The 60,948-nt window shown below is 42.5% G+C and overlaps 4 protein-coding genes across 7 annotated transcripts in view; 2 read left to right on the top strand and 2 right to left on the bottom strand.

Moving 5' to 3' along the window:
* Nucleotides 1-8,512: 8,512 nt before the first annotated feature.
* Nucleotides 8,513-11,290, top strand: pdf (peptide deformylase, mitochondrial). Of its 2 annotated transcripts, XM_079162214.1 has the most exons (4): nt 8,513-8,609; nt 9,526-10,125; nt 10,561-10,729; nt 10,849-11,290. In XM_079162214.1, the coding sequence occupies exons 2-3, from the start codon at nt 9,567-9,569 to the stop codon at nt 10,716-10,718; spliced, it is 717 nt and encodes a 238-aa protein (XP_079018340.1). In that variant the 5' UTR covers nt 8,513-8,609; nt 9,526-9,566; the 3' UTR covers nt 10,719-10,729; nt 10,849-11,290. The 2 variants fall into 2 exon arrangements, with proteins under 2 accessions (XP_079018340.1, XP_079018339.1); XM_079162213.1 differs by having other exon boundaries at nt 10,561-11,290.
* A 1,258-nt stretch (nt 11,291-12,548) lies between these two features.
* Nucleotides 12,549-17,432, bottom strand: spata2l (spermatogenesis associated 2-like). The gene is made up of 4 exons (XM_079163158.1): nt 17,344-17,432; nt 15,764-16,141; nt 15,234-15,527; nt 12,549-14,828 (listed from the first exon to the last, which is right to left on the bottom strand). Exons 2-4 carry the CDS (start codon nt 16,127-16,129, stop codon nt 13,854-13,856), a joined length of 1,635 nt encoding a protein of 544 aa, XP_079019284.1. The 5' UTR covers nt 16,130-16,141; nt 17,344-17,432; the 3' UTR covers nt 12,549-13,853.
* A 516-nt stretch (nt 17,433-17,948) lies between these two features.
* LOC306699119 (peroxisomal trans-2-enoyl-CoA reductase) lies at nt 17,949-27,531 on the top strand. Its single transcript, XM_079163633.1, has 6 exons — nt 17,949-18,062; nt 19,113-19,220; nt 20,417-20,556; nt 20,844-20,940; nt 25,534-25,658; nt 27,147-27,531. Exons 1-6 carry the CDS (start codon nt 17,978-17,980, stop codon nt 27,321-27,323), a joined length of 732 nt encoding a protein of 243 aa, XP_079019759.1. The 5' UTR covers nt 17,949-17,977; the 3' UTR covers nt 27,324-27,531.
* A 12,375-nt stretch (nt 27,532-39,906) lies between these two features.
* vps9d1 (VPS9 domain containing 1) overlaps nt 39,907-60,948 on the bottom strand; it is a 29,733-nt gene continuing 8,691 nt past the window's right edge. For 2 of the 3 annotated variants that reach the window (XM_079162230.1, XM_079162231.1), the window contains exons 8-17: nt 59,935-60,022; nt 59,525-59,610; nt 57,814-57,962; nt 55,571-55,933; nt 55,289-55,418; nt 51,549-51,754; nt 50,643-50,727; nt 47,138-47,242; nt 43,703-43,818; nt 39,907-41,868 (exon numbers count right to left, since the gene is read on the bottom strand). In XM_079162230.1, the coding sequence (XP_079018356.1) occupies nt 43,707-43,818; nt 47,138-47,242; nt 50,643-50,727; nt 51,549-51,754; nt 55,289-55,418; nt 55,571-55,933; nt 57,814-57,962; nt 59,525-59,610; nt 59,935-60,022 (1,324 nt within the window). In that variant the 3' untranslated portion in view covers nt 39,907-41,868; nt 43,703-43,706. Of the gene's footprint in view, nt 41,869-43,702; nt 43,819-47,137; nt 47,243-49,866; nt 50,351-50,642; nt 50,728-51,548; nt 51,755-55,288; nt 55,419-55,570; nt 55,934-57,813; nt 57,963-59,524; nt 59,611-59,934; nt 60,023-60,948 lie in introns of those variants that run through there. The other variant, XM_079162232.1, reaches the window with a different exon arrangement.

Genomic DNA, 60,948 nt, shown 5'->3' with positions numbered 1-60,948 from the left:
GTAGTGTCTTTCATTGTTCCTAGAGGTATGGCGTTGTTCCCTAGGGTATGGCGGTGTGTTGAGGTTAGCACCTGAGGACTAAGAGCGGATGCTGTTTGTTTGTTACTAGACACGGTGAAGCGATTTAGAGGCGCTTGACAGGTTTTAAAGACAGGGTAGATTCTTCCGCCAGAGGCAATGTCTATCAGTCGGACCACCGGGGACAACAGGACGGATAGCTGAGTGTCTCTGGACGAGAGCAGAAGTTCTGTTTGAGACGCATCGCTTGCTGATCCAGGTGACCTGGACCTCTGTTTATCTTCGGGGTTTGTTTGGTCAGATGCCTGGACTGCTGTCTGAAGATGGGTGGAGGTCTGCGAAGGTGGATGTTGTTGGTCAGGGGGGCACGGGACGATGTCAGAGGGCGTGAGGTCCTGCGATGAAGTGGCGGATGAGGACGACTGGAACAGCGGGGGTGACGAAGAAACATTGGCCTGAAGCAGCTCTTCCGAGCACTCGTCAGGACACTCCTGCAGGATGCTCCTCACCCATCGTTGGTGTTTGGAGCAGAACTGAGGGGAAGAAGGGGCCTCCTGAACATCTTCACTGCTTCTCAGACTGAGTTCCTTCTTTTCCTCGTCACTGCCGTCTTCCTCCGACCTCCTGACTACCTCACCATCCTCCTCTGTCGGTAGATGTCTGCTAACATCTGAAACATTCTCCAACAACAGAAGTTCGTCTTTTGGCACATCTTGGTCAGCCTCCTGTTCTCCCCGAAAAACCTCTGGCTGAAACTGTAGGGGAGTCTTGGCTTCCGTTGAGTTGAGGACAGCCTCTGAAGAGCTGCGACACAGAACAGACTTTGAGAGTCTAGAGCTCTCCATTCCATTCTTTCTATGTGCTGATGACTGAGAAATGCTGCCCAGATGACAGGAAGCGACATCTAAAAAGGAACAGAGAGGCAGTGCATTTTGATTAACAAATCAGGGGAAGAAATACATTATTGGCTAAATGTAAACAGATTGTAACATAAGGAGACACATGGTATAAGCACAATTAGATCTTATTGTGCACTATGTTGAAGAGAAACTCTGCATATATGAAAAAGCTGTCTGTCTAGTGAGTCACTTGAGTCAACACCGATTGGGGCTGAAGACTACAATGTTCTTCTTACCAGACCTTCAGAGCCCGCTGCTCATCACTGCTAAAGGCTAGAGACTCCAGGCTAAGTTAGCCAGTACTAGCATATCAAGCTATGGTTCTGACTATTTAAGAGCCACCCATGATATAAGATAAGATGATTACGAATAGAACACAGATCAATCACATCCTTCTGCTGAACTTGTCTTATCTTTAACAACAAAGTATCGACAAAGCATTATTTTTTGTTTCGAGAACAATACAATCTTCAACATTGCAGCTCAGTTTGGGCTCACTGTTGGCTTTGAATAATGCCAATATATGTATGGAAAAATTGGAGTTAGATTTTAATTACAATCAAAATCCCTATTCTAAATGAATTTAAAGTTATTGCAGGTATGAGGGCAAATTATTGTTGAGATCCGCAAGCACAAATTAAATCCAAAGGGAGGCGTATTGGACACACTTCCTTCATGCCATCATTCCCAATGGGATAAGAAGGAGATTTTTTTTCCCGTGTTTCTTTATAAGACGATATATTCTGCGTTCCATTTTTTTTTTAATGCATCTTGTTTCTACATTATTGTTGTTATTGTTTTTCCTCATATTTGAGCCCTCTACAATGTAGACTGTGCCTGGAAAGGCTGCTCCTCCCCCCTCTGTTGGGATGCGTTTGTTGTGCTGCTTGCGGCCACTCTAATTAACTCCACCTGGGTGTAATCATTTCGAAATTGCCACAATACAAGCTAAAGAAACGTCAGTGTAGCAATATCAAAAAGTCACATTTTTCTTTTTTTAGTAACCACCTCTTCAAGGTCTAGTTGTGAGTCGAGTATCTTCATTACAACAAAAGAAACCGTATACATGTCCAACGGTGCAATTCTAAGTCACAGCAAAGAGAGTCTTCTTGCTCTCCATACATGAAGTGAGCTTGACATAGGTATGTTATTGGTGTTTCATGCTGGGAGGCGTTTCCTACCACAGTGCAGCAGTTTCTTCAGAGTAGTCGCTATGTTGACGGAGTCTGAGGTAATTACTTTCAGCAGTAGCTTTTCCTCCTCAGTCACGGGGCTTTCTTTCTTCAGTATCTAGTACACACATAATGCAATCAATGAAACATTTGCATCATGATATCAGAAGAACTTCAAGAGTTGGAATTTTCACGGTCCTGCGTGTTCTACCCATGTTCTAAGGTACCCGGTGGTGACCACCAGTGGGCGATGTTTTGGTGAGCGGGCCTCAACAACACCACCAACACCACCACCACCACCCGCTCTTCTCGTTTCTCCTTATTGTGCCTCATCGTCTCCTCCCACCTCGGTCCTCCCACTTGTGATCCAGAAATCAATCTGAGCGTGGAATCTTAAAGCACGTCTCAATTCCTAAAATGCATCTCGAGGAGGAGAGGAGGCCTGCCAGAAGGAGCTATGAGCAAGGATGCATAGGTGTGTCTTTTGCGGACAGTCTTATTGAACATACTTATTGACACAAACACTATTATGCTCATCTTTTATGCTCATAAAATACAGCAGGAGGCTATAACAAAAACAATGGACAGATGATGCAGCTCCTCTTGTGAGGAGAGGAGATGAGGAAAGGAATTGAGGATGTGCAAACTGAGAAGTGCACTAAATGTAAACATAACTCTACCAGAAAACTTTCCAGGGTACCTCTAGTGTGACAATAACTTTAAATGTACAGTACTTGCAGCATTTCTTTGAAATAATCCGCTAAGCCTCAACATTCTCATGTTGTTTTTTTTGCAACCAATGAACAGAAGTGACCATATTTGGAATGCGGAGGAGTGACGTAGAGACGCCGGATACGGCTCTGGTAGCACCAGCGACCTGTCAATCACAGTAAGCCTGCCCTAAAGCATACTCTGCTTTATGGTCTGTTTGACTCTAAATGGACCATCATTTACTAAATGAACATCATGCTGTATTGAAGAAGACTTGAAACTAGAGATAGAGACCATAAACACATGTTTACTGAGGGAATAAATCAAGTGAAAAGAGACTTTAATACAATCAGACTTCTTTTTGCAACCAGAGGAAGAATACAAGTTTTAAGACACGTCCGCATCGGCTTCACTCAGCAGAACAGGAGGTTGCCGCCTCATCTCATCTACCAAAATTATGCTTCCATAAAGTGGGCAACAAACGCGCTGCCGTACAGCAGAGCACACACCTGGTCAATGTAGGTATCTCCTGGCAACGCGGTCTCCAACTCCTGTAGATAGTGCAGCAGTCTGTCCTCTACTTTCTGGGCATAATGTTCACCATACTGCTCCTCCATCTGATTCTGAAAGACAGCAAGCACTTAAGTTGGATCCAAGTATAACTAAACGCTGAATAAGACATTATCGAGCGCCCCAAAAAGTTACAATTAACTTTAATAAACTGAAAACTGTGAAAGGGTTGAAGTTCTAAGAGAAAAAATGGACAACTCCTAGACTAACAACTCGAGTGAGTAACGACGCTTTATGTCACTAAACGTTTACTTTTCAGTATTCGACGAGTTGGAAGTGAGACCGGGTTGTCTAAACAGTCTAGAAAGAATACTCTAGCACGTTTCCCCACAAAGTTTACAGTTTATACTTTACAGAGTTCATTAGATCCGAGTGGCCACAAGAGGAAACATTGTTGCAAAGCGTCTACTACTCCTTCTGTTCCGAGTACGCTGACACTATATATTGTATGGTTTGCAGTATTCATTGTTCAATGTGGATCTGGGAATCTATTGTGAGTCAGAATTGCTAAATATTGTTTATGTAATGCATCTTAAAGGTTATTGTTAATGAGATATTAAAGACTGATTTAAACCTTCAGAGGAATTTTTCTTTTGATTAAAATATCAATCTACTCTGGGACATATAGATGTCCCCACAGCACACCTTAAGTCAGTGTTTGAGTGGAAACAGTGTGCTAACAAACCACAGACAATTGGTCCCCACAAAGGATCACAACCTAGTGTGTGAAATGTCCCCAAAGAAAATGTGTGTGAAAGCAGACAGAGGATAATATAGCAGGAAGAAATACTGTAATTTATTTTAACGTTTTTATAAATTGAATATCTGGTGTCTGTTGGCATGCATTTCATTTAGCGATAAGAAATATATCAGGTTTTTTTAAAATGTAATATTATGCAGTGTTTACAAATATAATTGAACCTGTGGTTTTTATTATTGTCATGTTTTTAAACATTCTCTTTGTGAAATATTTGTTTGCAGATGACCTTGTGTGTCTTTCTGAGTCCCATTTGGTTGTGTTTGGGTGCGCCCTGCTGGATGGAAAAGTTAGGGGCTGAGACAGAAACCAGTGCTATGTACTGAGAGACTACACGCCGACCCGTCATCCTCTTATAATCACGCTGCACAACCATTCAAATGTTTGGCCTTGAATCACAAGTTTGTCTAGAAGGAAAAGATCTTTAGTCGCACATTCAAGAGCTGCTGTTGTTCCTCCAGTCATTGAGGTTGGCAGAGTCAAAAATATTAAAATATGAGCGAGGCGCACTTTCTTTTTGCACTTTACATAATATGATCTAAAGATGTCAATTTTCCATGAAATTGCTCGACACAACGCATGAAAAGGTCTCGTGAACACAAAAATTAGAATTCATTTTCCTCGTGTAACTTAGCGCCCACCCTCCGTTTCCTCCCCCCAGGTAAACAGTGTTAGCTCAGTCAGCACTGTTGCCAGAGCTGTTGATTGCAATGTTAGCTGCTAGCCGCTGGCCCAGCCGTCGTAATGTTGAGAGCCGTGTGGAGGCAACAGATATGCTCGGAATCCCCTATAGAGAGCCTTTAAACTTATCCTTTCTTGCATTCTTTACTCATTCAGTTACGTTGACTGTTATAATATAAGTGTGGTGAAGTTGACTGACCTTAATATAATCTTCCAGTTTCTCCTTGTCCATAGCAAGTGCTTGTGCCAGAGCCTTGAAGTCCAGATGGTTCTTCCTCATTAGGAACATTTCATGTTGGCTCTGCACAAGAAAAAAAGAATGCAAAACTTTTGTGTCACATCAGTAAAGCTTTTCATACAAACATTAGGCATGCTGCTGCCATAATTAGCTGGACAACGCCGTAGATGACATGCTCGTCCAGCCCATAAAAAGTAATTTGATTCAAATGAATGAAACATAAGACTACAACAACCTCAAACATTATCACCTCATAAAGTTGATATGGCTAATGTTAGCAGCTAGCAGTTAGGAGCTGCAGCAGACACTTTGCAGCATTATTGTTCATGCAGAGTCGTGTCTGAGTCCACCTGATGAACGTAAGTGCAATATCCTTTTAGCTGAACCACAGTGGTACAATGGTGGACAGTGAAACAATGAGCTAAAAGTGGCTAAAATGCTCTGTAGAGTTGAAGGGGGACTGCAGAGTCAGGTGAAGCTTTTCTGTGGGTTTGTCACTAAAAAGAACCCCTTTCACATTCCAAGTAGTCATTTTTTGCATTGTTACTATAAAACACTGTTAGCGCAGCTTTAAGTGAAATTGTTGGCCCTGAATTAACACTACAAACGACTACAATCAACTGAGTGAGAACTGTTTCAAAGATTAAAATATATGCAGAGCAAATACTTACACATTGACCTTGATATTGAGGAAGTTTAGTTGGGAATAACTGGCTGGTTTTTAACACTGTATCAACCATTCCTCGGCCCTCCCTGAGCATCCTCATAATGACCTGGAAGCAGAGACATTGAGAGAGAAAATAGAGAGACAGAGGGATGGGGATAAACATAAAGCATGAAACTGAGCCATGAATCAGCTGCAGCTGAAACATGTGAGTAACAGCGATTTTACACGCTTATTGAATGAATGAATGCTACCGCCACTCATCTCCGTACCATGGTCTTGAGGCCAAACATGATCTTCATGTGTTTGATGGGAGCCACCAGTCTGGGTAGGAGTCTGTAAGTGTCTTCCAGAAAGTCCATCACTCTCTCAAAATGCTCCATGTCCCTGTTCTTAACAACGGAATGGATCTGGGCAGAGGCGACACGCAGCCTCCACGAATCCTCAAGGCTCAGGGGCTGGGAGTCCACCAACGGCCAATCAGACAGGTCCACAACTGTGAAGAACCAACAGGAATTCACATCCGCAGTTATATACTTCTGTGTATATATATATATACACACACACACACGGGTAAAATAAATATTGATACATGTCACCATTTTTCTCAGTTTCTATTTCGGTGCTATTGACATGCAATTTTCACCAGATGTCGGTAACAATCCAAGTAATTCATACATACAAATAAAACCAAACAAATAAGTTCATAAATTAAGTTATGTGTAATAAAATGGAATGACACAGGAAAAAAGCATTGAACGCATGAAGAAAGGGAGGTGCAAAAAGTCATGGAAAGCCAAGACACCAGCTGAAATCTATCTGTAATTAGAAAGCAATCCTGCCCCTTGTCAGTGCAAATGAATATCAGCTGGTTCAGTCCCAACTGATGGCCTGTAAAAAGGTGTCTCATTACCAAGGTGTCACACAAGAAACATCTCATGATGGGTAAAGCAAAGAGCTCGCTCAAGACCGTCGCAACCTTATTGTTGCAAAAACATACTGATGGCATTGGTTACAGAAGGATTTCTAAACTTCTGAATGTTCCAGTGAGCACTGATGGGGCCATAATCCGGGAGTGGAAAGAACATCATTTCACCATAAACCGGCCACCAGGTGTTCCTCGCAAGACAGAGTGAAAATAATTATCAGAAGAGTTGTCCAAGAGCCAAGTACCACTTGTGGAGAGCTTCAGAACGACCTGGAATTAGCAGGTACAATTGTTTCAAAGAAAACAATAAGTAATGCACTCAACCGCCGTGCACGCTCACCACGCAAAAAAAAGCATGTTGAAGCTTGTTTAAAGTTTGCTGCACAACATTTAGACAAGCCTGTGAAATACTGGGAGAATAGTGTGGTCAGATGAGACCAAAATGGAACTCTTTGGGTGCCATAATACACCATGTTTGGAGGTCAAATGGCACTGCACATCACCCCAAAAATACCAAACCAACAGTGAAGTTTGGAGGTGGGAACATCATGGTGTGGTTCAGCATACGGCACTGGCAAACTTCATATAATTGACGGAAGGATGAATGGAAAAATGTACCAAGGCATTCTTAATAAAAATCTGCTGCCATCTATGGATGATGAAGATGAAACGAGAGTGGACATTTCAGCAAGACAATGATCCAAACACACAGCCAAGGAAACTCTCAACTGCTTTCAGAGAAAGAAAATAAAGCTGCTAGAATGGCCCGGCCAATCAGCTGACTTGAATCCAATAGAAAATCTATGGAAAGAACTAAAGATCAGAGTTCATAGAAGAGGCCCACGGAACCTTATATTTGAAGACTGTGTGGAAGAATGGGCCAAAACCCCACCTGAGCAATGCATGCGCCTAGTTTCTCCATACAGGAGGCGTCTTAAAGCCGTCATTACCAACAAAGGCTTTTGTACGAATTATTAAATACACTTCAGTCAGCGTGTTCAATGCTTTTTCCCTGTGTCATTCCATTTTATTACACATAACTTAATTTCTGAACTTATTAGTTTGGTTTTCTTTGAATGTATGGATTACTTGAGTTTTTACCGACATCTGGTGAAAAGTTCATGTCAATAGCACCTTTAGAAATAGATTTAGAGAAAGAGAAAAAGGTAAAATTTGACCTGCTGTGTATATACTGTATATATATAAATATACAGCTGCTCATAGTGCTACAAGTTTATTTAAGTTAACTTAACATAGACACACATCCATATATATATATATATATATACATATATATATATATAGCATGTACATACATGAGTGTATGTACGTATGTGCAAGTTAAGTATTCTAATTTGACGACAGTTTGCAATCATTTAAATGACGCAAAAATGACTGTAACCTTCTTGTTTTAACTATGTAACAAACAAACAAACCGTAATAACACCAACCTTCCTGTAATTCCATCATCTTGTGAGCCCAGACGTACTCTATGATCCACAGCGGTAACTTTGGGAAGTTCTGTAAACATAACGTATTGGCCGGCCGCAGCTCTATTCCGTCCATCAGATGCTCACCGACGCTCAGCTCCGTTGGGTTTGTGAAAGGGAACGCACCGGCAGCCCGCTGAGCCTTTTTGAATTTCCATTCATGAAGAGGCTGCGATCACCCAAAAGCTGGACATGTACCGGCAAGATGCGGATGTGATTTGTTGAACATCCCTGTCTGCACTGTAGAGCGTTTCGTTACAAAGTACTTCCGTGTCAGACTCTCTGGCAGCCAAAATAAAGTTTTGTAAAGGAACTGTACTGTAAATAACTATGCGGATACAATGTGTGGACATTTATTGTGAAGTCTCATAACCCGGAATTAGATATACAGAGCCTTAACGTCTCTTTCCCGGCTTTCACCTTCAGCCCTGAAGATGTGGTTCCTTTTCAGTTAGCGTGGAAGTGTACACGTTCGTGTGAGGTAACGGAACTATACAACGTGTTTAATGTAACTACGCTTAGCTACAGGCATAGCTTATTCCATCTATAACTACAATAACAAGCTAACAACTTAGCTTCGTGGCTTGTGGTACTTATTGAATGGGCGCTCATGTTTCGCATCACCTGCGTACACCGTCGGCGGTGTTAGCTGAGTAGTTTTCTGTTGAATGGAGGAAACTAACCATATTAATAATTGTGTCAACCGATAAAGATACAGTATATGATACAAATGTACGTATAACGTCTCCATATTGATACCCCCCAGTCGTACCGTTAGCAGTACATACTGGAACTGGAATTGTCTTGTTTTTTTTGCTTTATAAAAGCATCAGAATAATTTCAAATATGTTATAAAATAAGATAATCCTTTATTAGTCCCGCAGTGGGGACATTTACAGGCCAAATTACATAACATCTGCACGCATTTTGGCTTTAAATTCGTCAATAATTATAGTAATATACAGTTTGTAGTGTACCTTGATGGAGGTACACTACATGGCCAAAAGTGTGTTGATACTATGTTAACATACTTCCGGTTTGGGCCTGTCTTTCATGGTTTGATCCAGGCCCTTCAGTTCTGGGTAAGGGATGTGTTAATGTGTTAACAGTTTGTAGAAGGCCCTCTCCTGTTTCAACAGGACAATGCCCCCCTGTGCACAAAACCAGGACCTTAAATACTTGATTTTCCCAGTTTGTTGTGGGAGAACTGGTGTGGGCCTCACAGAGCCCTCAATGGTGTATTGTTTGTCTGTCCACTTACTTTTGGACATATAGTGTAGTCAAGCGCTGAGGCAACTTTGAGCATGCCTAAACAAAAATCTCAAAATGGTGGTGACGGGTCTTGGAACACATGGTTGAGAACTACATGTCCTTCTTTTGTCTGGTTTCTCCTACAGCACTCTTACAGGTGACACATCATCCCAGCTGCAGCTCCACCATGAACACAAAATCATGTGTGTTTCTGCTCCAGCTCGCCAGGACGGGGCTCAAAGCCGCTTGTCTCCCTCGCGTCCCGCCTGTCCCCCGCAGTCACTCATACTCCAGCAGCATCAAGGTGCGCCCCTATCTTCAGTACCTAAAACGCAAGATCATATCCCCTCCCAGTCCTCCGTACAGCCACGTGTGCCAGGTGGGGGACCCGGTGCTGCGTGTGCGCGCGGCTGCCGTTGACCCAGCAGTTATAACCGACCCTGAGATCCAAAGGGTCATCGGCACTATGGTGAAAGTGATGCGGACACTGGAGTGCGTGGGACTGAGCGCGCCTCAGATCGGGGTGCCGCTCCGCATTGTGGCCCTGGAATATCCCGAGAAGATGTTGAAGGAGAGTTTGCCCGCGTCCAGGGAGATCCTCGGCCTCTCCGTCCAGCCGCTGAGGATCTTCGTCAACCCCCTGCTGAGGGTCCTCGATGGACGGACTGTGCTCTTCCAGGAGGCCTGCGAGAGCATCTCTGGCTTCTCCGCCGCAGTTCCACGCTACCTGTCGGTGGAAGTGTCTGGTATGCATGTTTATAGCTTAATCCTGAGACTAATAAAGCCGGGTGGCACCAACAAGGATTTATTTAATCTAAGATTAGTTTTTATCCGAGTTTAGCAAATCCAGGTATAAAACCAAATATTAATAGAGTTTGATCAATATGTGGACAAATAAACAAATGCTACGTGATTTAAGGTTAAACCATTCGTGATTTAATCAGGTTTAAAAATGAATCCCTATTGGTGGAACCCAGCTTGAGCCTGTTCAGGCTATAATAACACTAAACACATGGAATACAAATTTATCTTTGTGATTCATCCCAAACTAGAAAAATGGAGTGCCCTCACAATGTATTTAAGAGTACAAAAGAAGTGATACTACGCTACATGTTGTGATGGGGAATTCATTTCATTGTTAACACATCAGGGTCTCGTCCCTCTGCGTGTTCACCCTGCAGGTCTGAACGATAAGGGGGAAGCCGTCACATGGCGGGCCAGCGGCTGGTCAGCTCGGATCCTCCAGCACGAGATGGACCACCTGGACGGGGTCCTCTACGTCGACCGCATGGACAGCAAGACCTTCATCAACATCAGCTGGCAGGAACACAATGAATAGCGGACCCTCAGGTCAGACCACAAGCATTTCCATAAGAATCTGTAAGAACTGATGAGTTCACACCATCTCCTACGCTGTGTCGACGAAAGCTTCTGCATTCGCTTCATCTTTCATGTGAAAAATCTTCCAGGTTGGAACAAGTTCAACTGGAAATCCATCACTGTCTGATGAACAAAGAGGCCGATATGTTCGTGATGAAGAGAGTGAATCCTGAACGTCTGTCCCCATCCCAATGAGTGAATACGACTGTGAAACTGCTTAGGGGCAAAGGACGTTTACCATTTTTTCCTCAATGACTTGTAAAACGTGTCGCTTTCTTGGTTTTGCATGAGAATGGGGGGGAAATGGGGAAAATCCACACGATCTTGATCAAGTTTGGACAGAGGACTCGGGACGTGTCTGGGACATGAGTGGGCATGACTCAGGACAAACACAAGTAGTTTTCTTTTTCTTTGATTTTCAGAGATCTCTGGATGCATGGGACATTAAATCGTATGTGGCATTGCAAATTGAGTGAAAAAGCTGCATTATATTGCAAACGCAAGTGAATAAAATGGAGGATGACCCGTTCTGAGACGGTCCAGTAGTCTGATCACTTTCACGTTTCAATCTTTCATTTGTACATGTCCAATATTTGGTTGTTATTAAAATGTTATAATGTTATGTCAGTTTTGTCAGCAAGGTATTAACCTAAACTAAACTTTATTATAATTGTCATTATATACATGACATTTCTGTGTTTTGCTCAGGGACACTTCGGCACAGGACACGTAGCAGCCAAGGATCGAACCACCGACCTTGCGTTTACCGGACGGCCCTCTCTACCCCATGAGTAAATGTCTCGTACTAAATGAAAGTGAGGGGCCAAAAAGCAACAGATTAGATTTTGATTTCATCGCTCCCGTGAAAAGCTTTGACTTCTTCGGGATTTATCAAGAAAAACATAATCTGACAATAATCGTCAGTCTGGTTCATTTTCACAGCAAGTGGATACAAAAAAGAAAGAGAGCCAAGTACGCATGAACACTTGTGGAATAGAATTCTTAAGGGGAAACACCGCAAAAAACCTAGCTTTTTCATGCACTGATCAATTTTGCGATGTTGGTCTATTTTGCTTCCATAACACGTCTTCTCCAGACTGGTGGAAAGAAAACATCCAAAATACACATTTAGCTGTTTGTTTTACTATTCTGTCAGTTTACGTCTGTAGATTTCTGCTAAAATCAACAAAAGTTACCATATTAGATAAAAGCCCTTATTTGCATATTTCAATACCATTTTAGACATTTGTAATACAAGAAGTCTTCATGTTAGTAACCAACTGGTGAAGTCTATCGATCGTTTACCCTATTTACCTGTAGCGTCTTCTAAAACATATCTCTAAAGGCCGTTCTCTCTAAATGAGTTTGTTCTCAGACTCGGGCTACGTCGCAAGTCTCTTAATTGCATCCCCGTTTCCCTCACTTGTGTCCTTTCCTTGTGTCTTAGTCCCTCCCACCAGGGATGCATGGAGAGACGCAAGGAAACCATGCGAGGAGAGGAAATATGTTGTAAGAGAAATGAGACGTCCTTTCCTCTAAAACACATGATCACTGTACTTCCTAATAAAGACAGTTATGATCAATCAGAGTGAAGGTGTTTCTCTGTTAGCTCTTTAACAAACTGTTCTGTTTATAAGCGCAGGACTCATTTCTACCAGCAGAATGCATTAGTCTTATTTATGAATTATTTGCATCTGTACATATTGAAATTGTGACTGCCGTCATTATTAAATAACTCAGAATATGATTATGGTTTCTCTTGAACACTGGAATTCATTTATTAGGCTCATTGTTTCAGGTTAAATTTAAACGATATAACTCATCAAACCCGACACTCAGGAATGATCAGCCTCACGTCACTGAATGAAAGGATGTAAAAAGCTCTCAAGCGCTCTAAAAAGACTTTAATTGTATCAATAATAAAAGTTGAGGGAAATATCAGATCATGAAAAGACAAATCTTTCTAAAAATGAAGAAAGTTGTTTGTGGTCCTTTTGTTGTTCAGACTACAATGAACATTTAAACCAGACGGTGAATCAGAAAACTAATCAAATATAAAGCTTGAGTTTAATCTGATCCGTCTTCACTCTGGTGTTAAACTCCAGTCAGTCCGATCAGCTGCAGCGTCCAATCACACGACTGATGAACAATGAGGGGGCGTGTCGGCTGTTCTCGTGCGCTATCGCTCATGTCTCCTCAGAGGATCCCTCCTCGATCCCCCGAGCAGAAATAAGATCTTTGGGACGGCCGTCAATACGGCGGAGCAGAACAACTTCCGGTTCAAGTGAGGATCGAGGAAATGACACAAGAGACTTGGGATGCCCCCTCTGAGCCACTTCAGTAGCTCTTACATACACTTTCATTCCTCTATATTATGAAGGTTGTTCACATATTCATAGACTGATTTATACAACATTTTATTACTAAAAACATGGCAAAAATGGATTTGTCATATTCAATTTGAGAAAACGTGTAATACAAAAAGCAATCGTCTAAATGTAAGTAATTAACTGGGGAGTTTTTGTGACCATATTCCCCTGGGTTGCCTCCCCTTAATGTTAAGAGCTTGATGGTATTCGTTATGGTTCAAGAATATATTAAATGTTTTTCTCAGAGTTGTACATTCTTATATGGCAACTCCACGGTCACCAAATAATTATAAACATTTAAAACAGACAACTGACTTATTGACCACTCTTTACTCCAGTTTGTGTGCAGGCAACACATACAGGTGAAAACAGACGTTCCTGTGCTTCACACTAAATTACATTTAAAGAGACCCAGAAGCACAAACTGTAACCACGACTTAGTCTCAACAATACACGACATTTTCAAAATGCTGATAATGGTAAATATGGCCACTTGTAGAAGAACTGAATGGCGAGACTCTCAGAAAGAAAACTGAATAGAAAAATCGAAGCACACTCAATACTGCATTTCAGCATCGTGTCAAGGCAACATTAGAATTTCCGATTCATTGTACTTGATTTAAAAAAGAACAGAATTCTGTTTCCAGTATGCAGATATTAAGGCACTGTGATTTTTGCTAGTTGTGCCTCATTTAGCACGATGCTTTTTTCGAAATAAATAAAAATCACACAGGAGACGACTGGTCAAACGTTTGGCCGCAGGAACACGCGACGGGATTTCTGTACCAACAATCGCGGCAATATTCATTCCCACAATATCGGCACAGGACCAAGGGCTTTCGGGAGCACTCCCTCCCGCAGGAGCACACTCCCAGCAGCTTGATGTCGTGGTGCCTCTGGCAGAAGTCTATCTCTCGGCAGGAACCGGTGTGGAAGATGCCGCAGCTGACACACAGGGCCTGGGGGTCCAGCTGGGCGAGGTCGCAGCAATCGTGGTAGGCGATCGGATGAAGGGGCAGCATCATCAATTTAGGGTCATCGCACAGGGCTAAGGAGGACATCGCTGCGCTGCCGCTGGAGAGTGTCGGCGACACGCTCGTATCGCTCAGCCTGAGGCTTCCACCCTGAGGCGACAGTGCCCCGAATTCGCTCGCCTCTTCGGTCGGACTGTCGGAGAACACCATGCGGTGGTTCTCCTTGTAGCAATGCCGAAGCGAGGCACAGCTTACGTGGTGCGTGATGTTGCATTCAACGCAGCATCCACGACAAAGGTGAGACATATGGTCACAGCTGCACAGATCACTCTTGCAAAGCTCCGTTGCTTCTACCTGCAGGCTGTGCCACTGAGAGTCAGCCTTGTCGAACCACGTCTCTCCGCGGGGGCGTCTGCTGGCCGAGAAGCTCCTGGTAGGGTCTGACTCCGGTGGGGACGACTTGGTCAGCTGGCAGTCAAGTTTAGAGACGCAGACGTGCTCTCTGGTGGTCGAGGAGGACAGGGACGGCACTCGGTTGCTGTGTGCTTTGGCTGCGGGGGGCGACGCGGTGCTTTGATTCACCCAGGTCAAAGAGTGGGGACTCTCGTCGTCATGGAGAACCGCCTCCCTCTGCCCCCCATTGACGTGCTCATCAGTGTACAGATCCACCTCAGCGTCTCCTTCATACGACTCCACCAGAGTCTTCTTGGTGTTGTCCAGGGCGACCTGTTGGGATGAAATGACAATGACACACACACACACACACACACACACACACACACACACACACACACACACACACACACACACACACACACACACACACACACACACACACACACACACACACACACACACACACACACACACACACACACACACACACACACACACACACACACACACAGCCTAAAATATTTGGTATCTGTAGAAAACGTTGGGATCTCTATTAGAAAAAGAAAACAATGTTTAGCAGCACAGCATGTGTTTGTAATGGCTGACCCACCAGTTGGATTAAATAGTGGGGCTGCAAAAGAGGAAGGCATCCCATCTCCACAAAACAAGTGATTCAAGTGCACGTGTACCGTGATTGATTGGTTGATTGGTTGGCCAAATACCGGGCAGACATACCTGTAAGCAATTTCCTCTCTGCCTCTCCCTCACCACACTCAGCTCCCACTGGGCCTCACCAGCGTGCTTCCCCAGAGCCGTCCGAAGGAGGAAACACTCGCAGCGGGCCAGGAAGAAGGCACACGACAAGCAGAGGAGGTCATCCAGAGAGGCAGGACCGACGCGGGGCGACTGGAGACGGAGCTGCTCGTGCCGAGACGAGCTGGGCCGGTATCCCAGCAGGCCAAACAGTTTCTCAATCTGTGGCATCGACAGCACCGGTTTGATGAAGTGGGTGAAAATACCGGAGTACATCTGGGACACAAAAGACAAGAAAAAAGGGGTATTTTGTCTTTGTTTGTCATGCCATTAAAAAATAAAATATAGGATTTTATTCTCGTCGGGGTTTAAAAAAATTGCACTTTTAAATAATATGTGATATTTGTGGAGTTGATGCGACATTGTGTGCGATACTTTGAGAAAAAAGTCAAGCTATTAACACAAATTAAAATCAGAAACTCAACACGTGACTCCGTTGTTTTTCAGCCAACCTTGACTACTTTGTACTCATCCCTCCACGGGCCGAGGTACAGGTTCAGGGCTGCTTGCTCCAGGACCTCAAAAGCTTTAGCCAGGCCTTGCAGCCCTCCTCTGCTTCTGACCCGCCCAGCGCCGGCTGCTGTCGTCGATGCTGCCGCCGCCGCGAGGGACTCCTCCATCACCCTGAGTGGATCCAGACCCAGGCAGTGTGTCTCCTGAGCATCCCCGTCCTTCAGCAGGCCATCCACCCGCGTCCACAGCTCCTCGTCTCTACACGCCAGGTTGGAGCCTCGTCCCACAATTTGCTGCTCCAAACTGTGACCGTAGGCCGGCACTAGATCTCTGGCTCTCTGCTTTGAGACGCTCATCTCTTCCATTCACATGGGACACTGAAATGAATAATGAAAACTATGGCAACTGTTTCTACATCATTTATATTTAGACAACACTGGTAAATGACTCGTCAGGGGACCTCCACCTTGGACGAATCAGGTTTGTTCTACAAGGAGTTCAGGAAAGTTTGGTCCATCAATTCTAAAGTTAACGCTCCCTCTTTATCACCGTATTTATTTATGTACTCATCCTCTTGAGTTTCTGTTTTGTCAGCTTATACCCTTCACTGTGTTATTCACCATGTTTTCTGTTCTATTGGTTGGTAACATATAGCAAATATAAAAATACACGTGGCACAAAAAGGCTACAATTTTGGAATGGCTTCAAGTAAATTATTGCAATTTGGTGTCATGGGAAAGTTCTCCTTTGGGTCCAACAAAAACTGAGGGACACCGGAAATGTTAACGTTAAATAGTACACCCTTTAGCTTCATGACATATATAAGCTACGTTGGCTTAGCTAGAATTAGTTTCGGGGGTAAAACACGCTCATATTTACAACTGAAAGTGAAACTTGTGAACCTTGGTTTCAGTGAAAGAAATTTCGTAATAAGCCAACTAAGGTGTTTATCGACGCTGTTTTAAGTTAGCCATCAGTCCAAAACCGGCCGTTCATGTGTGACACCACCCGTCAGACAGAAACAATAGTCAGTATATCAGTTTGACGTTAGCATTAGCTTAACCGGTACTGACCGACTAGCTAGTTTAGCTACGTTCGGTTACCTTTCTGTTGCTTTCTTTTTTAATGGCGAGAAATGTACAGCAAATTCCGTCTGAGACTATTAAAAACTCTACATTCACATTCAAACCACCAACCAACGAAAAGTGGACTTTTAGAATTGGGACAGACAAACATCTTTCTACCGCAAACCGACGTGTTTCATTTGTGGGGAAAGACACAGGAAGCAGCATCAAATTTCCTCAGAAAAGTCCAAATTTCACAAGAATAGTTTAATCTTGTTTTAGACGTACACCGAATTAAAAAAGCGACTCTCTGTGATTAAGGTGTTGTGGCTTGGGTGTTAGACGGTATGCTCTTTAGTCGATTCGCAAGGCAACATTGAATTACTAGAATTACGGACGAGATCTCAATTTCTCGTGTCGTGGCTAAGCTAACGTTAACTCGCAGCTACGGCTGAAAGTTTGATCCAAGTATAAATTTAGATTGAAACATAAACGTTAGATACACACAATCTCACCTGTGTCTGGCACTTATTCAGATGTTTATCAGCGAATCTGGTAACTAAAGCATCTCCGGGCCGCCGTGCAGCTGATAGCTGCTTGATTGTCGACTATAAAGTAAACATTGTCACGTGGCATGGATTTACCCAGTTTCAGACGGGTGCGTATGGTATGAGCATCGGGGCGGGCCGGCGAAGGAGTTTAGCGGTGAAAAGAACATTTTCACCTTAAAACCCTGGATCAAAACTACATTGAAAACGAGATGACGGTAAAATACACGGTAACTAGAAATTTCGTTGCGAAATTAATGGATACAAATCACCAATCTTCCCGTGTAGAGCTTATATCTTCTTACATTGTCGTACCGTGTATATTCCACTAGATGGCAGCATTTCATCCCCTAAGCGCCCTGCTGGCCTTCACATGAAGTGATTGCCTTGTCGTTATTGTTAAGAAAGTAAGCACACACACTCACACACACTGTGCCGGGGTGAAGACAGCAATGATTCTCTTTTATCGAGGCGTGCCCTCAGTGATACTAATAGTAGGGCGGGGACTGTCGGCCAATGTGCTCTGTACAAGACAGCAGCTTCACTTTCAGCACACACACAAGACAGTTATCTTCTGCAGGCCTGTGCAGCGGCAGCCGGCATGTCAAACTCGGACAGGGTTGTGTTAGTTCTCGGAGGAGCGGGCACGGTGGGGTCTGGGATAGTTAAAGCACTGCTCGACAAAGGTAAGCTGCCCATGTTTTCACTTGGAGACACTAGGAGGTGAAAGCTTTCTCTACTACTCGATCGGACATATTCTCAATATACTCTTTGAAGAAAGATGAAGACATAACATTTTCTATGTTAACTCTGGCATCCAAATTAATTTGTCTTTCCAAACAGTGTTTACGCACGGGTGACTGTCTTGCGGATTTTACGCAGGGGGGCATTCCATCATGATAAAGTGCAGAAAAATACGTTTCTTTGAGCATTTTGGTACTTTATGAGCATTCCCTGGCGTTGAATTGTTAAATGACTGATTATTAATCTGATGTTGATGGCGCGTCCGCGTGCGTAAAGTTGTACATTTTCGAGTTTGTCTCCAAGCGCTGCACTGACAGATACAATAATGAGGTATTTGCTGTGATGTACATTTGCGTGCGCAGTATGCCGGCTGGATTGTCAAAACACTAACCTTTAAATTACGTTAAATATATGTGTTTTAATTGTGTGTTGTGACTTTATGACTTGTGCTTTTTGGTTTTCGTCATATGTTGAATGTTACTGCCAGTGGTTTGTTCAACGAAGTCCCATACACTGATATTAATCTGAACTCTGTTTTCGGACGATCTGCATCATCATCAACTTTCTTTAAATTCATTTTTTAAAGAAAATGAAGTGTTATTTCGGCTCTTCATCCCTGTTTACAGTCTGTTTCATTCCCAAAAGCTTCAATCTATTTGGCTTATTCACTGTGCTCTGCTGCCTCTGCACTAAGCACCCAGTGGAGTATACAGTGCTGCATGCTGTGATGAAAGTGCTTTGGATTTAATGGATTCACATTGCACACCCATAGCTTTGCTGCTTGCATTGAGCAGAAAGTTACCATCTGCCGCTCTGTCACGTTCATCCCTCTGATGGCCTTGATAAACAGATTTAGACAATGCAGGCCTGTTAGTGAATGTTCATTTTCATGTGAAAGGGATTAGTCCTACTCTATATGTGTTAAAGGTGCTGGTTTTGTCTGTCTGCACAATGGATGAATCTAGTGTGTAATGTGTGTCTCGTGTGTGAAGGGTTCAAAGTCGCAGTGATCTCCAGGGACAGCAGCCGTCTGGAGAGGCTCCAATCATTCGTCTCTCCCAGCACAAAGGATAACCTCACTACTATAGTGGGGAATGTGGGTAAGTTGAGTTACGCATCCTTCCATTCACCTAAAGCTTCTTTGTCATCTATCTCTTCTGTGGATGGAGAAGTGGGGGATCGTTTGCTCTTCTGTATCTATTTGAAGCTCTCTTCTCAAGCTCCACTAATAGAGACAGACACCATCTATTGATAATTGTATACAGTGGGTTTTGTACCAGTGTCCCTGAGAGGCTTTACCATTTCAAACTGCCCATGTAATGCACGTGGCAATGGCTGCAAAGTTCATTACACCACTTCAAATTTGATGGAGCCAATTGTACAAATAGATAAAGATGATTTAACTATACATTAGAACCTAACCAGTATTATAACAAGCCTCAGAGTCTTGCGTCATGCAAGCGGCTCTACGAAACTGTACTTTTCAAACATGCTAACATTCTCATGACAATTTTCCTTGTGTTTAGCAAGTATGACATTCGCCCTGTTCAGTTTTGGTTGAGCGTGGTAGCATGCTAACATTTGCTAATTGGAGGTAAACACAAATTGCAGCTGATGCTGATGGAAAAAATGTATTAATGTCCAAATGGTAAGGAAAGGGTGCTTCAATGCTTCCTTTCTTATCTCCTTTAGCATAGGATACATTGGACCACCCGCAGACGGGAAATGATTGCCTTCAGGGCTTTCTCCCAGAAAGGGTTCATTTGAACCCAAACCATGGTACTTTCCTTAACCAAACAAAGGAAGTTTATTGCATAAACCTAGGGAGATTTCTGGCAAACTTCTGCCATGTGCAGGCCACCAAAGGGGGATTATGGTGTCCTACAGTTTCTTGCCAGTTTCTTGCGATGGCAACATTTAAAGCAATGACCCATTCGTCCGTTAATAACATCCGCGTTGCTGTTTAATTGTTCACTATGGATAAATTGAAAACCTCCTTCTTAGAAGGTGTGATTAAATTTTGGATAGGAATCCTTACCTTACTTGTACAGTTGTAGTCGTAGTGGGTCTCTTTGTAGTTGTTCCGAGTCTCTTTGTAGTCATTCTGTGTCTCTTTGTGGTCATGTCGTGTGTCTTCCTGGTTTGTACGTGTCTCTTTGAGTGACATTTTGTAGGTAAAGACCAGGGGGCCCCTGACATTCTGGGCCCCTGGGCCTGTGCTCAGTTGGCCCCGTACGGTAATCCATTGGTGAACTGGAAGCCTTTCCTCTCCTGAAGTCTTCTCTTACTGTTCCAGGGTCAGAGGAGGGAGCAGAGCAGGCGAAGCAGGCCCTGCTGAAGGCGGTGGGGAAGGTGACAGACATCGTCTCCTCTCTGGGCTTCAGTTGGTGGCAGGGAGGACCCCCACACACTCAGTCTCTCAAGGACCTAGACTGGGTGAGCACACACACATAAACAAGACATTGGCTAGACCAATACATGCCAGTGGTTTTGATTAAACAGAATATTCTTTGCATTCATGTAAGTATACGTTGCATTGCTTTCTCTAATTACACTGGTGGCAGTCATGGTAGTTGTGACAGTAGGCTTAGTAGTTGTGGTAAGCATGTCCAGCTCCTCCTGTTACATCATGTCTTAATGTTGTTGCAGAGGCTTTTTGCTCTGTTACTAGAATGAAATTCTGATTCTTGTCCGTCATGTTTCATCTCCCATCGACTCTCCAGGTAATTGAGACATTACTTTTCAGCACATTTGTGTCATGGAAGGCCTTCTTCCCCTTGGTGAGGGACGACTCCAACTGTACCTACTCCTTCATAACAGGTGACTCCTTTAGCCGTCTATTTCTACCAGTAGCACAGTCTCTGTCAAGTAAGTGTATGTAATGTGGTGTAGGAGGTGTTCATCTGAGCAGAACTGAACTGCTGTTTAGTTTTTCTACACACAGAAGCCAAATACAAAGGCTCATGCAATTTGAGCGAGTGATCCATAGCCAGTATAGTCCAGTGATTTTATCAGAGCCTGCTGCTGCCACTCATGGAAACCACCTCGATGGAGCAGTGAGAGTGAATCAAAATAGTAAAGTTGAGGGTCGAAAGTAATGATCAATCAGCGAAAAAAATGCTAAATGGGCCAGTAGAGCACTATACACAAAGTGTCATCAGGTAATACATTTTTATTCTAAAATACTGATAAGTGCAGCTTTGAATTATACAATTAGCATATTAAAGTCTTCATAACAACATAAATATCAAAACATTTAAACATTTCTCAAACAAATTATATACATATATACAGTATATATCCTTTATTTTTTTATAATAATTTATCATTTAAATAACATATTTTATGTTAAAAGTTGTTATTGTTTTTTGTTGAGGAAAGCTCTCGGTGCCCAAATTGGAAATGGTTTATCATCTGTGCTCCGTAAATGTAATATAAAATACTGATTAGTGCAGGTTTAACTGAATAAACTAGAATATTAAAGTCTTCATAACAACATAAATATTACTGATTTTGACTATTTTCCCCGATAAAAACCAAGAACAATTTTTGATATATATATATATATATATATATATATATATATATACACGTATATGATAAATTAGAACAGTGTGTTGTGGTGTATGGTCACATTTAAAACCTTTTTAACCCTAGCCCTATTTTTAGGCCTCTGCTCAAAAATTGCATACCCATACTAAAAAGAGTGTATTTCTGCAACTACAAGTTCTATTTTAATAATTTTTATGTTATAATAAAGGTAACACTTGTGAGATTTGTTCAGATGTGTATATATCAGTGTATATGTTACTGGTTAAGAGTAAATGAAGATGGCACACAGCTCAAATTGAAAAGTTTCAGGTTTGCCTGAAAAAGAAAAGCACATTTATTGTTATTATTTCTTTGGAATGATGCAGCTGCAAGTCTAAAACCTCTCCCAAATCATAGCACAACATGTGAACAGTCTCTGTGCAAAGTTTGACTTTGATAAAGTGAAGCAGAACAAAATTAGAGAGGTTTTAGTACAGAGAGGTCAGACGAGATCACTAAAATGGTCATTTTGGAACCAGCTGTTCCATTATAATTTTATATACTATATAACTATATATTTCACTTGTTTTATCACTAATAGTGTTCAATCTATCCAAATACAGCAGTTTGGCTTCATTTTGAGAACCAGAATCCTCTCTGAGCCCTATTTATGTCTGTGATCCATGGAGTTTCCTCGTCTGACTCCTGTTGCTCTGTCTCTATGTAGACGTAAGTCAGCAGCCCATTGGTCGAATGAAGTGATTTAAACCTCTATCGACGCGTCAGAGCCTATAGAATTGAGCTGGGGTAACGTGGGAAAGATTGACAGCATCGTTAGCCAGTCAGAATCAAAACTGCGCCATCTCTCGTGAAGCGTAAAATCCGATACACCGAAAGTAAAATCCCTACCCCCCAGGTCCCCCGGGCTCAAATTTAACCCCTGTACTCACGGAAACAGAATTATGACAAACAGGACATCCGTATAATAGATATGAAACAGCGAAAGGATGAGGTGCGTTTTTGATAATTATTGCTAAAGCGGTTTGTGGTTCTGGTGCTTGTTGGCTCATATGTCTGTAATGGTTTCACGGAGAGATATATTGAAGATATCTCTGTAATCTGTGTCGAATTCTCTTGCTTTCTGGTATCTCGGTTTTCCGTGTTAGCTTCTAGCTTTGTCTTGGTAGCTACGACCGGAACGTGGAGTCGGCTCCCTCATGGCGAAATATGAATGATCATTTCCATCCATCCATCCATCCATTTTCCTCCGCTTATCTGGGGTCGGGTCGCGGTGGCAGCAGGCCAAGCAGGCTGACCCAGACTTCCCTCTCACCCGCAACATTTTCCAGCTCATACTGGGGGATCCCGAGGCGTTCCCAGGCCAGCTGGGAGATATAATCCCTCCAGCGTGCTCTGGGTCTTCCCCGGGGTCTCTTCCCAGTTGGACGTGCCCGGAAAACCTCCAGTGGGAGGCGTCCAGGAGGCATCCTAATCAGATGCCCGAACCACCTCAGCTGACTCCTTTCGATGCGAAGGAGTAGCGGCTCGACTCCAAGTTCCCTCCTGATGTCCGAGCTCCTTACCCTATCTCTAAGGCTGAGCCCGGCCACCCTACGGAGGAAACTCATTTCGGCCGCTTGTACCCGCGACCTTGTCCTTTCGGTCACGACCCAGAGTTCGTGACCATAGGTGAGGGTAGGAACGTAGACCGACCAGTAAATTGAGAGCTTTGCCTTCCGGCTCAGCTCTCTCTTCACCAAGACGGTCCGGTGCAGCGCCTGCTTTACTGCTGCAGCCGCACCGATCCGCCTGTCGATCTCCCGCTCCATCTTACCCTCACTCGTGAACAAGACCCCGAGATACTTAAACTCCTTCACTTGAGGTAGGCACTCCGTCCCCACCTGGAGGGAGCAATCCACCGGTTTCCGGCAGAGCACCATGGCCTCGGATTTGGAGGTGCTAACTCTCATCCCCGCCGCTTCACACTGCAAACCGCCCAAAATGAATGCTGGAGGTCACGATCCGAGGAGGCCAACAGGACCACATCGTCTGCAAATAGCAGAGAGGTGATCCCGAGACCCCCGAACCTGACGTTCTCCACCCCCTGGCTGCGCCTAGAAATCCTGTCCATGAAAGTCACGAACAGGACCGGTGACAAAGGGCAGCCCTGGCAGAGGCCAACACCCACCGGGAACGTGTCTGACTTATTGCCGAGAATGCGGACACAGCTCCTACTGCAGTCGTACAGAGACCGGATCGCCCGTTGTAACGGGTCCGGCACCCCATACTCCCGCAGCACCCCCCACAAGAACCCCCGAGGGACCCGGTCGAAAGCCTTCTCCAAGTCCACAAAACACATGTAGACTGGTTGGGCAAACTCCCAGAACCCCTCCAGTAGTCTTGCGAGGGTAAAGAGCTGGTCCACTGTTCCACGGCCGGGACGGAATCCGCACTGCTCCTCTTGAATCCGAGGTTCGACAAACGGTCGGAGCCTCCTTTCCAGCACCCTGGCATAAGCTTTCCCCGGGAGGCTGAGTAGTGTGATACCCCGATAATTCGAGCACACTCTCCGGTCCCCCTTTTTGAAAATGGGAACCACCACCCCGGTCTGCCAGTCCATGGGCACTGATCCCGACCCCCATGCGACACTGAAGAGGCGTGTCAGCCAAGACAGCCCAACAGTGTCCAGCGCCTTCAGCATCTCAGGGCGGATCTCATCCACCCCCAGCGCCTTGCCACCAAGGAGCTTTTTGACTACCTTAGCGACCTCTGCCAGGGATATGGGTGAGCCCCCCAGGTCTTCAGGCGCTGCCTCCTCTGCAGAGGACATGTTGGTCGGGTTTAGGAGTTCCTCAAAGTGTTCTTTCCACCGCCCGACGATGTTCCCCGTCCGGGTCAACAGTTCCCCCCCCCTGCTGAGAACATCCTGGGGTAGGCCCTGCTTTCCCTTCCTGAGCCGTCGGATGGTTTGCCAGAACCTCCTTGAGGCCAACCGAAAGTCCTTCTCCATGGCCTTCCCGAACTCCTCCCATGCCCGAGTTTTAGCACCCGCGACCACCGCAGCTGCAGTCCTTCTGGCCTGCCGGTACCTCTCCGCTGCTTCAGGAGACCCCTGGGCCAAACAGGCCCTGAAGGCCTCCTTCTTCAGCTTGACGGCTTCCCTCACCTCCGGTGTCCACCACCGGGTTCTCAGGTTGCCGCCACGACAGGCACCGATGACCTTCCGGCCACAGCTCCTAGCGGCCGCGTCCACAATAGAGGCTTTGAACATGGTCCATTCGGATTCCATGTTCCCAACCTCCCTCGGAATGTGTGAGAAGTTCTTCCGGAGGTGGGAGTTAAAGACCTCCCGGACAGGGTCCTCCGCCAGACGTTCCCAGTTCACCCTTACTATACGTTTGGGCTTGCCGGGTCTTTCCAACCGGTTCCCCTGCCATCTGATCCAACTCACCACCAGATGGTGATCAGTTGACAGCTCTGCTCCTCTCTTCACCCGAGTGTCCAAGACATACGGCCGCAGATCAGATGATACGATTACAAAGTCGATCATTGATCTCCGGCCTAAGGTGTTCTGGTACCAGGTACACTTATGAGCCACCTTATGTTCGAATGATCATTTGGTAATTCTTTTAGTTGGTTGTATTAGTTGTGTAGAATTGTGTTTGGAGTGTGTAAAAATGGCTTACATGATGTTGTAGCCCAGACGTTTTTCTTTAACTGGGTATATAACATGTGTGTAACATCATTATATTAGTTCCTGAAAAGTGCATTGTACGACACTCTGTACACTAAACTTTCTCGATGGAACCCCAAATGGTTCGCAGTCGGGTTAACACACAGCCACTCTTCTAAGCCGTGTTGTATGTATGCCCTCTGCCACAGGAGGAGCAGGTGAGAAGTTGCTGATGCCTGGTACCGGCTTCCTGACTGTAGGAGCTGCCAGCACCCTGGCCTTCTGCCAGGTTCTACGAGAGGAGTATCCCGAGGTGCCTTGCAAACTCAACCAGGTGAGACTTCAGTCGGATTACAAAGCAAGAGCTCAGTAAACAAAGCACCGAAGTGAAAGATTTTTACCTGACCTCAGTCACTTGGCCTCAGACCTGTTCATTTAGGTCTCTGCAGCTCCACACGAGATCATGAAAGTAATCCATTTTAAACACGACATTTGCTCGATAATTGAGTAAATGATCATCTTGATGTGCTACGGGGTTCATTAGAACTGAACTGGCATCCTGAAACATCCTGAAAGGATGGCGTCACCTAGTTTTGCATTAATTTGACGAAATAACGGTATCTGCCTGCTGAGACGAAAAAGAGCATTTCTTCCCTTGAATGATGAAACTATTAATAATATACATTTTAAAATGCAATAAAGGGATGACGAAATGTGATTTCAGTTGAATACATTATTGTAAACATATTCATTTTGTTTGACTTTTCTCTATTGGGTTAGTGCTTAGAAAGAAATCCTAAAACAAGACACCACATAACTTCATTATCCACCATGTTTGTCACTCATGTAGCTTGACTTTGTGTAGGTTGTCCCATTGCCCAATGCCTCTACTCACAGTCATGGTGAGTATCACCGCTGGTATGAGCTATATAGTACACCTGTGCATGCCTGAAATGAAGATCATCCCTGACATTTATTGGTACGGTTACGAAAATGTTTGGGTTGGGAATCTCACCATTAGATTCTAATGGAATTCTTGGTGTCACAATTCATTGCAGAATTGATTCCTGATTCGGTATATAGAGAAGGAGGCATTATTCTCAGGCTCCTACTTGAGTTCAGTGCCAAACCATTTGCTCGTTTTACACTGGTCATTTAAATTGCAATATGAAACATAACTGGCAGTTTAAGGAACAGTGTGTAGGATTTAGGGGTATAATATTCCTAACTATGTAAGAATCATTGTGTTTTCATTGGCTTAGAAAATGAAGCTAGCGTAAATTCATGCAGGACACGGAAGTTATACGCCCCAGCTGTAACCAGCTGACAGCCAGCCGATTGAATCATCGGCCACGCACCAATCACAGCCCACTCTCACTTCACAGAGGTTTATTTAAATATGGCTTCCTTCTCACTGATTCATTCTACAGCTACGCTGCTACAGACCACTCTGCTGGTGAAGCTTCGCCTCCTCCACCCCAGCCTCCACCTCTTTGTTAGTTCATCTTCTGGCAAATGTTTGAAATGTATTTAAAAAATGTACCTCTGTCCTGTAAACCCAGGGGGGTTATTGCTCGTGATCCCGGTCTTAGCTCAGTAGCCGCTGGCTAATCCGGGGAGCATTCAAAGAGCGGAGCCATTATCGCCAAGTTTAACTGTATTCCATTTGTTGCAATAAATGGTTAAAATCTATAACGAGAGTGTTCCTGACTGAAATATTGATGTCACCGAGTCTCCAGCAGTTACTTTGGTGTTATTGTAAGTGATGGTCAAAACAGTGAACTCTTCATCCCTGTCTTCCTGTATCGATCGGTACTGGCAGGTGAAGATCAATACCGGTGTGGCCACTCCGGAGCGCATGGCACCTGGTTACCTGAGCCACCTGGACCTGGGCGAAGCTGTTGCCACCCTCGTGGAAAGACGAAGCACCTCCCACTCTGTCTTCACCGTCAACTGCCCTGCGGACCTAAAAACTGTCCTTCTAGAGAGAAACCTTTAGACTCGGAAACCCTCGCTCCAGCCCAACGTCTACACGTCTTCCGCTCCAACTCTCACTCATCTCTCCAGGAACACACATTTACAGTGTCTTTGGTTCATTTGTTTTCTTCTCCCACAACATTTGAACCCCATCCATGCGAATTGTCTGTTGTTTCAGATAATACTGTATATCCAGCTGCCCGTTCTCCAATTGATAGCAACTGTTTTCTCTGCATGTGTCGTTGTGATATGTCTGTAAAAAAAATAAAATACAGATGATTTGTATTACTCACCATGTCATTGTTTCTTGCTGCTCTACAAATATCACAGTTCTGTTCTGTCTTCTACGTCGTTGAAAGACGTCATACCCAATGTAATGCCTCCATATCTCTATGGATCTGCTAAATACTGTATGCTTGGTATAAAACTAGACCTCTTAAAGGAATACTTCACCAACATAATTATAATCAGTTACTCACCTCGTGTTTCCTTGAATCCTGTAAGGAAACTTTCTCTCATGCCTCCACGGTGAACTGAGAATCAGAAAACGTAGAAAATACTGGTTGAACTAAAGTCAATTTAGCAAAACTATATAAAAACATCTGTTGACAAACTCTTAACAAAAATCGTGCAGTATAATCTAAGTCTCTTTTATCCAGTCGTTTTCCCACATGCATCTTTGCTAAAACCTTTCTATTTAAAACAGTCTTACTATTGCGCAGTTATGCTACTCGTTAGTGCGAGTACCTTTTATGCGAAAAAGGCCAAACCATTGGAAAGATTGCAGGTGAAGACTGAAGGTACAGGGAGAAAGGATTTTGAGTTCCCCGCTGGCACAACAACTGGCCCAAAATGAACAGGGCATTTTTGTTGTAGATGATCTGATTGTATGTATCTACAAACCTGGAATTAAAGGTACCATGTGGAGCTGTGGAGTATGCACGCACGAGAGGTCGCACGTGTACACCAAGCGGCAATGCAGAGAAATGTAACCAATGTGGAAGTGCCAAAACCAGCTGTTCCCTCAAAATATGAATTTCAATAGATCCCCATGTTAAAATACCCAACGTTACAGCAGAAATAAACATGTTTGACAGCCTGGTTTTGGTCTCTATAGCTAATTTCTCAGTTCATGACAACTGTATGGAGGTCTATTTTTATATAACTCACCAGCTTATTATTATGGCACCCACCTGTCACTCACCGTCTTAGGTCGCTAGCTGCTAGCTGCGTCCTCAGCTGCCTCACCTGCGCCTCGGCTCCAATGACGATCCACTTCTTTGCTGGCTGCGTCGTCACTGCCAAGATGGCGATGGCTGGAGACATCCACAGCTCTTCAGAAACCTATGAGTGACGTCACTACATCCATATTTTATACAGTCTATTACTGTCACTGATTAACAGCTGGTGGCAGTAACTTCCCTAAAACATTAGTAAAAATCCAGGAAGAAGAAGATTGATAACTAGCAAACATATATGTACTTTGTTTTTGGTCTTTTACTTACAAAGGAAATGGTATTCAACGTTTTGAACCTACAGGAAGCACTGAATGTAAGTGTAACTGTGAAAACAAGATAACTCCACAGGGTACATTTAACATCTGTACATAAAGGCTAAAGTGCAACGGAGGCTACACAACGTTTACACGCTGTGACATCAGATGTAGCTGATGGGGAACTTTATGTTCAGGACTTGACATTTGAGTCTTGAGATGTTGCAGACTTGAAAACGTGTGCATTCTTTAAGGATCTGACATTTTAGGAAAACAGACATTTGCAATCTTCTGTGTCGGGGACATTGAAACGTCAACGGACTAGTTGTGTAAAGAATGAAAAAAAAGAGCTTTAGAGAAAAGTTCAAATTCTGCATAAACATTGTCACCACTGCACTGCATCTCGGACGTTTTTAGACAATTTCAATTTCAGCACTCTGTTGAAGCATACTGACTAAATGCCTAGGTATGCTTGAAAATAACAAGTTCATACAACGTCTTTCGAAGTAGTTGCATGAAGTATTGTAAAAGAGGGAAATTGTCAAATGCAGCCCTCAAATCCCAATGCTGCACACTGTTAGACGTTCATTTGAAGCATACTGACCCCTCACGGATGGAGACCAGAGTAGTGAGAGTGAAAAACATTTAAGCCTCTTTGTAAAGCTTCAATAAGGTCAAGATTTAAGTTTAAATATGCATTTAAAGACAATAAAACAAGATATGTGCCACAATATTGCTCCCGTGTGTCCATTGTGGTATTTGGCTGGAAATGTGTGTTTTTTGCAAGGTTGATTGTCTCTATGGGGACAATAACACAGATCAAGTTAGGTTGATCTCTGGGGTTGGGCGGCTGTGACACATTTACCGTACATCCCCCTAGCGTGACTCTCTGTCCCGTTCACAAGCACCAGCACTGACCCCCTATAGGCTCCTTTATCTGCCACCTGCTATTTGGGCCAGCATGTGCCTTAGATAAACCAAACAGAAGTTTGGAGGCCACAGCGGACAGCAGTATCAGTGGGGGCATTGTTGTCTTGTACACTGCCCGCTTAATGCATACATTCTTCCACAACAATTATGTAAATTTGTCATGCCAGTAAATATGCCTGTACTGAATATCTGGCCCCTATAGGGGAGGGTGACTGGGATCAGACAAGAAGTCAGAGGAGGGGAAGCGAGAGTAGTAGTAGTGGGGGGGGGGGGGGGGGGGGGGGTTTGTCAGTCACAGTTTTTGTTTTGAACTTGTCGGCTGACAGCTCAATTAGGCCAAATTATAATGAAACTGCAGGGGAGAACCCATCGGGCCCCACTTTCCCTTCCTCTCCATCACCCCCTCATTTTAACTCCCGTTCTCCCCTCCCTGAAACGGTCAAACACACCCAAACAAACGGCCATGTTTGCCCTCGGACGATGACTCATCTCATTCTAATAGGAAAAGAAAACTGGCTTTTGTTTAAGAGGGAACGAGGCGCCACGTTCTTTCTAAACAAGAGTCAATAGAGTGAAGGTTCGGTCGGAAAGGAAATGTGGGTGAATGGATTGAATGAAATGAGATAAAATTGGGTGAAACGTTGGCTTTGATGTGGGAAAAGGAGAACGGTAAAAAAAAAAAGCAGTATTAGTCAAAAGAATATTATGGAATCTGGATTTTTCTTCGTAGCCATGCTAGCAGCATGGATCTAGAGTTGGCAATGTTGGTCGGTCTGTCGGACCACCACTTTGATCCAGACTGAATCTCTGACCATTGGCGATCCTTCTCTCCTAGTGCCACCATGAGGTTGCCACTTTGTGATTTTTGTGATTTTGCTTTAGTACAGATATCAATGGTGCCCAGAGGATTAATCACTATGGCTGATGTGTTCCCCTGACTTCTACTGTAGCGCCACCAGCAGGTCAAAACTTTCACCTATCCAGTGACATACGCAGGCGGCAACTTCCGGTTCTGAAGAGTGAAGCCAAAGCAGAACTGTCTTGAACTTGAATTCTTTCTAATGTCCATCAGGGGGCGACTCCTCTGGTTGTATAGAAGTCTATGAGAAAATGACTTCTCTCTTGATTTATTACCTTAGTAAACATTGTAAACATGAGTTTATGGTCTCAATCTCTAGTTTCAAATGATGGTCCATTTAGAGTCAAATAGACCATAAAGCGGAATATGCTTTAGGGCGGGGCTATCTTGTGATTGACAGGTCACTACCAGAGCCGTCTACAGCATCTTTATGTCACTTGCCCAGAGTCCTGATATGGTAACTTGCATTCACTGGTTGCAAAAAGCCAAGATGGCGATGGCCAAAACGTCAAACTCGAGACTTCAAAACAGCAATCCACAAACCAATGGGTGACAGCACAATGACTATGTCCACTTCTTATAGTCTATATAGCATCTACATGATGGGTTGCCACAAAGGTTTGTACAAACATTCCCCTCGACTACCTCCACCTTTTTAGTGACATGTCTTAACAACTGTTTGGATGGCCGGATTGTCATTAACTTTAATTTAAATATTCATGTTCCGCCCAGGATGAATTCTAATCCCTTTGGTAATCCTCTGACTTTTTATCAAGTACAATCATCAGATCAAAATCCTAAATTCTACAGTACCTCAGTTTATGACCAAATATTTGCACTAAACGGAAACCTCAGCTACTTTGTGTTTGGTGCTAATTAGCAAATGTTAGCTCTAAAATGGTTCAGCCCAGCCATTTATGCTGTTGATACCACACATTATTGTTAGAACACGGAGATGGTGGCAACCAGGGAGGAGGAGCAGTTCAACAGTCGGGAGGAGGGTGTCAAATTGCTCCTCTGCTTTTGATTAAAGTGGCTGAGACCAAAGGAATTAAAAATGTTAAGCCAGATGGAAAAACAAGCTGTGACCTCGGCAAGGCGGCGCTCTGCCCTTTCGTGAGAACACCGAGACCTCACCGAAGCTGCGGTGCAGATTTCAGTTTCTGGAAAAAAACGACGCACCACACCACATGACGCAGCCAGACGGGCTGACTGACAGACGGTTTATCTAGAGGCAGGGCAACTGTGAGGGCGGGAGGTTGTGTGTGTGTGTGTGTGTGTGTAGTAGTCCCTAGTGAGATATCATCTTTCCCTGACCTGGAGAGTCTAGTCATAGCTTTGTTGAAAAAAAGGGGACAGAAAGGTGATCAGCCCATGAATATGGTATCTATCTAATAACAGCTGCCTGCACGCTTGTTGCTTTGGAGATGACTGATACAGGCTTACACACTCCAGAGGTTTGTGTCGTCTCAGCAGCCAGCTTTGAGGTCGGGGAAGCAAGGAGTTGGAACTCTCAAGGCACGCTATCTCCACAAGGGGTGTGTCCCGCAATCACTGACAGTGCAGTAAAACACAACGTAGACACACACAGATGTATACCAGCATGTCACATGGAGACACTCATTTAATGCACTAATTGGTTCAAAATGTGGTCTTCTAAAGTGGTTTAGCATGTAGCCAAATCCAGGCCAATAGTTTTGATAATTTGAAAGAAAAGGGTTAGGGTTCCTCACTCTTCAAAGTTATTTTCAACTTTCCCTTTTCGTGCCGGTATTTAGCCTTAGATGGAGTTTACCGCCCACTTTGGGCTGCATTCCCAAACAACCCGACTCCTAGAAGACCGGACCCCGGCGCGACGGGGGCCATTACCGGCCTCACACCGTCCACGGGCTGAGCCTCGATTAGAAGGACTAAGGCCCTCGAGCGACACCGGGCAAGCGGTCTTCCATACGCCACATTTCCCCAATCCGCCCGTCGGACGGGGATTTGGCAATGGGCTCTTCCCTCTTCGCTCGCCGCTACTGAGGGAATCCTGGTTAGTTTCCTTTCCTCCGCTTAGTAATATGTATAGCGGTCCTGATGTGCAAATCGGTCGTCCGACCTGGGTATAGGGACGAAAGACTAATCGAACGTGGTTGAGGACGGTCCATTGAATCATTTTATTAGTAAGCAAGTAATTCAAACTGTCTTCTATAGAAAAATGATTTTAAAAAGGCTATTGAGAGCCGGTATGTGTTGATGTTCAGTCAGTTAAACCGGTGACATCAAACAGCTGGCACACTTGATTATTAGCAGATGGTTAGACTCAGGTTTTACGTGATTGTGTTCATGTTGACTGATGAGTCTAATCTCTTAACACAATGTTTTCTATTCATGTAATGTTTAGTGGCAATAGCAGTCTAGTGTCCAGCAGTGTGTGGTATAAATACTAAAGACCACTCATGTCAGTCCGGCAGGGGTGGGCCGTCAGGGCCAGCTAAGCCTTCTCTGTTGGCCTAAACAGAATCACAAAGTTATAGCTATTTTATAATTTAATAATTTTTCACAAATACACTACATGTATGATAATTTTTTTTCCCCATGATCTTATTTTCTCATTGCACAGCTCCTGTCTTCCTCTGTTGCTCTGCTTCTAGCACAGCTTGTTTTAAGGAGAGCTTTTATCCAATCAGATTCAGGCCCTATGTCTCTATGTAAGGAGAGAGGCCCGAGGTCCTAGACTTTGCAGATTAAAGTATATGGGGACGATATTGTTGATTGTCACAGTCTTCAACCAATCAGATCTTTAGTTTGACATGTCAGGCGTATTCTTTGACGTGCCACTGGCACCGAGGTAGCCTGCTAAGTACGTCTGCATTAACCTGCGCCGTGATTGGTCAGTGAGCCAGCGCGTGACTAATGTGAAATTTAAGGAAGCTGGCAGAAGTTAGTTGGAGTAGTAAGAGTTCGAATTGAAAGATATGGAAGAAATTATAACATTTTTAGGGTTTTGCTTGGTGTAGATTATCTTTTTACCTAGCTTTGTTTTATTAACACTCAATGGCTGAAGGAGCAGGAGAAACAGATTTAGTGGCAGAGTTACTGACAACACCTTTCTCAAGAAGGACATTTCAGGAAAAACTGGACAACACGCCCCCCAAGGCTGCGTTCTTTCCCCTCTGCTCTTCTCCCTGTACACCAACAGCTGCACCTCCAATCACCAGTCCGTCAAGCTCCTGAAGTTTGCAGATGACACCACCCTCATTGGACTCATCTCTGGTGGAGATGAGTCCACCTACAGGTGGGAGACTGACCATCTGAACAACCTAGTGCTCAACGCTCTAAAGACAGTGGAGATGGTTGTGGATTTCAGGAAGAACGCAGCCCCACCTGACCCCATCACCCTGTGTGACTCCCCCGTCGACACCTGTGGAGTCCTTCCTGTGCTCCATCATATCCCAGGACGTCAAGTGGGAGCTGAACATCAGCTCCATCACCAAGAAGGCTCAGCAGAGGATGTACTTCCTGAGGCAGCTGAAGAAATTCAACCTGCAAAAGACGATGATGGTGCACTTCTACACAGCCATCATTGAGTCCATCCTCTGCTCCTCCATCATGGTCTGGTACGCTGCAGCCACTGCCAAGGACAAGGGCAGGCTGCAGCGCATCATCCACTCTGCTGAGAGCGTGATTGGCTGCAATCTGCCGTCCCTCCAGGACTTGTTCGCTTCAAGGACCCTGAAGCGAGCAAGAAGGATTGTAGCCGACCCCTCTCACCCTGGACACAAACTGTTCGTGCCCGTTCCATCTGGCAGGAGGCTGAGGTCCATCAGGACCAAGACCTCACGCCACAGGAACAGTTTCTTCCCGTCGGCAGTCGGGCTCATTAACAGAGCCCGGGACCCCCACTGACTCTGTCATCCCCGGGACAATTTCCTACCTTCCCTACTACTCCCCTGTACATCCCTTCATATTCTAATACACTTGTCACTTTTACATTACACTTACATTACACTTACATTACACTTGTTTACAGTCCTGTTATCTGCTGTTGTGCACTTTATTTTATATTCGTTTAAATTCTATTGTAAATTGTAATATGTTCCTATTTCTTGCACTGTTGATTGTTGTTGTTTGTTTAATACTATTGTTTAATGTTATTGTCTAATGTTATGCACCATCCGCCATGACAAATTCCTTGTATCTGAAAAATTCATTGGCAATAAACGGTTCTGATTCTGATTCTGATCATAAGAAATAGTCAGTCAACCCCACAGCTAGCAGCCCTGACCCAGCCAGGAAACGGGTTTGTATGAACGGTGTTCCTGGCTGACAGCATCGCACATTTTATGGCTGGGAATGTGTTTCATTCTAACGGAGCGTCTTGGTGTTTGGAAATCATTTGAGGGTTTAAAATTGAAGGTAGAATATGTAACCGTGGTGTTTAAGCTAGCTGTTACTGCTAAGCATACAGCTAATATAATTTAAACTGCATTGAATGATAGTTCTTTAAACCTTTAATGGATAGCACACTCCCTAAATCATGACATGGTTACTCAAGATAATCCACAGACCTTGTTGGGAGCAGTTCCGACATGAAGGTTTGTGATTGCTAATTCATGTTTTTTAGTTTTTTTTGCCGCTTTGCCATATATCCCGTTATTTTCGTTCTAAACGAGAGTCATTAGCACGAAGGTACGAACATCTCTAAAGCCAATATCTCCAAAACTGGGCAACTCCCACCAAAACAATCTAGATTGATAAATAGCACGACAGGTAAGTGGAAAAAATATGTCCTTTTAATTTTGGGTTGAACTGTCCCGGACCCAAGGAACTCTGAAACTGCAGTTCAGTTGGTATGGGCTGCGACAAGGTCAGTGAAGTGGAAGGAGACAAAAAGGAACACTCAGCGAGACAGAAAAAGAACATTCACAAAGAGAAGAGCAAGAGACTGTGGCTTCTGGTGGTGTTCTGACTGATTCAGAGTGGCTTGTTGTTTTTTCCTTCAAGTTCACAGGCCTCTGCTGCTATTCAGCCATGTGCCCATCGCAGCCTCCTGCATCATCCAGGAATCATCGCCACACAGACACCCTCACATGGCACTCACTGCAGCCAGAAAAAAACAAAAGAAAATAGAAAAACATGTCACATCAGTTCCAGTTAGCTTCGGGTGTCAAGATGTGTTCTTTCCTTTCTTTTTTCTGTTGGAAAAGAATCATTCTGTTTGTCTCTGCTGTTCACTTGATAGAAAATGAAACGTTCTACATTGATTCCAACAATATCGGAACACACATAGTACTTACTGTGTGTTTCAATACCCATACTACAATACTATTTAGTACACCAGGAAAAGATTTGGTACGTCCCAATACATAGTATGTCAAATGCAGCACGCCAAAAATACCAGGATGTCCTACTACATCATTGGCATGCTTTTTCTGGCAATTCTGACCCACAATCCTTTGCACAGCAGATAGATGAGCATGAGGGTCAAAGGTGCCATGTTATGAGGTGGTAATAAGAATAATAATAATAATTATGCATTTTATTTGAAATGCACTTTTCATTCAGAAAATCTCAGAGTGCCACAGAGTCAGTACATAGTAAAAACAAACTATAATAAAAAAAACTAGTAAACATAAGCATAATAGAAAACTGAATGAACAGAAACACAAAAGAAATAGCTGACAGTGATTTAGCACAAGGTCAGAAACGCCTTGCTGAATAAAAAGGTGTTTAGGTCTTAATAGAGACCAGTGTCTGTGTTGCCCTTAGGTGGTCAGGGAGACGAATAAGTGACTTTGCTCCAAATATCTGGAACAAAGTCCCAGAAAGCTGCAGGTCTGCTGAGATGCTCGGCTCCTTTAAATCAAGATTGAAGACTTTTCTGTTTGCTGCTGCCTTTAATTCAACCATTTTCAAGGATATTAATCAATTTCCTGCATTTCTGCATTTTACTACTGTATTTTATTTCTTACACTGCTTTTTAGTGTTTTAATGACTGTTCTTAATGTTTCAATGAATGTTCTTAATTGTTTTTAAATCTCCTTTTCTTATGCCTTATGTTTTGATGCTTTTATGTGAAGCACTTTGAATTACCTTGTTAAAATGTGCTATACAAATAAACTTGCCTTGCCAATTGACGACATACTGCACGTGACAGTACGTACTTTGTGAGGTCAGCTGCAGTATGTGCTAAAAGTAAAAAGTAAAATAATGCAATCTGAAACGCAGCTTTAGTTATGTCTGTGTTGCCCCAGTGCATGCTGGGAGGGGTTCCCAACACACCTACATTATGGTTGTCATATTTTCTCACCACTCATTTGCCAGAGGTGTGTAGTAACGAGTACAGACTAACTCTTTTGAGTAAACTGTACTTGACAGAGCAGCTTTAATGCCGCATACTTTTTACTCTTATTTGAGTACAATTTAGAGAACGATCATTACTACTTACTCTGTTGCGTTTTGATGCATCCATCTTGTTACTCCTATTCTATGCTTTCATGGTCCTTTAAGAGGCAGGTGGTCAGCTGTTCCCAGGTCTGCTGGCGCTCTGTTATCCTACCACACCTCCACATGACTCTCTGATAAAAGTAGCATGGCTGAAGATACAGCGGGGGGGGGGGGCGCGCTTCTCGGACACACTTGAACGACCTCTAATGTTAATGTTATGGCTCTCAAACTGCATTAACAGCAGCTAGCTTAGGAGGCTCCAGATGTGAATGCTGGTCTGAAGTCAGTACATCAGAGAAGCGTGCTGACGGTGTCTGTTGTGTTTAAGCGGATAAGTAACACTGTAGGCCTATGACATCATTAAAAACTACTTCTACTACTGCTTTCTGTCCTAATGTAAAGATTCAAACGGTGCACATGTAATACTCCTGCTTTGTGTAGCTTGATGAAGAGAGACAGAAAAAGTAGAGAAGAAAAAAATCTTTGATTTCACGTGGACATGACTGATTTCATGTTTTAACCACAGATGTTCGTCCTCAGGTCAAAGTGAAGAAGTGAGGGCTTAATAGGCGATCTTCTCCTAATGAGCCTGAATGAGTCATCTGATGGGAGACTGTGGATGTTGTTCGGTGTATGTGTGGCAGGTGATCTAATCAGTAGATGACTTGTCACTTCCTCACAAATGAATACAGGTGTATGTTTACCTCCGGGACTTGACCTGAGGAAGACCATCTGTGGTGGAAATGGTTCCAGTCAAATCCACAGCAAAGAACAGACTTGAGGGGGAAACGTCTTAAGCTAGTCACTGGGCAACTACATTTTTTCAGTAAATGCTTTTGTGCTCTTACTGAAGTAGTTATTTTGATGACTACTTTTAGTTCTACTTGAGTACTTGTTTTTGCAAAGTAACAGAACTTTTACTTGGACAGTTTTTGGCGACTCTGCATGTGTCAGAAATGGTTATTAATCAGTATTACTTGGCTGTGTTTTGTAGCTTTCTGTTTCTGACATAGAGGTACCTAATAGTGTGCATTGTTGCTGTATTATTGTACTGTCTTGAGAATGCCTTGATGGCGTCTTGTTGTCCTCTTCATTGGTTTCAAAACATACAGACTCCAGTTGAAAATGAGCCAGCTGGCCAACGCTGGCTCATTTACAGAACTGTTGATTCATGTTCATCGTCCTAAGAAATGAATGGCTGCAATCACATGATCACGATTCAGCCATCCATATGACTGCTGATTATGGCGTCAACTCTACTCATATTGCCTTTATTTCAAATAAGAATGCAGTTATTTAATATAACTTCAGCCAGGATTAACAAATCATAGACAAGGCAGACGTACAATGTATATTCAATATCAGGTATACAACCGATTCAAAATGAAATAACAGACTCCATACTACACTATGCAGGACAAAACTGTAACTATGCACAAACAGATTAGCTTAGGCATAATATAATATGTTGAAAAAATTATGAATAGGTATATATAATATAATATAGTCGTAAAAAGTCATAAAGTAATTGTATAGTTTGTTGAAATAGTGATAAAAAGTCACAGTATAGTATGTCCAAAACAGTCATTAAAAGTCATAGTATTACACCATCTATACTATACTTTCAATAAAAAAGACAATAATGTCAGATAAATATCTTTTGAACACAACAAAAAAATCTGAAAGAATAATCAAAGACAATATTTGACTTTACTGACGTTTCTTTACTCTGTGAACTTGTCCAGCGTCGCTCATCTCAGAGGCGGCTGAGCTGCTTCTGGTGAGCCTCCCTGTGGTTCTCCAGATGCTCCTCCAGCGTTTTATGGACGACAGAGACACAAAAACACATTACAGACAATTACAATTATTCAAATGTAAAAATCATGTCATTTGACTTTTGCAGTTTCCAGCTATGTACAGTATGCACATTAGTCTTTTTCAGGTCCACCTCTCTTCACCTTGATGTCCAGGAAACCATTCAGTCTGCTGCTCCTCCCTCAACACCTTGTGTCTTTTAGCTGAGAATCAACAAAGCAGAAAAAGGAGCTCCTTAGATGGGCAATAATTCAGGATTCAGGTTATCTGAAGTTCTGGACATGAGAGACAATCATATGAAGTGGATCTCAAACTGAAAGATGTTGATTACATGAATTATCAAGAAGTCCATAACGAAGCTAGAGGCCCCTGAATTTGAAAAGTGTTGTATGCTTTCAATATTCAGCAACATTTAATAAAAAACATCGTCTACCAACATGGCATGTTGTCGTGTAATATGGTCCAGAATTATCTTTTCAGTCGATTCACAAGAAACTCCAGTTCTTTGTCGGTTTCCTCCAGCCTCTGTCCTTTACATCTCGTCCATACGTCTTTATGAAGAAGGTTCATGGTGCAGCGGTCCCTACTGAGTCACAGACACAATAAATCCCCCCCCCAAATAATAATAATAAAAAAAAAATGTCATTAATGTGTTGAGTGAAGAGGTAAAGTGGTGGACTGGCTCTGTTTGATTAAACAAACATGCAAACAAATTCAACAATACCTATTTCTTAAGTTAGCCGCTAACTTGAAGACAAAGCGATATAGATGTTTCAATATGAATACATCTTAAGAATATTCGTAATGTAACGTTAGCTAAATTAATAACCAAACACCTGTGCTGGAACTGAAAAGCTTTGAGCAAATCTTTTTCATTTGTTCACAAATTGTCAAACAGAGCTACAGGTCAACAACTACAGACGTGTGGTCAGATATTCTTCACACATTTCAATATATTTATAAATATACACATTCAGATATGGTGATAATACACAGCTATAATAGTTTTGACCCTATTTTGATTCCATAAAGTTAGATGTCGAGTCAGACTACAAGATGCATATTTATTGACTTAAATATTTCTTTATTTACTCATTTCCCAAACACACATTCATCGTCCTCATTCTTACATTCCCAACCTTTCACAGTAAAACAAGTTTAAATAACGACATTCATATGGAGTTTTCAAAAGCAAAATGCACAATAAATCATTTACATGAATGTAGTGGCCTAATCCACTTTGCAAAATATAATTTTCAATATAATTACATTCATATTTGTTACATAGACATAAGTCTGTTTTTGGTGTTAATGTCACAAACAGTAGGTAGTAAATCCATAACAGTTTTAGGACATCTTCTCACATCTTTTGGACCCATGCTAAATAAAAATAAAATATTAAATATTAAATTCAAACAAGCAAACAAACAAACCAAACTTAATTAAATGACAACGTATAAAAATGTAGTTTCTCAGTCTTTTACACTGTATGAACGTCTGCTTCAGGTCTTTCAAACACACAGCAAACTATATTTTTGCATATTTTAGCTGCCTATTAATTACACACCAATTGAAATCACTGGCCATCATCTACTGGAGGACACCATCATTAATTAAGAATTGGTCACTCAAGTAAACTTGATCTGCTAAAAATAAAAAATGCAACACCAGATCCTTTCAAGTAAACATCCAATTTGGTGTCCACATGCTTTTAAAAGCAAACAGCTCAAATGACTCCGAAGAAAAGCATTTCAAAAATGTTAAGGCACCCCAAGATCTACAGGTGGACATTCCATTTCCAAATGTATAGGTTGCCATTTTGCTCCCATTCTATGGTTGTGAATTTGAGTAAACTGTAGATGTAAATGGAAGCATTGGGATATGAGTGAAAAGTATAAAATAAGCTGAAAATGAGGTTACCTTTTAGCTTTCCTCTGACAGTTTGTGGATTTTGAATCCTGGCATTAAAAGATTGTTTCTCTGTGGCCTGGCTTGCACACACACACACACACACACACACACACACACACACACACACACACACACACACACACACACACACACACACACACACACACACACACACACACACACACACACACACACGTTACTACTTACATAAAGTACTACCTAACCATATTCCTGCCTCACTCATTAACCAAAATGATGTTCCATGCAAACACAGTGACGGTGAACACCAAACAACAGACTTGTCACCCGGCTGAAACTATTCCTGTGCTCCTCCAGTGTCTCACTCTTTGTTGGATGACATCTCTGAAAATCGCTCTCTGCTGGAGGCGAGTCTGTCTGCAAATAGATCCGTGTAAACTGAAAGTCATCCTCCAGTGTAGCCTCACCTCTGAGGGCTTCAACACCCAAAGTGCATAAATTCATATTTTGTATTCATAGTCTGTGGATGGATTTTGCCACCAGTCTTAAAAACACACACACACATAAAGAAAGAAATGCAACCGCTGTCTAATTTATAAGTTTCAATGTTATTTTTGTGAAAAATAAAAAAGGCCACAGGGTACATGGAGTATAATGAGATGTAATACTATTACCGTACTCTGAGCATGGCAAATATCAGTCGAAGCATGTGTGGTTGGCTTCTTCACTCGGGGGGGAAAAGCGCAAGACCAGCAATATGGTTTACAAATATATTCCCTCATTAGTAAACCATATTGCAGGTCAATGGTTTCACTTCCAAAGGTTCCCTAAAACGACACCATTCTCAACTTCATAGAGTCCCTTTAACAATCCGGGGCTAGTTCAGTCAGCAAACTTCTACAGTCTACAAACATCCTTTGAGGTCCGAGCAAAGCTCAGTTCCTGATTTGTTTAGAAACAACTCATAGGCAAGGGTTTAGTCCTCGGTTGCAAAGAGACCCAAAAGAAGTCCTTTAGTGAAATGTGCAGTGTGTCTTTGTGTGTACAAGTTAACATGCGTCTTCACAACTTGCAGGGAGCTGCAGGTTCAGCTGTGGTCTCTCTACAGCGCAGCAGGAAGTTGGGAGGATCTCATAGGACCGCAGCAGCCTACAACACAAAATGGAATATATTATTCCCTGCACTGGCAATATATCTAAATATGTATGTGATCAAATTACACATCCAGCAGACAAAATGTGGATGCTGCCTTTCTGGCAACCTGACAAATGGAAGTTGAAAATTCACACCCAAGACCAAAACAGAGCATTCTGTTATGTTAAATGTTATACGTATTTTATAAAACACATTATTTTTTTATGTCCCCATTCTATTTCACCATTTATAAATATTTAAAGGGTTATTATTATTATTATTATTATTATTATAATTGATTAAGGCTGGGTAAACATTTTTAACCCAGTTTGATGTTTAATTAATACCTAGCCCTATTTTTAGGCCTCTGCTCGAAAATTGCATACCCATACCAACAAGACTAATTCTGTAACTATAAGGTCTATTTTAATAATGTTGATGTTATAATAAAGGTAACACTTGTGAGATTTGATCAGATGTGTAAATATCAATGTATATGTTACTGGTTAAGAGTAAATGAAGATGGAACACCGCTCAAATTGAAAAGTTTCAGGTTTGCCTGAAAAAAAAGCACTTTTGTTATTTTTTTCTTGAAATGAGGCCCTGGCTAGCCTAAAAACTCTCCCAAATCTAGAACTAGTAAAAAGAACTAGTAACTAGTGGCGCACATCCCCGAGCGTAAAATTCCATTCGCCAGAAGTCTGACCCCTTCCCTCCGGGTCCCACAGGTTAGGTTGACCCCCCCTTCTACAGGAAACAGATGAGAAACACAGGACATACGTAGCAACAATGTTTTTAGCCGCTAACCGGGGAATTATGCCGGTGCTTCATGATTCAGCGTAAAGGTGAGGTGCTGCTAAGATTTTTTTTCGGTGAAGCCAACCCCAAATGGTCCTCGCTCGGTAGCCAAGAGTTAAGGCTAAATAAAGTGAATTTTACCACCAGGCTTCTCACTTGACACAGCAGCCGCTCCCGTGGTGAGAGTGCAGCGACTCCAGTCCACTTGGTGGCGGTAATGCACATATAAGCTAGTTTGAGTTAAGCGGTACCACAATCAGCAGGACAACTGACATGGGTTTTTCAGCCCACCTCCTTCGTTGGCTTCAAAAACGTTGCCGTATTGGCGCAGTTTTAGTTTTTTTTAAGACTGAAAACACGACAGCGGTGTTAAGTGTCGCAGGGCAGCACATCCATGAGCGATGGTGCACGCCTACCCGGCGCCGGTTTAGAGGATGTACAGAAAATAATAGGGGCTTCTGTTTTCAATTGTGCCGTTTAGCCTCAACTCTGCCATGTTTCGTCTCAGCTAAAGACGCATATACTTTCTAGTAAACGAGCAGTGTGCACTTCTTTTTGATAATCACCAATATTTTCAAAATATCTTAAATGCAAGTTTTCATCACTGGGTTCAAAACATTACATTTAACTTCTTTCCATCCTAATACTATCATTTTCATTATAGTCGTCATAGTTTTCATTAGAAGCCCAGACTGCGGCTCAGTCATCCTTCTATCAGAGGCTCGGCATTTCGATCCCCGGCTCCGCTAGTCCATGTCGATGTGTCCTTGGGCAAGACACTCAACCCCAAGTTGCTCCCACAGCTGTGCCATCGGTGTGTGAATGTTAGCTAGTCCTGAAGGGCAGGTGGCACCTTACACGTTAGCTCCTGTCATCAGTGTATGAATGGGTGAATGACGACATGTAGTGTTAAAACGCTTTTGAGTGGTTGGAAGACTAGAAAAGAACTATACAAATACAGTCCATTTACCATTTTCATCCGCTTTGATTAAACTTGACACAAAGGTCAACAAAATGTTTACCAGAGTGTCAGGTTTGGGCTTTCCTTTACCTTTTCAAAAGGGGTTGTCTGCAGGATGATGAGCTCCTCCTGAGTGCAGGGACTCGATATAGGCCAAGGCACTCTGCAGCGAGGTCAAACAGTAGCCTTCCTCTCCTATCAAATAGCTGAAAAAGAGAAGAGACTATTAGCTGATAACAAGGCATCTGTAAGTTAAAGTTATAAACATGGTTGTGAGTGTTCCATTTATTTAAACATTTTGAGGTCAAAGGAAGCAGTAAGAAGTGAAATAGGGGACACAAAAATTATTTCATGTTAACAGAACTAAACAAAACGAGTGCACACAAACATTCAAGCACAGAAAAGACATACGATTTATTCATATTTCTGATCAACACTTTTCAATAGCGAGTAAAGGACCGAACATCTCTGCTCCTCGTTGAACACATTAAAAGAGATCCGCCTATTTTCTCCACTTTTAGAGCCGGTACGCGTGTATTAAAAGGTTGGGCAGCGTGAGGAAAGAGGGGAGAGATGGATGGAGGGTGTTGATGTGTGTGAAGAACGAGTGATTATGGAGGTTTGTTCAAAAGAGAAGAGGCTGGAGAGCAAGTCAACTCCGGCTGACCTTCGACTAACTAGAGCAAGACTAGAGCGACTCCCTGCATGGATGGACACGAGGAGTGAGAGGACAGTGAGGGATTGAGGAAGGAAAGGAGATAAGGAGACGCTTGTACCTTGACTGCGAAGAAAACATAACGTCTGTGGTGTTGGAACAATACTCACATTTTTTTTACCAAATTTGTATGTATAAAAATGCCACTAGATTCCTAAAAATGCAACCACCAAGCATTGTAGATGACGCAATCTTTCATAAAAACAAAACATGACCAAAAAACATATTTGTTGGTAACCTTTCTTCCCCCAACAAAGAAAACATGACATAAAAATGTAAAAGTATGACTAAATGTATTATATATATACAATATATTTCCACCCAGTTTTAGCAACAACATCAGGAAGATTGTCTTCAGTTTGTAGTTGAGTGAAGTGTCAGACAGCGAACAGTATTTTAGTGAGAGGTAAGTGAATCAAGCTGCCCTGCAGTGGAAAGCACAGCTAAATGTAATAATGCCAACAAGTAGCTCTTTTCAAACAGCCAAATGTTTGGGAATGACAATTTGAGGCGTACGAGAAAAAGACAAACGTTGAAGATGGTCTCAAGCCTCAAAGACCAAAACTAATGGAACTAAAATGAATAGACTCAGACACTGGGCCAAAGCTTTGTTTCTGTTGAAAAACAATGCTAAAAGTAACTAATTATCCAACGCTATGAATAATAAGACGACTAAATGAGGCTTAAACAAGTAAAGTTAAGGTGTCAACATAAACATTGGTTTGATGCTGTACTGAGGGGCTTGACAACAAATGAAGTGCATCTACAGTGAACTCAATCCTGGCAAAAGTGTTGTTGACCAAGCACGGCAGAAAGGACATTGAGAAACTGGGGAAGCTAAAGGTGCTTCTATTTGAAGAGCTATTCATTTGACATTGTACTCAAATGATGAGGATAAAAAAGAATTTGCTGAATTAATGTACTGTTCAAAGGCTTTATACTTTGGTTACTTGAACTCTAGTCATGACATTATTATCGTGCTTGGAGATAAAATCTCAAACCAAATCATTTCAAAGACTCTTGGCGATCTCATTCACAGCCACCTCTCATAGCCTTGTGGCCGGTTTTTTGGTTCCTCCACCTCCCTTCAATTGGACAACATAAACATCAAGAGGGACTTCATTTCTTTATTTTTATAGAGGAGAAAAACCAAATCTTAAATACCCTGACATTCCTTGGCCACTGCCAATCTAACCAGATGGCTTTTACAACCTACAGTTTTTATGGGCCTGAGTAGACCTCTTTGGGTGTGGTCTGAGCTCACATGCAATGACACTCGGCATGATGTAGTCCCTCAACCGAAGACCACCGGCTCCCTTGACAGCTTATCTTGGTATTTGATAGCACGTATTCATGCCTACATAGGTTTATGCCTACATAACACTACATTAAGACGTGTACCTCAGAAAAGAGTAAGAGGGTTATCTGTCTATAACAATCCACCTGTGATGTCTGAAGGCATAACTATGAATATGAATACTAGAGCCCGAACGATACTGTATTTTTGAGGAGGATCCAGATATCTATATTGGAAAAAATATGACAACAGTATCACATGATTTCTTTTAACATTTAACGACACAATTGATCAAAAATGGGTAAAAAATGTGCACCGAGAGATATTCCTAAATATTCCTTGTGAGCAAACTGTGTAATGTAAATATAATGATGATTTTATCATCATTATTACCATTAAAGTTTGTTTCCAATAGTATAAGTGCTGCATTAAAGGATTCCCCCCCTACAAAGATAAATATTGTAGGTATTGTATTGTTTGTGTCCTAATTTAAAGCTGTAAACACAATATTGACATATTGTCAAGTGACGAAATCGTTGAGGCGAATGTGTTGGCCTATTTTCATAAATAAATTAGAAAAAGCCCAGCAGACACAGAGCATTACTAGCATTCATTTGGAGTTGTGTTTCTGGTCGACTGATGAATGCAAGTCCCATAATAACTCTGCTTTTAGCTTTGCTTTGGTCTCTACCAACTCCTGAGAAAAATATCTGGTTCTTTTTTTACTTGGGTCTTTTGTTTGGTGCTGGGCAGGTAGTGTACATTGAATTTATCAGAATATCTTTACTGAAAACAGCTACCTGCTGCTGCTGGGAACGGGTGGACGATAGCGAAGTATGAGGGCAGGAAAACCAAACCAAAGAGATAAATGACTATAAAATACTGTGTAAGACTAACAGCAAAGTGAGGGATAATTCTCTGTGGGTTCATTACTAGATAGACTGCCTGCTTGTTTTTCATTGTTGTTAATAGAACTCCCATATCCACAGACAGAAAGGGACAACAGGGATGTTACGGGACAGTGAGAGAGTGAGTGAGAGTGAAATGCTGTCACCATTCAAGGACTTGAATCATTTCGGTTTTTTAACTTGAAGCCCAGTACTCATAAAAATGAATTAAATTAACCCACATGCAAATTTCTAGGACTGTACCAAATGTTATTGTTTTACTTTCCAGATTTGAATGATCCTTTGTTTCATAACCACATTTTTCCACCACTACGACTGTGATATTGATGTCTTATCAGGTTCCTGAGGCCAAATCGTCAACGATTCGGGGTCACCCCTAGTGATGAGTATTGTGCAAGCTGACAGATTTCCCTCGGCTAACTTTAGGCATGTTCACTAAGTACCAGGCCATCTGTCAACTTCTTCTTCGACATGGGCAAAGGGTAAACATTCCTTCAGAATTAAGACAAATCTACTCTGACAAACTTTTGTGCATTTGGTGCAAAATTAAATTAAATAAAAGGAGCTTGTCATTCAACCATCATTTTCCCATCATGATGACTCACCCTTCGTGAATGAACTCCTCCAGAGCGGCGCATTCAGACACCAGCTGAGGACACTGGCACCGCAGAGCCACGAAGGACAGGATGGGCAACAGGTCATCCGCGCCGCTGGCAGACGAAAAGGAGGAAGCGGGCGGGGAGATCGAGTCAAACAGGAAAAACAGAAGTAAATAAGAGAGTGACATTTACAGAGTATGATGGCGTGAGCTCCCCAGGGGAATGCATGGAAACTAAATACAATGTAGCTCTTAATGGGATGCGTGTTCAGGGATGGAAACGATAAAGCTCTCTTTTCCCTCTCCCTGAGATCTGTTGGGAGGACAAATTGCTGCCTTGGAGATGATGACAGCCCGATAGCATTCTCTCTGTGTGCAGACAGTGACCGTTTGTTTATCAGGACTCACACGCAGGGGCTAACTGCTCGCTTGCGTGAGAAGGCCTTGACTGACCCCGGCCGCGTGCAACAGGATACTCTCCTCCTGCAGGGTTCTGGAAGGTGTGGACAGGCTTGTGTAACCGTGGGGAGCCGGACCTCACACACACACACACGCAACCCTGTATTATAACCTCGTGAGTTCACCGCTGTAAACACAAGACATCGATCCTCTCGCACTTAAAACTGGTGTCACTGCATTCCAAGTGTAAAGTAGAAATACTGATCTCAGTGAGAAGATTGGGCTCCATTATGGTTTTGCAACGCATATCCAATGTAGTGGAGGATGTCAAAAAGCAGCAGAAATGCAAAGGGGGGTGGGGGGGCTATTAATTAACAGAATACAGCAGGGAAAGTGGTGACCAGTTTAGCAGCACAATGGCAGAGAGAGAAGAAAGGGATATGGACAAAAGCACACAAGAGAACAAATGAGCTCCCGGATGGTCAGGGACAATGACCTGACGAATGAATAAAGGAGGACAGCGAGTACAATAAAGTGCATCTGTGTGTGAGACTGTAAATGAGAAACTACAGTGAAAGTGGAGAGCTATATATGCATTGAAAATACAAGATTCGCTAATCCCTGCTGGAATCTGATGGGCCTGGGAACACCGCAGCAAATTTGATCGAGTCGGGCCTTGATCAAAATACACGTTCTGAGAGTCAAAGTGACACGCAGAAAGGCAACATGTATTTAGATGGACTAAAAAAAGCAGTCACATATTGACCTGGACTGAGCCGCAATCAGGACAGAAAAACTTCACTGGCACATCGGAGGCAGGAAAGTACACGGTCTAAATTTACCCCCTTAAAAAAGTTTTATTGAATCAGAGCTGGAAGTGGCCACTGGCTAGATTATGACATTCAGAAATGATAAGCTAGTAGTGCCAGAGTTTGTCATTGAAAAACAGCTGTTCTTTTGGTGAAAATCCTGCAGTCTGATCTGGATTAAAACGATACGAATCAAAAGCAGCCTTTTCAGAGATGATTGAAGATCCAGAGATGTCAGACATGACGCATTCTTGGTGTCCACAATGAAAACAAGAACACGCCGTGTTTGACTCATGTCTCCAGGTAACAAAACAAACAGCATGATTCAGCTTTCATTTCGTGGCACTACATGTTTTTGCCAAGTTGTATATTTTACCATGTGCAGAGTACACATACAAAAATCCTTCAAGCTCACAACTGTTTGCTTTACTTTTCCAAGCTTTGAGAAGAGCAGTGCCTGGTCAACTCGTCTGCTCTGCCGTCTCCGATCATTTCACGCGTATTCCAATACAAGAAGACAGATACGGAGCAGGAGACATGGCCTCAGACCTTCTCGAAAAGAGCATTAGTGGATCCAACAAAAGAGGGGAAAAAAGGGACGAGGACAGGAGTGTATGAAAAAAGACAAGATATCAGATAACACTCTGGAGGAGGAACAGGATTCGTTCCCCGATACTGGGTGTTTGTATAGAGTGCAGTGAAACCCACAGAGGACTTTTACAGGCATAACCCTTTGGTTATGTTGGTGACACAATCCACGAGCTTTAATTTCAACAGTTTTCAGCCCTATTAAAACACTAACCAGGCATCAACTTTTGGTTGTGTCAAAACATGGTTCCTGCCTAACCAGCTTAATAGTGAAAATGTGACATGAAAACATGTCGTGTGGTTTGTACATGCTTTGCAGTAGAATTCACATTTTTCTTGTTTTTAGATGCTTTAGAAACGGGTCTTAAAAATCTACATCCGAGTAAATATTTTGCAGTCAAATCAAATTGTTTACAGGATATTCAACCTAATTTTCTTTATAATGTATGTTTTTTCTTTACAGGGCTTGTACAAAGGCAATACAGTAGTCCATGAATATGAGTTTACTCCTTGACATTGTGGAGGTGGTTTATGGCGTTTTGCCGGTTACACCTACAGTCTATAGTCATATCGTTGGGTTACAATGTTCTACGTGTTGTCTTTTTGATTCTTCACAGTTCATTTTGTTTGTGCGCCCCGTGGCTTTTTGGAGAATAATGCAGCACGCAGCGCAGAGAGTTTGAACGCCTGTACATGCTCAGAACTCACACACTGTCTGCGGAGGCGAGGATAAACAAAGCTTTCCTGTCGAGCACTGCTAACCTTCACTTAAGACTGGCTCTCCAAACAACCCAGAAAAAGCTTATATTCTAGAACTAAGATCCACAGCCACCTTGGAACAAACACTAGCTCTCAGTTTGTTTACAGTAAGTTCAAAAGAAGTCTCTGCTTGTACAACATTGATGCAAAAGTATTTTCAGTCCACTAACTCACAGGTGAGAAATAAACTAAGCATTGATGAGGTTAATTATAAGGGCAGCACTGCTTCTCTCATGGGTGTGGTTCACGGGAAAATGTCAAGCCACAACAAGAATTTTCCCAGTTTGGATGCAGAGGAAATGGTTTTTAGTGAAACTTTGTCTGCACAAACCAATTAAAAAATGTAGTTCACGACGCACTGCATGTTCTCCACAATGGGTGCTACAACCCACTTTGTGTAACTCTGACACTGCATCATCATGAATTCCACAAAACTTCTTCTCCCCAAGCCCCTCGTTGGGCCCTGGGTCTGTTCCAAACCCAGACAGGACGACCCACTTTTAGGCCTGGCCTGGAAGAGACACTCTATGGGGGGGCAATAGACCTCGCACAACCCCCGCTGTGCCGGGCTCAACTGGGCACTGATGAGACCTGACAGGGCAGTTAACAAGGCAGAGAGTCCTTAAGTGATGTTTGGGTACTTCCACTGGACGGTCTTTAACTCCCTATAAGCACAGAGTCAACAGAGAAAGGGCTCTTATTTAGAAGTTTAATGAGGTGCACTTGGAGGAATTCAACTAAAAAGGACAGCACAACCCCTGACAGTCCTTCACTGTTCTGTACAAAGTTCTCCAACTGTTGTATTGCACTGTATCACTTTTCATGAGTCTTATTTTACTGTTTTTTCCATTTCCCACTAAAAATCCCCCAGCGAGTGATTTTATATTTGCTGCAGTGACGCACGCCAAACACCGAAACCCAAAAAAAGAGTTGGCATTTAGCTGATGATTTACTCACATGGCGGCTGTTTTTGGGGTAGAGTCCACCTCATGAAGGCACCTGTAATCCTCAGCGCAGGCACAGATCAGCCGCAATGTCCGAACTGTAACAAAACATCAGCAGAAAGCAAGAAATATAAAACTTAAAGACAATATCTACAATATGCAGAAATGGTTCAATAGGAAAAACCTCTCGCTGCAAGGCGATCGATGACTGCAACGGGAGGGGGTCCCATCATTAAAGATGTTCATATTGATACTGTAGTGTTATACAATAGAGTCAATAGACAATTTAAATGAACATATTTAGAATTAAATCAACCTATAATTCAAATTGCAGAGTCAAACAGGATAATGTCAACATCATTTTAAAGTGTAATTAATATAGGTTTTTTCAAACTAAAGTCGCTTTAAAGTAATAGTACATACAATACATTGGTGAAAAACGTAGGCTTGGATAACTGAGACTAATGTTCGATGACTCCTACGACAAGTCTGGACCTTTTGTGAAATGTGCTCATAAGAGAAAGTTAGTGAATGCGGCAACTTCTCCTAAATCACTCGTCCAAGAACCAGTCTGTTCTTGCATGAGCCCAATGATCTTCCTAGCTACTGTGGCTAGCAGTAGCAACCGGTGCAGCTCCAAAAAAGAGGTGTGACCACAATCCACTGAGCAAACAATCCCACTTTAGTTCAGAGAGACATTTTATTACCTTCTAAGACCATATTTTTTTTATTGAGGGAACTAAATTCAAAGCTTTGTCACTTTACAGATACCGTGAGAATGACAGACTGGATAGGATGACAGTCAGCATCAAAAATGGGTTGCCTCCTTCGGGTTGAATTGATACTCTGTAAGAGCAGCGATCTGTCCTGAAAGTCAGCTTTAGCTTGAGGAAGTAAACAACAACACAATCTGACTCACCAATACATTCCAACTTCCTCTGCGGACAGCAGTCTTTGATGAGAAGCTTGAGCTCCTGAACAGCAGACTCGTAGGGGTAGGAACCCTGCAGTGCGCCGGGGTCTCCGGGGAACAGTTTCAAGGGGACCCCAAGGTCCGCTGGCGAAGCATCCTGGTACAGCTTCATACTCGCCTCAAAGGCCTGCTCCCTTTCCCTGTGGACCCTCCTGAGGAAGACAGAAACAAGGTTATCAGACAGGGAAGACATTTTAGCGGCGGATGTTTGGGAGTGAGGAACACTACCAGGCATTCTGGAAGAACAACGGTGTTTGCGATGAAGTTGTCTTTACAAAGTACTTAATTTGAAAAATTTCAACCATTCCACATTTTATTATTTTGCCAAGATGAAAAAACATCAAAAGCAATTTGATCACAGGACATTTAAAAAAAAACAAAAAAAAAAAACAGGTGGTGGTGCAGGGGTCTAATTTCGAGTGACTTTGGTATTCCAACTAGGGATGGGTATCGTTTGGGTTTTTTCCGATACCGGTGCTAAAACGATACTTTTAAAACGATACCGGTGCCTAAACGGTGCCTGAACCGATACTTTTTTTATTGCCAAGTCAAATTTAACAATATATTTAACTGTTTAAAGTATACTATACATATTAGTGCTGGGCAACGATTACAATTTTTAATCGCATGGATTGTTTGCGATTAATCTCATTGTTATGGCAAAGTTCAATAATTAATTCAAAGGTAGTGTATTGTGCACTTTTATTTTAAAAGTACTGCTATATGAACAAAAGTGCAATAACATTTGGCTTGCAAACACTTTAAACAAATAAGGTTCTTTTTAACAGCAGTATTCCCTTTACACAGTAGCAGTTATATCTCTTCACTATCTGTGCTCAGTGTGTGACTTCATGTGAAACGTTCCACTGCTGTGCAACAGGAATACAATGTTTCAGCATGTTTCATCTAAATGTGTGTCGTCTTCATGACAGAGCATGTGAATGCAGCTCTACTGTTCATCAATATAATGCTGTAACTCAGAGGTGATGATGGTTACCCAGCGATCAAAGAATAAAGACACACTTACGCACAATGTAGGTGTATTTTCCCTTTAACTCACGAGATGCAGGTAGCATGTTTTATACTTAATGTGAATTTAATTCATACTTTGTTGGCATCTTATTCTGAAAATCGGATGTTCCTCTGAAGAAACCGGATGTTGTCTCACGTTAAATCTTTCCACTAACTTTTAAAGTCCTTCGCTAGCTCCCGATCTGTGCCGTTTGAATGCGTTTACCGTGAATTTCAGCGTATAGGTCACTAACATCTAAGTGTCTGCTGAGTTGACCACGGAGACCTGAGTGTCTGCTGACTTTACCGCAGCGATGTCCAGTAGTCTCCATTCCTCCACCGCTGCCAGTGAGCAACGGACTTTCAAAATAAAAACAGCCACACTTTTGACCGTTTACCTTTCGGCATTTTCTCTGTTAAAAGGTTGATGGCTAGCTAGCTGCTGTAGCTATACAAACGGTAGCTATCGTTACCTGCTGCCAGGACGGAGTCATCAGAGTAGTGTTAAAAAAAAGTATTTCAATCGGCTCAGGCACCGAAAAGAAGCACCGAAATCTGCGTTGCGTTTCGGTCCGGTAGGTATCGGTCGTATAAGTACCGGTTCCATATTGGCACCGGGTTTCGGTACCCAACCCTAATTCCAACTGGCTGTGTTTATGGGTGGGAAGCCTGCCAGGGCTCTCATCCTTGTGGCTCCACAAGGAGTGGGGTGGAACTGGGAGATAGTGTGAACCTCCCACTCTAAGCTGACCTTTTGCACTTCACAGATTTTGACAGAGGAGTCAAAATAAGTATTCCAACCTGCCAACCCTGGAAGAAATGTAATCTTTTTTTTGGCAGTACCACCAGATACGTGAATCCCTGCTGTCCCCACAATGCATTACTGTTTTGGGAGGCTTCCTGCAGCAAACTCTAGATCCACACAGTGTGGCACGACGTTTTAAAAGCTTTTGTACGAGGTAAAACACCCTTGGTCATTTTTTTATTAGATGAAGAAAATATTATCCTATGTCTCTCAATAAGCGCTGGTATATTTTTATACAAAAGAAAGAAAAAAAAGCAACTGGTTTTTGGGTACCTTTAATAACTTATACCAGCGTACTTTATTGTCAAAATGCATGCCTGCAACGCAAAATGCGTACAGGTTGGCAGGTCTGCTAATATCATTATGAATTGCTCCATTGCATTACAATAAATGCTAGAAGCGAGCAACTATTATCAGTTGCACATGTGCTTTTCCTGCAGCGACAAATCATGTCCACATCGAGTGTAGCAAGTACAGAAAATAGCATGACACAAATGTGGATGGTATTGAAATATGTCCTTTGAAAATGTGAGAAGAGGTATATGTACATTTAGTAGAAGTCAGTAATGGTCGTACTCTTAACTTTGCAACACAACTGATTATTTGAAAGTCTTTTTGAGTGTAATGAGAATCAAACCAGCAACAGAAGCTGGGAATAGTTGGAGTAGCACTGCCACACGCTGGTCATGACCCACACTGTACATATAGGAAACAATTCATGCCAAGCCTTCATATTTTCTTTAGATGCAATATGATAATAATGCTTAATTTTTCAATTAATTTCAAAACAAAGCATACCATATATTTTAAGATGAATTTCCCATCTACCAGCAGCCACTGGCGTGAGCTTCCTTCTGATTCTTGTTATATACACTATTTAAATAAAGCAGATGGCACAGAGTTGATAATGAGTGGGGCTGATTGGCTGTTGCCTTGCTGCCATGTCATTAACTATTTGCCGTGTAAGGGTGTATTTTTAAAGAAGACACAATGTTGTGGATTATCTTCAATAACAACATTTTGAAAGTCTGCCTTTTGTTGTACATAGATTTTCTGATTTTGCATCTGCACAAAAAAGTGGTTGTATTGCATTCTACAAAGAAGTGGTTCTGTTTTTTAGCCTGCCCACATTAATATTAATGGAGTGGACAAAATAATAGAAACACTTGTCAACACATGTTTATTGCAGGATTGCAGTATTAGACCAAATTAGTTTTAACTATGTGTACCTCATAAACCAGTAACCAAGTGTAAATACATCAGTAAACATCTCAATAGAAAAAAAAGCTTGTTGGTCAGAAATATGTTGCAGTCAAAATCTTTGTAAGTAAACAAAAATGGAGATTTTGGCATAGCAATTCCCATTACGTTTAAGCGCTAATCAACAGTGCTTTTGTAAGTGCTGCAAATTCAGATTAAGACAGTGTGCTTGTGTTATAGTGGAATGTGGATAAATCAGAACGCTATGTCGTATTGTGTTTAGAAGTGCATTAGCTAACTACAATAGCTTGCTAAGCTATTGCTAACATTAGCTCGCTAATAGCTTGCTAACTTGTCCCATCATCATTTTAGTTACCAGCTGCACCTCTGATAAACATAGGAGGCAACAATCATCCTTTGACATGCTGAACTCAGATGTTTAAGCTAGCTAAAGGCATTTTGTTAATGTTTCAGCCCTTGGTAGCACAATGTGGCAGCCGTGGTTTTCAGAGCGTGATGAGTTACTATCCGTTTCTATACTCCAATCGAGGTCTTCATCTAACTGAAGATAATGATGTTGACGATTTGCAAAAGCAGTAAGAAACATTCCATGTTTAAGACAACACTTTAAAGTACAAAGACATGTTTAGGTGGATGTAGACTGCAGTACCTAAAAAGAACCACCAGGGCGCTCCACAGCGGCGTGAAGAAGGCTTCCTCTATGCTGGCGAGGCAAAGGTCTTTAGAGCTGGCTGTGTTTAGACACTCAAAGGATAGCAAACACAGTGACAGAAGCTGATCTGAAACACAAAGAAACATTTATCAACAAACTATTTTTACATTGACTGTTTATGTAAAATTCAGGATTCAAGATTTTCAACAGGAAATTGCTGCTCAGCACAGTAAGAAACTTTCTTTGCACACCCAATCCATCCTTAATCATCGCGCTCACCACTTGCGATGTGAATGTCTTTGACAACGACCTTCAGGTGTTCCGTCAGCGCCCTCATCTCCAGCTCCTGCATGTTGCCCTCTTCCTGCTCTGGTTGCATATAGGAGTCGAAGGTCAGCTCTGAATCCAAGCCGGGGTTGTCCGTGCCTCCGTGGAGCGGGGCCCAGTCCAACTGAGTCAGGAACTGCTCCAGATCCTCGAACGAGTTCTCCCGATCCACAGTCGCCTGCTCGTGAGGCTCCTCGCCTTCCTCGTCGCCATAGTCGGCGTGGAGGTCGTGAGAGCGTGAGGGGGAGGGCGACAAGCCCGTGCTGAAGCTGTGGCCACCGACGCTGCTGCCCCTGGTTGGCCTCTTCTGGGTCTCTGTGTGGTCATTGACATTTTCACATAAGCAAATGTATTATTGCTAATGTAGCACCCCTTAGTGAGTGTGGGAAAGTGGGTTTAACAGGATTTTAAAGGGGGCTGGGTTAACTCAGAGGGATCATGGAAAGGGGGGGTAACTTGAGATTTTACTTTGTGAATTTTATTGATAAAGACTTAACCCGTTTCAGGGTTACCTCAGGACAATTTATGCCAGTAGTACTACTGTATTTATTGAATTGAACACATCTTTGGGTTTGTGTGAATTTTTGGAAGTGGTCTCTAAAAAATAAGCTAATAAGCTCTTCTACACTCTTGGCCTTTGAGGACCAGTGCCATGGTTGATCCAGGGCTGATGTTTTGCTTTTTGAAGAGAGCTTAAGGCCCAATCCTGATGTCCCCCCTTAAAGGCCTTAAACCCTGAACCCTCAGGGACTTAACTGGCGTCATCTGGTAAATGGTTGAGTTTGAGAGGCTGCGTGGGCTTGAAATGGTGTAAATACGAATGAGACAGCACTTTACTGTGACATATCACGTGACCCGGGTATTTTTTTTAATAGTTTATCATTTTTACTCCCCGATCTGAACGTCTTCCAGGCTCTTGCCTCATGAGAACAAGAGGCAATTGTCAAATAATCTATTCGATTTTGTCAAAACAGTTCAAATACAAAATTAAAAGTTTGATAAATAAACCAGGTGTGCTTTTATGGACCATCTTAAATCCGGCGGTCCGGCTTCATCTGGTATTCCCGCGTTTATTGTCACAACGCTATGAATTGTGGGTAATTCCCTCAGGCAAAGTCTGCAAGTGTTACAGAAAGTGTTCCTAAAGGGCTCAAAATGTCTGCGAGAGATCCTTCATACACTTGACGATTTGACGGAGGGACAACCCTAAACCCTCACGGACTTTGCAAGAACTCGCATCAAAGTCTGAGTTCTTGAGTGTGGGATTAGGCCTAAGAGTTGCATTTAATGCTATTTTAAGCAACTTGCTCTGTGCCTAGAGAAGCAAGTAGCTACACTGGTGTATAATGGGGCAGTATTAATAATTGCATCAGAGCACTTCTAGGCAGGGGTAGGAGTGATATGGCAAACATAAATTCCAGGCAAGATTTGAGAGTTTGGTAGGGGAGTAGGGGGGAAACACAAAAGATCTAATGAATGAATATCACCTGTTGAGATTTGGAATGGGGAGGCCTACTGCGAGAATTAGATCACAGGTATGACCTTGGACATGCATGAGTTCCATGACATACCGTGTAAGAGGCTCTATTCTTTGAGGTACCAAAACAGAAAATAGATCAGAAGTACTCTACTCAAAGTAGTGTACTTTCGGGATTCCCACTCTTTTCTAGAGATCAGAAAGCAGCTTTATGTAATGTCATCCAGCCTGAACGTGCTACCATGTGACGGGACTTGTTCACAGCGTTTTCTCAACATAACCAAAATACTCTGGTCCATTAACTATTGAACCATTTGAACATTAATATGATCCAGAACATAACTTGGCTCTTTTAAATGGCCATGTGCTCTGTTTTGGGGAGCTCTGATATATAGACTAGTAGTTTATTCTCAGCTAAAGGAAAACAGGAGAAAATATTTTCAGAAAATGTGGCCTTTCCTCTCGTTTTCCATTTGTTTTCAATGACTGGGAAGTTGTCAACTGTTTTCCAGGACGCCTAGGACCTCACGAAACTGCAGTAAATCTACATTTCAGGCTTTTACCGACACATTTTTAATTCCCTTATGTTCAATTGAGGACCAAACTAGCGGCCACGAAACAAAACCAGACAGAAGCTGAAGAAATCCACGAGATAAACGTGAACTGGGTCTTTCCTGGATCAACCCAGCTCACCAACACTCCTGGCTCTGGCTCCTACCTGGATGAAGCAGGTTGTGGGTGCTGCAAGAATGCCTCAGGGGCAGGGCAGGACTGTGGGGGGGGCCTTTACTGACGATGGGGTAGAGCCTGTTGTAGACCCGGTACTGGTGTTTCCTCAGCAGTTTCACCACTGGGTGGTCAGACCGGCTGAGGACACAAGACAAATGTTAGTCCATCCTCAATGTGGCCGATTATGGTGTGGCCAGAACAAACAACACACGTCATATAATTATTTGATTTAAGTGTGTATAGTAACAATCTTACGTCACACTAACTGCAGCAATCACTGACGATAACAACTGTACATGTAACAGCCAAGCAAGACCGAGTCGACCTTTTGAACACATCAAAAAATCGATTGAAGTGATTGCGTAATAAAATGTGTAAGTGTGTAAGTAAGATGACTGTATGTGTGTTGTTCCTGATTGATAGTAAAATGGGGAGTAACTGAGTGAAATGCAGGATCAAGCCAGTTGAACACCAGCTAAAGGCTGAAATCTGGTCTGGGACCAGGGGTTACAATCATGTTAACTTTTTACATTGCAGATTAGTTTTCAGGGACAAAGTTGCCACGTTGAGAAAGATATTCTGCAATGTTTGTACAAACAGGGACGTTGGGAGACAAAAACACTTGAACCTCCATTGATGGGAAAGGTCAACAATACAACCACACATCCTGTAATATATAGCACCATAACCCTCTGAACAGCAAAACACACCAGCAGGTTTGAAAAGCATGCTTTCTTTAAAACCAATAGCAAAAAACGCCAAAAGTACACCATTAATCACAGCCAAGAGCTTAAAAATAAAAGAAATGTCAACATGCCAATGAACCTAGAACATATCATGAGTGACAAACTCCTCCGTCTGGAAAAGCAAGCAACTTGAAGATTATCATATGAAAATTGCCTCATTGTACATGTTTCATTTAATATTTTGCCCCAAATAAATCATATTCAGTAACTAGATTTTGTGTCTGTGTGCAGAAAAGTCCGCACTCGTCAGCCCAACTGGGAAGCCATGATTGGATTGTCTGAGAGCAACAGTCACGTGACAACCACTCAGTAAACTTTGACTGAAATCAAAGAGAGAGGTTAAGTAGAGGTTGGAAAATATTCATATTACAATATGTAAAGCATGTGGAGTTTTTTCCCCCCCAATATTGGTAAATGGACTGTACTTATATATCTCTTTTCTAGTCTTCCGACCACTCAAAGCTCTTTCACACTACATGTCATCATTCACCCATTCATACACAGATGACAGCGGCAAGGACCATGCATCAGGACTATCTAACATTCATACAACATTCACACACCGTAGGCCCAGCTACGGGAGCAATTTGGGGTTTAAGTGTCTTGCTCAAGGACACATCGACATGGACTAGTCTGGGATCAAACCGCTGATCTTCTGATTGAAGGATGACCCTGCTCTACCACTGAGCCACAGTCGCCCACACTTGCTGGATATATAGATTACATTATTTTCCAATTGTTGAAAAGTAAATAAATGATCATTTTTAACAAAAAGACATGTTTTGTGTTATCTCTACTTCTAGTCATGATTAGGCTTCTTCCATAGAGGTACAGGACTTCTATATTGCAGTGAAAAACAAGGCCACAGACAGAGGAAACAAAATAACACCCTGAAACTGTTTGTGGTTCAGAGGGTAAAACTATATCCTAAACTATCATGTTTCAGTTAGTTACCTGAGCAGGTAGGAGACTAGACCTGAGACCAATGCGTCATCGTCAGGATTCTTTCTCATGTTGGCTTTCCACAGCTTGGGCCAATCCTACAGAGAAAAAAGCAAAATGTATAAAGGACATGTTGGCAACTATATCTATAATTTCATAAATGCTGATAAGTTGATTCATTTTAATTTAAGTGATCAAGATAAAATGGATCATGCCAATTTTCTTTGTATATGCAAGAAAAACGATTTACAAGATGCACATCAGCTGTTTGCCTTGTAGCTTTTCATATAATCACATATTGAATACTCCAGGTTTTCTCGTCAGACCAAGTTAAGTGCAACTCAAAAGGCATCCCTTTGTGCTTTGGTAACTTGTAATAACATCTTCCATTAGTCTTGACACAAGCATGGTGATTAACTTACATGGTCTTGCTCATATTCCAGTACATTGGTGTAGAGAATACGCCGCTCTTGCTCCTCTGCGGTCATCGCCCCAGATGCTGCAAATCTCCTGTAGCGACAAACAGAAAAGGATTAACATGCAGTTCATTGTACAAACTGTACTCGCCGAACTCGGACAATCACCCTCATGAGTTTATGAATATTAATGAGTCACTGATGGTTTTATTAGTCATCTATAAGTTATACAGTATATATTGTATGTGTAGTGCCTGAACCACTGAACTAAACACATAAATAACAGAAATTCCTGACAATTTATTGAACACAACCGTGTAGATGATAAAATTGAATGCCATATAAAGTACCATCATATCTCACTTCCTATCCAACTTAAATGAGGCGTTGTTGAAATGCCCATCATATTTTTAAAATAAAATAAACTAGAATATGGCTTCAACAAATGTTCTAATTAATTGCAATGTGTGTACATTGCACATACTGGCTTTAAAACTAGAAGACCACAAATTTGGTGAAATGATCTCCAACTTATCATTTCTGTCTGTTCTGTTTGTTACTGCACATCTTAATATTAGACTTACACATTTCTCTTCATCATACATTGACATCATAATCTTTTAAGATGGCGCTCAGGCCATGAACAGGAACCCATGCAGGTACGTTTTTCACGAGATGCAATTCCCTCTAATATTGCAAATATGATCGCAATATCAGTCAAAATAATCGCAATTCCATATTTCTTAAAATCTTTCTGCCTGTTTTGAAAAAAAATGTATTTTCTATGGCACATGTTTCCTGGTCAGGAAACACAGATTTTCTTGCAGAGTAACTGGATGAAAACTAAACCTCTGTTATTGTTTGGCCCTCGACTTCTTATATTATTCTGTATGTGGCAAACAAGCAAAACAGTTTGGCAGCCATTACTCTAAATGATTTCCAAAACTGACTAAACTCTTTACAAGAGTGCTTTGCCCTCAGATAACATCAGAAACAGATAATACAACAAACTCTTTAGAA

Source organism: Pholis gunnellus, assembly GCF_910591455.1.
Source record: "Pholis gunnellus genome assembly, chromosome: 7".
In the NCBI taxonomy this organism is placed as follows: Eukaryota; Metazoa; Chordata; class Actinopteri; order Perciformes; family Pholidae; genus Pholis; species Pholis gunnellus.
Note: the sequence above shows the minus strand (reverse complement) of the source record. Positions and strands in the feature narration are given on the sequence as shown.

What these genes read in the sequence shown, in the direction of transcription:
- spata2l (XM_079163158.1), bottom strand. Translation starts at nt 16,129, where the DNA reads ATGGAAGAGATGAGCGTCTCAAAGCAGAGAGCCAGAGATCTAGTGCCG. An exon ending in ATGAGTACAAAGTAGTCAAG is followed by an intron (nt 15,528 to 15,763) that starts GTTGGCTGAAAA and finishes TTTGTGTCCCAG; the next exon opens with ATGTACTCCGGTATTTTCAC. An exon ending in AGAGAGGAAATTGCTTACAG is followed by an intron (nt 14,829 to 15,233) that starts GTATGTCTGCCC and finishes TCATCCCAACAG; the next exon opens with GTCGCCCTGGACAACACCAA.
- LOC306699119 (XM_079163633.1), top strand. Translation starts at nt 17,978, where the DNA reads ATGTCAAACTCGGACAGGGTTGTGTTAGTTCTCGGAGGAGCGGGCACG. An exon ending in CTCTCAAGGACCTAGACTGG is followed by an intron (nt 20,557 to 20,843) that starts GTGAGCACACAC and finishes TCGACTCTCCAG; the next exon opens with GTAATTGAGACATTACTTTT. An exon ending in TACCTACTCCTTCATAACAG is followed by an intron (nt 20,941 to 25,533) that starts GTGACTCCTTTA and finishes CCTCTGCCACAG; the next exon opens with GAGGAGCAGGTGAGAAGTTG.
- pdf (XM_079162214.1), top strand. Translation starts at nt 9,567, where the DNA reads ATGAACACAAAATCATGTGTGTTTCTGCTCCAGCTCGCCAGGACGGGG. An exon ending in CCTGTCGGTGGAAGTGTCTG is followed by an intron (nt 10,126 to 10,560) that starts GTATGCATGTTT and finishes TTCACCCTGCAG; the next exon opens with GTCTGAACGATAAGGGGGAA.